The sequence below is a fragment of the Euphorbia lathyris genome, chromosome 6, assembly GCF_963576675.1.
Source record: "Euphorbia lathyris chromosome 6, ddEupLath1.1, whole genome shotgun sequence".
Taxonomy (NCBI): domain Eukaryota; kingdom Viridiplantae; phylum Streptophyta; class Magnoliopsida; order Malpighiales; family Euphorbiaceae; genus Euphorbia; species Euphorbia lathyris.
This window is the reverse complement of record NC_088915.1, coordinates 89,195,836-89,265,768: the sequence shown is the minus strand read 5'-3', so window position 1 is coordinate 89,265,768 and position 69,933 is coordinate 89,195,836. Positions and strand designations below refer to the sequence as shown.

Below are 69,933 nucleotides of genomic sequence, written 5' to 3'. Positions count from 1 at the left end.
CATTGGTCCTTACTATGATGGTGGAAGGCTGGGAGATGAAAAGAGTGATGATTGATACTGGAAGCTCATGCAATGTCATCACACGGGGGGCCTTCGCCGAACTGATGATTGATCCAGTCCAAGTGGAGCCTACTGTGGTGGATATCCTAGGAGTGACAGGGCACACCATCCAAACAAAAGGCCAAGTCACTTTGGATTACGAGCTGATGGACGATGATCAAGTTTGGAAAGGTGATCTGGAATTTTCTATCCTGGACGGTCAGTTAGCCTACAATATCATCCTCGGACGACCATTTATCTCTGAGGCGGCAGCCCTTATCTCCATACGCCACTTGACGCTTTACATCACCACGGCCAAGGGAGGTGTAATGATCAGAGGGAACCAAAAGGTGGCTCAGGAGACGTATTCGACATCTCTAATGATCCGCCCCCAATCTAAGGAGGAAGATGAGGAAGAGCTCGTCACAATGGCCTTGGGCGAGACGGAAATGTACCTTATGGCGGATGAGAAGCAGGTGCGGATGGCTAAAGGGCTCAAAAGTGAAGTTAAAGAGGCAATTACCAAGGTTCTCTATGAAGCGGATGACGTCTTTGCTTGGAAAGACGAGATCCTCCCTGGGATCAGTCCAGACGTGATCACCCACAAACTTAACATTGATAAAGATGCAGTTCTTGTAGCTCAGAAACGAAGAAACCATGGCCTTGAACGGCAGAAGGTGATAGAAGAAGAGATCACTAAGCTCCAACGGGCGGACGCCATTAAGGAGGTGCTCTATACTCAATGGCTGGCGAACGTCATTTTGGTAAAGAAGGCGGGCGGATCTTACCGCATGTGTATTGACTTTACAGATCTCAACAAAGCTTGTCCCAAAGACAATTATCCTCTGCCATGTATTGATATACTCGTGGACGGAACCGTCGGTCATGCTATGTACTCCTTTACGGATGTGAAGTCAAATTATCATCAGATCCCCATGGAGCCCTCGGATAGAATCAAAACCTCGTTCATGACTCACCAAGCCACTTATTGCTTCAAAGTCATGCCCTTTGGGCTTAAGAACGCAGGAGCCACCTATCAGCGGATGATGAACAAAATATTCGCAGAAAGCAGAGGTGATAACTACTCAGTCTATGTGGATGATATGATCATTAAAAGTACAACCGTGGAAAAGCATGCAGATGATGTAAAGGAGGTACTGGACGTACTCCGTCGCCACAATATCAAGCTGAACCCAGAGAAGTGTACTTTTGGGGCGACGTATGGAAAATTCTTAGGGTTCATGATTAGCGAAAAAGGAGTTAGCCCGAATCCTGATAAGGTTAAGGCCGTCCTAGAAATGCAAGCACCACGGAACATCATAGAAGTGCAACGCCTCAACGGGCGGATCGTAGCCTTGGGCAGGTTTATCTCATGTTCAGCGCGCAGATATCAACCCTTTTACGAGGTTATCAAGAAGCAGAAGGCGTTCGAATGGAACGAGGACTGTGAAAAGGCCTTCGAGGGGATCAAACGGTTTCTCTCGAAACTGCCCATGATGAGTCGACCAGAAAAAGGAGAGGACCTCTATATGTACGTATCGGTTACGGATAAAGCTGTGTGCACGGTCATGATACGGGAGGAGGATGGCCAATAGTTTCTGATTTATTATGTGAGCAAGGTTCTGAAAGATGCCGAAACCAGATATTCTAAGCTTGATAAAATGGCGCTGGCCGTTGTCACCACAGCAATCCGACTTAGGCCATATTTTCAGGCTCACACTGTGGTAGTTCGAACGAATATACCAATGAGAAAGGTGTTGCAGAAGCCGGACACTTCTGGAAGGTTGATGGAATGGGCAATGCCTTGGTGAATTCGATGTGAGATATGAAAGCAGGTCGACTTTGAAGAGCCAGGTCCTGGCCGACTTTGTGAATGAATTCACTGAAGAGGGGATAGATCATCCCAAGCCTCCAGTAGAAGAATGGACCATGTACACCGACGGCGCCTCCTCGGCGGATGGAGCTGGCATAGGCATTGTGATCAAGGGTCCCCAATACATAAAGTTACGGTACGCTGCAAAATTGAATTTTCATGCAACTAATAATGCTCCTGAATATGAGGCTCTGGTATTGGGATTACGCCTTCTTAAAGAAATCACTCCCGAGCGGATCGTGATCTACAGTGACTCCAAACTAATGGTCAATCAAGTAATCAAGAATTACGAGGTGAAAGATGATGTTTTGGCCAAATATGTGGCAGAAGTCAAAAAGTTGCTAGATCACCTTGAAGAAAAAGAAACCAAATGGGAACTGATTCATGTACCCCGCGGGTCTAACACTGAGGCGGATCATTTAGCCAAAATGGCCTCCAGTGAAGAGAACTGGACAGATCCACAATGTCCATTCGAAGTGAAAATAGCTCCAGCCTTCGCTTCAGAGGAGGTATCCCTGCTCACAACAGTTGAGGATGATTGGAGATCGGTCATTCGCCAATATATGCTACGTGGAACTTTACCCGAGGATAAGGAAGAGGCACGGCGGATAGTTAGGAGAGCGGCTTATTTCTCCATAATCAATGATGGCCTTTATAGAAAATCTTTTAGCCACCCTTGGTTAAAATGCATTCTGCCAGAAGAGGGACAACAAGTCCTCAAGGAGCTACATGAGGGATCATGTGGGGCCCACGAGGCATCCGCCACCATCTTAAAAAAATCCAGGTTAGCAGGTTTCTACTGGCCCTCGGCCGAACTGGATGCACAAAAATTGGTAGAATCTTGTCATAGCTGTCAGATCCATGCAAATGAGTCACATACTGCCAAACATCTCCAGAGGCCCCTCATACAAGGATGGCCATTCGCCCTCTGGGGAATAGATATCGTCGGACCATTCCCTCCCACTCGCCGACAGAGGAAGTACGTGGTAGTGGCAGTGGATCATTTCACCAAGTGGGTAGAAGCCGAAGCTATCTCCTCCATTACTGCGGAACGAATGGTGGAATTTGTCAAAGAAAACATTGTGGGAAGATACGGTGTTCCCCATACCATCATCACCGATAATGGAACACAGTTCAACTGTAGCGAGTTCAAAACTTTCTGTGAAGAGTTGGGCATTCTGAACAGATTTACCTTCGTTTATTATCCCCAGTCCAACGGAATGACCGAAGTCACGAATCAGACGATCGTAAAGGGGATAAAAAAGAGATTGGGAGAGCATGATAAGAAGTGGGCGGATCAGCTGACAAGCGTTCTATGGGCTTATCGCATAACCCCGAGAACGGCTACGGGCGAAACACCATTCGCCCTCTCTCATGTAGTGGAAGCCGTGATCCCGGTTGAAATACAGGTCCCAAGTGACAGAGTGGCCTTTTATTGTGAAGAGGACAATGGTAAAAGGCTAAGGGAAAATCTAGATCAGGTAGAAGATCGAAGGGACCAAGCATATGTACGCATGGCGACGTATAAACAGCGGATCGCTGCTTACCATGATAAAAACGTGAAGCTTGTGGATCTAAATGTGGGTGATCTTGTGCTCCGAAAGGCTGACAAAATCCAGTCTCGAGAAGGCAAGGGCAAGTTAGGGCTCAACTGGACGGGTCCATATCAGATAGTGGACAAGATTGGATTCGCCACATTTAAAATCCAAGACATGGAGGGCAACACATTGCCACGCACATGGAACCTCCAAAATCTCCGCAAATATTTTGTCAGAAAATGAAGTGTACACACGGTCTTGAGTACTCTTTTTCCTTTAATAAGCTTTTTCCCATGTGGTTTTTCTTATTAAAGGTTTTAACGAGACTCACCTATAAGACCTGCTTGCTGTAATAAAGCATTTCTCCCATTAATAAACATCATTTGTTCTATTATTTATGTTCTTTTTAAAGTTTATTGCAGCAATATCAATATTCCAGTCTTAAAAAGAAGGGGGGCATCCAACGCTCTCCACATTTACAACGTATCACTATCTCATAGCTACTTTTTTCGCCTTAAGACATAAGAGAATCAATCTTATGGGCGGATCCATCTCTGAGCGGATCCCAATCTCCAATAGAGTTAAAACGATCCTTGGACGCAAGGTCTTTACACTCTCTTATATATCCTTTCCGAAGAAGGATTCACAAGTCCTACGGGCGGATCACTTCACCTCAAAGATAGGTAGCAAATTGATCCCCTGGGCAGCTTTACTTCCTTCAATGGAATAAAACAGCTTCTAACCTTCACAAAGGTTCATACAATGGAGTATGGCTGGCCACCTACTCCAACATAAATCCTAGATGCCTATATATTTCCTTACGCAAATGTAATGGTAAAATAAAATAGCTGCCATAAAGGATTAAACAAATTGTACTTAAAGGATTTTTTACAAAATCACAAGTAAAACAAACTAAGTAACAGTAGGAGCATCCTCCTTTACACTATCCTTGCTTACGGCGCTTGCCTAGGAAGCCTCCTTCTCCACATCCTCAGATACGCCAACCAGAGATACCTCCTTCTCCATGGAAGATGTGGGACCAAGAGGAAGGGTGTGGTCAGGAATCAGTTCTTCACCCGCTTTGGGGGGCACTTCCTCAAGCTCCTCTAGCGTGACATTGGTGGACGGTTTGGTTTCTTCCATGGGCCCCTTCATCCATCTCCGAACATAGTCGCGGAGGTATTCCTTAGCGTCTGACATTTTGTCATATTTGGCTACGTCCTCTGGTTCGGGGACGGCGAACTGCGGATCTATAAAATTAATCTCGGGATGCGCCAACGAGAAGTACGCCATAAGCAGTTCGCCATAATAGAAGGCTTGCTCACCCGCCATATATTCAGCTTCTCCAAGGGCGTCCTCATGGTTTTTGGCGTCAGACACAATCTTTGCCTTTAGCTTCTCAATTTCCGCGTCCCTAAGAACTAAGGCGGCTGTGGCAGAAGCAAGGTTTGCCTTAGCGGAAGCGATATTCACATTGGCTTCCGCTACCTCTTTCTCCAACTTCTCAATGGTTGCCTTATCCGCCACATTTTGAAGGAGCTCGGTTTCCATAGCACGTATGCGAGTGTACATCTATTAAAAACAAACAGTTCCGTCAAAAGGAAAAAAGGAGCAAAGGACCAGCTTTTTCTACGAAAAGAAATCCTTTCTAAGGGACTCACCATAAGGAGCTTCGTTTTCCCCTTTTGCGCATGAATGGAACCAGGAATTTGGTTCTGATTCCTCTGCACTTCGCCCACCTGACCCAGGGCCTCATCCAAATCGTTTAGGATGGGTTCATTCTCAAAAGATCCTTGGGCTCCAAATTTGGCAGACCAGTATCCGCCAATATCAGGCTTCGCCATCTGCACAAACATTCAAGGGTCAAAACTCAAGTCCAAAACTTGATGAGCAGATAAAACTAAAAGGCAACCTACCTGTTCTATCTCCCCAACAGACCTGGCGGACCTCATGGCATTTGCCATAAGCTTAGGACCTCCAGTAGTTATAGGCTTCCTTCTTTTTAGTGGCGGCTCAACCGCTGTTCCCGCAGGGCGTTTTCCAGTATCCGTTTGAGGATTCGCCCCTTGATCTTTCCTACGTGCTTCAGCCTCTAAAAACTTCCTACGCTTCTCTGCAATAGCGTGATTGGCCTTAGATAAACCCCTGCCAAAGAAAACATTAAAGTAATCAAAGTTCAAGAAGAAATGAAAGGTACCTTGGTCAAATTGCGTAATCTTTGAGTAAATGAACTGATCCCCCTCCCAGCGAATCAACGGAATATCGCTCATCATGAAAGCTAAAGCGTCTGCGTATGTCCATGCATCCGCCTTGATCTGCTTCATGAGCTCCGCCACCCTCTCATCACTATCCGTCAAAATTCGCATATCCCCCACCATGTGTAGCGGCTTAGGATTCCAAAACGAAGGAAAACCCAGTGGCTCGCCATCTTTTATCTTCACATAGAAGAATCTCTCATCTCAACAGTGGACATTGGACATTTTGTCATTAAAGGGCGAATATACTCCGAATTTGGCGAAAGTGAGATAGGATTCGGACTTCCATTTCGAGGGTTTATGGAAAGCTCTAAAGATACGACCCGTATATACCACTCCTAAATTTGAGGCGAGGTAGCAGTCTAAAGCAATATCCAACCAACAGTTGGGGTGTAGTTGGCTGACCGTAATGTCAAAGTAGGAGAGGATGTCCGCCATCATCTTCGGGAGAGGAAGTCGGAACCCTCTCTCCACATGACTGCAATATACTGTTAGAAAATCGCTAGGCAGACAGGAGGGACGTTGATGAGCTGCGGCTAACTGAGTCTCATAATTATTGATCCAAGGGAAGCGATTCGCCAGATCCACTAGATCCGCGACGCTCATACGAGACGGAGTAGACTCCGCTCGAGGGTTCTTTTTCCTAGGGGGGATTGAAAAAGAGGCCATTATCCCCGGGAAACACCTAGACTCACCGGCCGGAGCGGCACCGGAGACGGAAGTAGAAAGAACTAGATTCTTAGTGGAACGAGTTTGGTAGCGATTACACGCCGAGTTGCTAAACCCAGCTAAACCGGAGTTAATCGTGTCTTCGGAGGAGGATGAGTTCTCCGATGACGACGTGGTCCAACTAAATTCAACTACTATTTCAGGGGAAGAAGACGAATTAAAAAGCTCCGAAGTTGATCTAGAAGATGAAGAAGAACTCCTAAACATTCAGAACAAATCGAGTAAGGAAAGATGAAACTTATATGAAATCGAAAAGCTTTGAACGCTGAAAATCCCAGGAAGAGCTTCGAACAGTAGGGAAGGAAGTGGAGATGAAATGAGAAAGAAAGAGAAAGCGAGGAAGGAAGAAGGATGTCTTTTCTTTCCTGGGACAGTGCGTCCGTTACACGTGTCACTCATCGATTGACATCGAACAGAGTGCTCATTAATGCCGATGTTCATGACGGCGCGCAGAAGCTCAAAAGCCCTAAAGGACTTTAAGGGTATTTTGGGGGGGCTTCTGATAACATAGAGATATTATCCCGAGGACCGAAAGAGATATTAGCCTTGAGACCGCCGCGTATTAATCTCCAAAGGAAAGCCAGATGGCGGATCTCCACGGTCCTACTCAGAGAGATCCGCTGGCGAACCTATGGGGGCGAATCCCCTCATTCGCCTGATTCGCCACTGTAACGGCTGGACGCCGACTCGGCCATAAAGATCATTAAATGAGCTATCAATTAGCTAACCGCCAGGTTAAAGATAACCTGTAACCGCCATTAATGGAGCATTAATGGAGACTTTCTAGTTGCTGAAGGTTACAACTTCCTAGCTATATATAGCCTACATCCCTAGGCTATCAAGGTACATATTCTCACATCCTTTGTCAATTCAGTTCGCTTTCTTGATTCATCTTACTGACTTTGGCATCGGAGCTTCCCCCTGTCGAACCCAACGACGCCCCCACAGGGACGGAAGTTGATCAGAATTTCTCTACTTGTCATCAGAGGGATATGGGGAATTGTGTTTGGGATAATTGGTCTATAAGTAAGAGCTTTGCATATTTGTGTTTCTGGGTTTTGGTGAGGGATAGGGAGAAGGTTGTTGGAAATGTGACCTGTGTAATTGTTTTCACTACTAGAAAATACATGTTTACTGACGGAAAATTCCGTCAGTAAACGCATAAATTCCGTCAGTAAATTGGTTTAATAATATCATATATTCTATAAAAAAACATACCACAAACCTTTATTTGTAGACTTTTAAATCACGTATCTCTGTTTGCAAATTAGGCAAATTACAAGCACTTTTTTCATACTTTTTCCTATTTTTAATATATAAAAGAATTATGAAAAATATTAGATATACCCAAAACCTAAATAGAAATAACTTATTCACATTTTCATTCCTTAATGTTTTTTTTACGAAGAAGGAAATTCAATCAATTAATACAACAAATAAGGGTTTTGGTAAAGAAGGAAACTCAATCAATTAATTAGATTCTGAACAAAATTCAATCCATTAGATTTTGGTAAAGAAGGAAACTCAATCAATTAATTAGATTCTGAACAAAATTCAATCAATTAGATTCAATTATATAATTATATATATATGATGAGCCACAATATTTTTGAATAACCAAGCTAGCGAGGTAATTTTGAGGAAGACGAAAGGAACATGAATAAGGGTAAAACGTAAATAAATTGTTTTTCATATGTGTGTAAGATGATGTATATAAGATGTATATGTATAGAATTAATTAAAGTAGTTTAGGTTTATGCAATTCGAAATACATCCTATTAAGACTATGTATTTTCAACAAATTCTAGTAATACTGCACTTTTCTGCAATTCTCGATATTTGTCCCATCATGATAAAATGCGACAAGCTCATACTATTGAAGTCTGTCGCATCATGATAAAATGCGACAGACACGACAAGCTCATACTACTAAAGTCTGTTGCATCATGATAAAATGCGACAAACGCGACAAACTCGTACTGCTGGAGTCTGTCGCATTATGGTAAAATACGACAGACGCGACAACATTAAAAACATTACACCATTGTCACATTAGGTCGAAATGCGACAGATGCTGGGAATTGCAGAAAAGTGCAGTATAACGAAAATTTGTTGAAAATGCGGAGTTTTAATAAGATGTATGGTTTCGAATTGCATAAACTTAAACTATTTTCATTAATCATTGGCATATACATCTTATATACACCATCTTACATACATATGAAAAGCAAAAAAAAAAAAAAGAAAAAAGAAAAAAGAAAAAAATATAGGAGTTTTCAATATGCCTGAAGTTGAAGATGAGGAATGAGGAAGATGATGGTATTTTTGTCCAAATGTAGTGAATGTGTCTAGATTTGTAAGATGTTGGACAACTAGACTTAATATGTAAATGGACTTTCAAAATGAGTCAGGTTTGTAATTAACCCATTTTATATATATAATAGATTTGGTTAACCAAACACTCTAAATGCCTGTTTGTTTTCATTTTTCAAAACTGTTTTTTGCCTTTCACTACTAAACAGGAGATAGAAATTGTTTGGTCAAATTCTGAAACAACAACTAATATCAGCAACAACAAGCAACAAATAGCGATGTCAACGGGTAGGGTACCCGCGGGTATTATCAATCCCAAATCCTTACCCGTTTATTTTTTTAATTACATGTACCATTTCCATTATCCAAACGAGTATACTTTTTGCATTCCATATCCGACCCATTTAATTCGCGGGTACCCGCGAGTACCATTACCCGTTAAGAATCAATAAATAAAACAAAAAATATTACAAAGTTAACAAAATATAAATTTAATAAATTATTCATCTAAAAATTGAATAAATGGAACCTTAATTAATAAGAAAAAAAGTAGCTTAGCGGTATACATCAATGTTTGAAAAACAAAAGGTTAGCGTTCATTAAAACATAGATCCTAAAACCGAATTGCAACTGTGTAACCAAACACTCTAAGTGCCTGTTTGTTTCCATTTTTCAAAACTGTTTTTTGCCTTTCATTAAAAGCTTAGCGGTATGTAGTTTAAAAGTTTGTAAATAGAGGTATGCGGTATTTTTTTTTACAAAACAAAGTATTTAAAATTAAACTTTTAAATAATTAATGACAATAAGAGCATTTTTTAATTTTTTTTGTAATTTCATTTATATATTGACAAAACATAGATCCTAAAACCAAATTGCAACTGTGTAAAATGAATTTAAATATCAATTTAGTTCATAAACTGTCAGATTAGTAAAAACGTAAAATTCTAGCATATTATTTATTGTTTCGATTTAGGTAGTTTTTTTTTTGGATTGTGTTTTGCTGATATGTAAGAATATTTTTTTTAAGATGAAAATGTTTTTGGTTGTAATCAGTCTAGAAGCTTATTTGGGCTTTAAAGATTCCCTACCGTATTAGGAGCTTTCTATGGCTTGGTGTCAAGGATAGGTTGCTCACTAATTCAGATAGAAATAGACGATATCTGGCGGATTCTGGGGCTTGTAGCATATGCAGAGGGCATATGGAAACAATTTGCCATGCTCTTAGGGATTATACTAGGAGTAAGGAGGTGTGGACGAAAGTTCTCCCTCACCACTTGCTTTCGACTTTCTTGGCCCACTCTGATCTTGACTGGTTTGCAGATGGAGTTATTGGGAAGTTGTTGGCTGACCTTGAGCATGGTGATATTTTATTTGCTATTGTCTGTCACCAGATTTGGTATTGGAGGAACGATGAGATTTTTGAAAGGAAAACTGTTATTCTTCCTAATTTGAGAGGTTTCTACCCGGGAAAATTATCTAATATTATTGATAGCTTCAAAGGAGATGCACTCGCTAGTTCTACCCAAAAGAAGATTTTTTACCTCATTGGCTGGTGTAGGTCTAGGGAAGAGGTGGTAAAATTAAACACGGATGCTTCTTGCCTTATTAACGGTAATTTTTTTGCAGGAGGTGTTCTAAGGGATGGTGGGGGTGCTTGGCTGTCTGGATTTGTTCATAATCTGGGCATGAGTTCATCCTTTTCGGCTGAACTTTGAGGGATTTTTTCTGGCCTAAGATTGGCCAAGAGTCTGAGATTGAAAAAGTTGCTTGTAGAATCTGACAACCTCGAGGCCATCAAAATGATCTCCGATAAAAAAGCTATTTTTTTAAATAGCCAAAACTTAATCAAAGGTATTAGAAGACTTTGTTCTTCCTTTGACTTCATCAGCTTCAGCCATATCTTCAGAGAGCAAAACCGTGTAGCGGATCGTTTGGCGGATGATGGGCATAAGCGGATGTTGGGCGTCACAACTTTATTTTCTCCTCCTGATTATTTATCTTCTCTTCTTTTGGAAGATGTTGTGGGGGTTAGCTTCCCTAGGCTAATCTCAGATTAATCTTTTTTGGTTATTTTGTTTTTTTCTTTCCTGTTCCTACAAAAAAAAAACAACTTAACTGTGTAATTCTAATACTTTGTTTTCTAAGTAAAACATAACACAAGCTTTTATTTGTACTTTTAAATCACGTATCTCTATTTGGAAATTAGATAAACCACAACCATTTTTTTCCGTATTTTTCTTTATTTTTAATATATAAAAAAATGATGACTAAATGGAAATAACCAATTCACATTTTCATTCCTTAATGTTTTTTTTTTAATTTTTTTTAAGGATATACGTCTAAGTGGAAACAGCTCATTCACATTTTCAATCAATCCGAACAAGGAAATTCAATCAATTTTTTTTGCAAGGAAATTCAATCGATTAGATTTTGGTAAAGAAGGAAACTCAATCAATTAATTAGATTCTGAACAAAATCCAATCAATTAGATTCAATTATATTTATATATATATGAGCCACAATATTTTTCAATAACCAAGCTAGCCAGGTAATTTTGAGGAAGACGAAGGTAACAGGAACAAGAGCAAAACATAAATAAAATTGTTTTTCAAATACAGAAGATGCAACTCCCGCCACTCAAGTTCAATTTTTCATTCCCTGTAAGTTCTCCTATCGTCGGTTCTCTATTTATGATTTTAGTCTCTATTTCATAGTAGTAATTGCTTGCTTGCTTATTTGATAGTAGTGTAGAAAGGTGCTACTCCCGATAATATCATCCAGATTATGGAATCTTGTTATCCTTGTCCATTTTGTAACCTAAACCTTCCACAATCGCAAATCCAGAGGTATTCCTTTGTCTTTTTTGTTGTTCTTTTTTACGATTAATGATATAGATTTTCAATTGATGATTGTAATCGACTATGTAGACATGCCAATAGCCACTTCGACGATGATGAGAAGTTTGATAGGGAAAGGGAATCGGGAGACGAACTTGCCCTAGATGAGGAGGCTTCTTTAGATGAGAAGGCATCTTGCTTGATTGCTACGCAGGTTAGGAGCTCCTTTTACAATGTCAAAGAAGAATCAGGTGGTGGTTTGATGGCTTTGCTGCGGAAAGCCTTGGAATTAGACGCTATTAATTCTAGTTCTTCTTCTGAAACTATTGGTGTTTTCTTGTGTGGTTATGTTGATCATTTTCAGAGCTTGATTTCTGAAGATGTAGGTTGGGGTTGTGGATGGCGTAACATCCAAATGCTAAGTTCTTACTTGCTTTCCCAAAGAAGTGATGCCAAACAGGTTTTGTTTGGCGGTTCCAGTTTTGTTCCTGATATCCCTTTTCTCCAGAGATGGCTAGAGGTTGCCTGGGGAAAGGGTTTTGATGCAGATGGTGCTCGTCATTTTAATTATTCCATTTATGGCTCCAAAAGTTGGATAGGAGCTACTGAATGCGCTGCGCTTTTTCGTTCTTTTGGCCTTCGGGCTAGGATTGTTGATTTTGGTCCCAAGGATTTGGAAAATCTTTTTGTTTCTGTTCCTGGCTCACATGTTGTGAAACCAAATACTAGAATCAAGAGAAAAGCCTTTCCAATTTATGGACCTATGGATAGATATGTCACTGGTAGAAAACAGGATTCACCTGTTTCTGATGATACTTCATGCTCTACAAGTCACTTGGCCAATGGGAGCAACGAAACTATAGCAAATAACTTTGCAAGTGACAATAAGGGTCACCAAGTCCTCCTAGATTGGGTATGGAATTATTTTTCTAAGGATTGCTCAACCTCTGCCCATCATGGTCGTGTTATAGTTACTGATAAATCGTAAGTAACTATCCTTTTCATGCTCCTGAACATGGACTATTACTTAGCCAAAGCATAGAGTATTTATTTTATATTTTTAGTACTTCTATTACACATGATATTCTAATTTCTGATTTGAGTTACGATGATATTAATGAGCAGGCCCTTGTACTTCCAACATGATGGACACTCAAGAACTATTGTGGGAATTGAAGTCAGGCATCAATATAATAGCAAGCTGCAGTACAATCTCTTGATTTTGGACCCGGGTCATGTAAGTGTCCCAATATTGATCATTGTCTATTGTTCACAAAAACACTAAAAATGCTCCTAGCTTTCACATTCTTTCCCCTCCCTCCTCCTTTATGAGAAAAGCCCTTTCTCTTTTCCAGGGGCGGAGCTAGAGGGGGAGGGGAGGCCGACCCTCCGGTCCTGCCGGAAAACCCCATATTTAATTGTTCGAAGTAGCATTTAATTTTTTTTACACGGTCTAGCCCCTGGACGTTTAGGTCCTTGCTCCGGCACTGCTCTTTTCCTCTCCTTGGTGTTTGGTGAGAAAGAAATTAAAATCCTAACCATCTGGCATCGTATGCATTTTCGATATCTAGACTAGAATAAATATATTCGTGGGTTATGTTTTCTTGATTCTAGCCTTGTGTCAGTTTCCAAGACAATGGCATGTACTATTACCTTTCTCTCTCTTCTTCAACTTCATTATCGATTTGGTCATCCTCTTAAAATATTATAACACCTTTGCCCTAGTCTTGCCCATGAATTTAAACAGATTGGAGTGTGAATCATGTCGATTAGCAAAACAACATAAAGTCTCTTATCCTCCTCAAATAAATAAACTGGTGGATGTTCCTTTTCAGTTAGCCCATTTTGATATATGGAGTCCTTGTCCTGTTTTGTCAATGTCTGGTTTACGTTATTTTTTGACTTTTGTTGATGCCCGATTAGCAGAATATTTACCAAAGCATTACCAGGGAATTTGGGCATGATTAATATCTATGCTCCAGCTTGATTGGAAGTATTATAGATGCGCCTAGCTGGTACCTTAGATTCCTTGATATAGGGATTAGATTAGATATTTTATTTCTTTCCTAGTGTAGCATACTCTCTCATGTATATATACGTATCCATTCCTAATACTATAATATACAATCCTCTAATCTTTTTGTGTTAACAGTTAGCAAGAAGCAGCTAAGTAATATTGCTCTTAAAGGGGAACTTCTCTAAGCTAAGCAATTTGAATGAGTTTAAAATTCCTGGAATATGAAAAACTACTAAATTAATTGGTCCTGAATCTTGTGATTATATCCCATGTCCTTTAGTTACCCATGTTATCATTAGATATTTCCTATGCGGGAACTTACCATGTTTTTTTCACAATGCAGCCAGCATCTTTAGTGAATATCTGTATTCCTTCTTTTTTAAACCTCATAGAAAATTCTATTTCAAGCAAAAATAATAAACATGAAGTCCTTTTGCTCAATGAACTTGAAGTGTCATGTTCCTAGCTTGCTTTCTAGATCACTTAACTAAGGTCTTTGCTCCAAGTCATTTTATTGAACACAATTGAAGAAATGATATTTTGTTCATTTCTTCCATCTGTAACAAAAAAAAAAGAACCCCTTTTCAATGTTTTCTTTCAGATAAGACCGTAATGATAATTAGTTATGCTAGAATATAGAAGAATTTTTGCAATTAGTTCCAAGAGTTTTAATGCTTTGTCTTTTGTTAATGGTTGTTATAGCTGGTATACCTTGATTATAGGAGTTAGATTCCCTGATCATAGGGATTGGTTTTTATTTATTTATTTCCATGTATTGTATACTCACTCTTGTGTATATATGTGTGTTGTATCAATCAATGATAGAAATCATACAGTTTTCCCATTCTTTCTGTGTTTATGATGGTTGATCGAACCACTTGGTAACATGTAGTAAACTTATCTTAAAAAGGAATCAACTTTTTTTCCCCCTCAAATCTGCAAGTTAAAGCCTATTATAAATGGTGCAAAGAGAAGGAACATTGATTTTAAATTTTTTCTTGACCTATGTGATATCTTGAAGATTATTCACACATAATGTTAACTCTAGATTTATCTCTTCTTTTCTTTGGTTGTAAAAATGTAGCAAACAGTAGCTCTAGAAAGGTCACTTAAAGAAAATATAGGATGGAAAAAGCTATTGAAAAGAGGAGTTCATGCACTGAGAAAGCGTCAATACCAGGTTATATATCCACATTCAAATTATTTCCTTTCATGACTATTTTTAGGATAATTTTTGTATTTCTTTTGCAGTTATGCTATATTGATCCTGGAGTAGCAAGTGAGGAGGAGATGAAGAAGCTCATGACAATTGATAGCGCCTTTATTGAAATCTAGAAAAGAGGTTCGAAGTTCTGAGATGTTTCACGTACTGCACTGGCTTTGAAAATGCTCTACAAAACAAAAATAACCAATTTTAAACCTCATTTGAGAATTATTTTAGAAAATAAATACACATATAAATTTAAAATATTAAGTTATATTTTATTTACATTTGTTCTTAATTATAAATTTTAATTTTATTATTAAAAGATATATTTTTGAAGGTGGATTTATGCGGGCTTTTTCTCCAAGGTTGCTTGAGTAAAATATCGTGCTATTATCAAAATCAGAAACATGTAAATTGGCCAAGTTATAATTCATTGAAATTAGCTGCATTCCTGAGAAGATTAGCTTGATGTGAGTCCTGTTTTTAGTAGATGTATTTAGATGCAAATTTATGAATTGGGGGCTATCAATTAGAGTGCAGAAAGACTTAGAAGCACATTTGAAACGGAAAATAGACTTAACTGGCAACCAAACTAGAATTTCAGTGTTTACTTCTTGAAGAACTTGTGCCAATTTTACTGCTTCTTGATGATAAACAAACAACAACAACAACAACAGAGCCTTAGTCCCGAAATGATTCGGGGTCGGCTAACATGAACCATCATATAAAAACCGTGAAATCAAGTCGTGTCAGCGACACAAATTCGCTCCCTCCACTCCGTCCTATCCACTACCATATTTTCCTCAATTCCCAGTAAACTCATATCACTCTCGATCACCCTCCTCCAAGTTTGCTTAGGTCTTCCCCTACCCCTCACCACTACATCCCTTTGCCACTCTTCGGTTCTCCTAACCGGCGCATCAAGCGCTCTACGTCTCACATGGCCAAACCACCTTAGTCGATTTTCTCTCATTTTATTCTCAATAGATGTGACCCCTACTTTTGTCCTAATTATTTCATTACGCACCCGATCCTTTCTCGTATGACCACACATCCATCTCAACATACGCATCTCCGCCACCGACATCTTATGGATGTGGCAGTGTTTCACTGCCCAACACTCCGTACCATATAACAATGCTGGTCTAATTGCCGTCTGGTAGAATTTTCCCTTCAATCTATTAGGCATGCCGGGGTCACAAAGGAAACCCGTAGCACTCTTCCACTTCGACCAACCAGCTTTAATCCTATGAGCAACATCTCCATCTACTTCTCCATCCGTTTGGATAATAGATCCTAAATACCGGAAGCAATCCGAGGCCTGAATAACTCTCCCATCTAGGGTGATTGTCCCTGCCTCCCTACTCCTATGGCCGCCAAACTTACACTCCAAATATTCTGTCTTACTTCGGCTCAACTTAAAGCCTCTAGATTCTAGAGTTTGTCTCCATAGTTCCAACTTCCTCTCCACTCCTTCTTTCGTCTCATCGACCAACATAATATCATCTGCAAACAACATGCACCATGGTGTACCATCTTGAAGTGAACTTGTTAGTTCATCCATAACGATGGCAAAAAGAAATGGGCTTAGTGCGGAACCTTGATGCACTCCAATCGTAATAGGAAACTCTTCAGTCTTCCCAACACTAGTACGTACACTCGTGCATACTCCCTCATACATGTCCTTTATGATGTCAATATATTTCCGCGAAATGCCTTTCCTTGTCAAGGCCCACCAAAGTACTTCCCTTGGTACCTTATCATATGCTTTCTCCAAATCAATGAAAACCATATGCAAGTCTTTCTTCTTATTTCGATAGTGCTCCATTAATTGTCTCATTAGATGGATGGCTTCCATAGTTGATTTTCCCGGCATAAAGCCAAACTGGTTTTCCGAGATCTTCACCGTCCTCCTTAGCCTTTGTTCGATCACTCGCTCCCAAAGTTTCATAGTGTGACTCATTAATTTGATTCCCCGGTAGTTGGCACAATCTTGGACATCGCCTTTGTTCTTATACAAAGGGATTAAGATACTTTTTCTCCATTCTGATGGCATCTTATTGTTTCTCCAAATTTTGTTAAAGAACGTCGTCAACCATTCGATTCCTCTTTCTCCCAAACATCTCCAAATCTCAATAGGGATGCCGTCAGGTCCTTCTGCTTTCTTCGACTTCATCTTACTTAATGCCATTTTGACTTCACCCTTTTGAATTCTCCGCAGGCATTCATGATTTATCATATCGTGATGGATACTTATATCTCCAACATCTTGTTGGCGATCTCCATTAAATAAGTCATCAAAATAGGACCTCCATCGTTCCTTGATATCCTTATCTCCAACTAGGACTTTTTGGTCCACATCCTTCACACATTTAACTTTTCCGAGATCTCGCGTCTTCCTATCTCTCATCCGAGCAATTCTATATATGTCTCTTTCCCCTTCTTTCGTATCCAATCTTGTATACAGATCCCGATTCACCTTTGCTCTAGCATCTCGTATGACCTTCTTTACTTCCCTTTTAGCCTCTTTGTATTTTTCGTAGTTCTCGTCACTCCTACATTTCCCAATATTTTATAGGATTCTCTCTTACTCTTTACTGCTTGTCGTACTTCTTCTGTCCACCAAGATGTGTCCTTACCCGGTGGCATGCTACCTTTAGATTCCCCTAGAACTTCCTTCGCTACTTCCCTTATACTATGCTCCATCTTAGTCCATATCGAATCTATATCTAAATCCATATTGCAAGTCCAAATATCTTTTTTGGTCATCTCATCCACAAATTTTTGTTGATTCTCCCCTTGCAATTTCCACCACTTAATCTTAGTCTCTACTTGTGGTGTTTGTTTTCTTATACATTTCCTACTTCGAAAATCAAGCACCACTACTCTATGTTGGGTTGTCATACTCTCACCAGGGATCACCTTACAATCAATATAACTCTTTCTCCAAGCACTCCTTACTAAGAAGAAGTCAATTTGGCTCGCATTACCGCCACTCCGATAAGTCACTAAGTGGGATGTTCTCTTCATAAACCATGTGTTCATGATACTCAAGTCATAGGCTGATGCGAATTCTAAAATATCATTTCCCGCTTCATTCTTATCTCCAAAACCATACCCTCCATGAACACTCTCAAACCCATCACGTCTAGAACCCACGTGTCCATTGAGATCACCCCCCAGTACCATTTTTTCATCCCTAGGAACCTGTTGCATCACTTCCTCTAAGTCCTCCCAAAAAGCTTGTCTTATAGACACATCTAATCCTATTTGTGGCGTATAGGCACTAATGACATTCACAACCTCATCCCCTATCACTAGCTTAACACTCATAATTCTATCGCTCTTCCTAGACTCCGCTACTACATCATCAATATACTCTCTATCAATAAGAATACCTACTCCATTTCTACCCTTATCCTTTCCTGAGTACCAAAGCTTATATCCCCAAGGAGCTATCTCTCTAGCCTTGGCTCCAACCCACTTGGTTTCTTGTAGGCACATTATATTTATTCTTCTCCTCTTCATAACATCTACAATTTCAGCTAATCTTCCTGTCAAAGAACCTATGTTCCATGTCCCAAAGCGTAACCTACTACCCTTACCCCTACCCCTACCATTACCGTGGACTAGCTTATTTACCCGCAACCCTTGCATATTTGACACCACCCCCGGGTCCTGGGGTGGCGCGCCGCTTCGGGGCGACGACCTAGCAACCCTTGCACATTTATCACTACACCCGGGTCTAGGAAGTGCAGCGCGTCGCTGAGTAGGGAACGCCCCAACGATGTTTATATTTTGGTTCATGTCATAAGAATTAGTATACAACCTATTCAAAATTAGCACTTTATTTTGTATATGTATTGTTGAGTTATGTTATAATGTCAAGAAGAATGAGAAAATTATATATGTTTGGAATTAGATATATAATTCATGTTAGGAACGTAATAAGTTAGCAGAATCAGATTGCAACACAATCAAAATTAGCCATGTACTTTCTATATGCATCTGATTTGAGAAATAAAAAGGTGACCTTTTGAACGAATTCGCCATCCCCAGTTCCCCTGCGGCACTTTTCTTTATTTTTCATCTTCATACTAAAACCTAGAAACCAAACGAGAAAGAGTTTTGATACTCATTAGCCATCCCCAGTTTCCCTGTGGCACTGTACTTTCTTTTTCATCATCAGACTAAAACCTAGAAACCAAAAGGGAACGAAAGGAGGGTTTATTTTATATCTGATTATAATACTAAATCTCCTATTGGTTGTTGTTTGATAAATCAAAATTAGCATGGTACTTTCTATGTATCGAATTAAAAAAAAGGAATTAGCAAAATCATATTGCAATTAGAATAAAATAAGTGTTGAACTTATTCAATTAAATTATAATTTTTAATTTATCAAAGAACACCTAATAGGAGATTTTAGCATTATAATTAGATATAAAATAAACCCTCTTTCTTTGGTTCCCTTTTTGGTATCTAGGTTTTAGTTTAATGATGAAAAAGAAGTACATTGTTGCAGGGAACTGCGGATGGCTAATGAGTAAATAAACCCTCTTTTGTTCCCTTTCTCGTCTGGTTTCTAGGTTTTAGTCTTAAGATGGGAAACAAAGAAAAGTGCCGCAGGGGAACTGGGGATGGCGCGTTCAAAATGTCAGTTTTTTATTTCTTAAATTCGATACATATAAAAAGTCCTGTGATAATTTTAATTGTGTTGCAATCTAATTCTGCTAATTTCTTAGTTCCCTAACATAAATTATATATGTAATTCCAAACGTATATAATTCCTTCATTGTTCCTGACATTATACCATTACTCAAGCTTGGTACATATACAAAGTACAATGCTAATTTTGCATAAGTTGCATTCTAATTCTGTTTTTTTTTTTGTAATGTTTATGATGGGAAGTAGTCCTGCACAAGTTTCTCAAGAAGTAATCACTGAAACTCTAGTTTGATTGTCAGTGATGTCTTTTTTTTTTTGCGTTTGGGATGTGTTTGTAAGTATTTCTGCACTTTGATTGATAGCCCCTATTTCATAAATTTGCATCTCAATACATATGCTAGTAACAGGAATCTACATTCCAACGAATTATAACTTGGCCAATTTACATGTTTCTGATTTTGATAATGGCCTTGAACACAATATTTTACTCAGCAACCCTGGAGAAAAAGCCTAACGTATATTTTACATTTATTATTTTCTTTCATGACATAATTTTTAGGAGAATATTTGTATTTCTTTTTCAGTTATGCTATATTGATCCTGGAGTAGCTAGTGAGGATGAGATGGAGAAGCTCATGACAATTAATAGCGCTTTCATTGAAATCTAGAAAAAAGATTCAAGTTCTGAGATGTTTTCATATTCTTTTCCGTTATGTATCTAAGCCTCATAACTTTTTCTTTTTATACATGTCCATTCATTAAACCATTGGAGAACATGCTATTTTTGCATACAAGATATGACTACTTTTTATACATCTTGATATCAGACGATATGAAATGGACCACGTGGCATGATTGCGTGATCACCTATGGGATTTAGCCACGTAGCACGATCCAGGCATCGTAACAAATCCCGCTAAGATCATACTGTTACACGTCACCACCAACCCTGTCATTAGCGGAATGGTAGGTTCGAATGTTACTGATTCCCACTCCGTGACAGCACGACTCTGCCTGTCAACACGCGACGCATGTCATCACAAACCCTAGGGTTCGTACCACCTTCGGCCAACCCAAATACGCTGTAAATAGAATGAGACAAGCTCCAAGGTACATATCCGATCATTAACTCATTTCCCATAGCTTTTTATTATTATTGTTGTTTTCATCCTCTTCACATCCCTGAAAGCTTACTTAGCGTCGGGGTGGGGTCGCCGGTTCTTGGCTCCTCTTGTGATTTTTTTCTTGTCTTCAGGTTTGCTCACGGATCTGCAGAATTCAACTACATCACATCTTAAAAAAATAACTTGTTTGGTTGGTAATGGTAATTGATTCATGATTTGCTCTCTAAAGAGAAAATACTAATTGCCCTGACATGATGGAGCAAGGTAGTCGGATTCCTTAGAGAGATTTCAAAGTGCTAGTACACAACTCATTCAACTAGTGGACCTTTCGAGCGTGTGTGATAGTAGAGAAGGTTCACATTTCATCCCTTCTATCTCCAATCAAAGATTCATTTAATCGAATTCGAGCCATGAAGAACGGTATGTTTTAAACTTGTTTTAATTACATACTAGATGCTGGTGTTTTTCTATGTTAAAATGATTTTTCGCATGTTTTTACGGCTATAGAATTTTCAACTCTTGTTCAAAATTATAATAATTTAAGTAAAAAAAAAAAAAGCATAACTTCACACTCTGAATTAAAAGAAACCAAGTCAATATATGTTTCTATAAGTTACATAATACAATACAATAGGGCATAAGATGGCTGTCTAATTGAAACCATTTAAACTGACAATTTGCAACTTATATAGTTGTCTGATTATACTTATATCTTCCAAAACATAGTGATCCAAGCGAAATGTTTGAAGGTTTTGTAGATAGCCAAGTGATGATGGAAATGGTAACAAATTCACATCAGATAAATCCACGAGTTTCATTTTTTTAATCTATTAAACAACTTGTCTAAGATTTTGACCGACGAATCGATACCGAAGAAGAGAAATGACTCAAGTTTTGAATATTCTAAGACTTCAGGGAGATTAGGGATTTTTCAATATGGCAAACAAATTCCTGTACATAGTTCAAACTCATCATTCTCTGGTCATTCTTTCAGCACAGTGTGAAAAACTATTGTGAAGATAATTTTTACTGTAGCTTTTCACACTGAGCTGGAAGAATGGCTAGAGAATGACGAATTTGAATTATATACTGCAACATTTTTGCCATATTGCAAAATCCGTAATCTTTCTCAAGTCTTAGAATGTTCAAAACTTGAGTCATTTCTCTTCTTCGATAACGATTCATCGGTCAAAATCTTGGACAAGTTGTTTAGTAGATTAAATAAATGAAACTCGTGGATTTATATGATGTGAATTTTGTTACCATCTCCATCATCGCTTGGCCATCTACAAACCTTCCAACATTGTGTTTGGATGATTGTGTTTTGGAAGATATAAGAGCAATGTATAAGTTCTTAGTTTAAATAGTTCGAATTAAACAACAATCTTATGTCCTATTGCATTATGTATCTTGTAGAAACATTTATTGACTCGGGTTTTTTAAAATTCGGGTGTGATGCAATGGTCTTTTTTTACTTTAACTTATTATAATTTAGAACATGGATGTTGAAAATTCTATAGCTGCTAAAACGTGTGAAAAATCATTTTAATATTAGAAAAACACCAGGATCTAACATGTAATTAAAGCATATCGTTCCCTAGGATGTTCAAAAACCGGACTGAAATAACCGATGAATTTTGGTTTTGTCGGTTCGTTTTTTGGTCTATTAGGTTCGGTTTTATTTTTTATAATATTTCGGTCGTTTCGGTTTTTAAATCAAAATTACTGAATTAACCGAATAGATTGAAATAAATTAAATATAATTAGAAATTAGATTTATTATATAATTGGTGTATGTCCCTTATTATTTTAAGTTATATTTGATTTATAATTATATTATTAGGATCTTTATTAATCATGATATTTTTTGATGCATGTAATTGATTTTGTTATTGGTCTATTTAATGTTTGTCTACCAATTTAGTACAATTGTACACTAATTCATATTTGGAATTAAGATTGTTTTCATTTGTATATAAATCTATTGTTTTTTTTCATTTCTATATAAAGTTTCTATTTTTTTTTTCTATATAAAGTAAATGCCCAATAACATCATTAAGAGTGTAGGGAAACCGAATAATCGAACCGAACCAACCGAAATAATTTGATTGGTTCGGTTCGGTTCGGTTAGGTTCAGTTTTTATTTTTAAAACTATTCGGTTTTTGGTTATTTTGGTTCGGTTCGGTTTGGTTTTCAAACCGAACCGATCGATGAACTCCCCTATCGTTCTCCATGGCTCAAATTTGATCAATTGAATTTTTGGTTGGAGATAAAATGGTTGAAATGCGAATACTCTCTACTCACATACACCTGAAAGATTCACTGATTGAATGAGTTGTGTGCTAGCACCTTGAAATCCCTATAAGGATTCCGAGCACTTTGATCTATCATGTAAAAGACGACTAGGGTTTTCTTTATTGAGAGAATATCATGAATTAGTTTTGTTTTCTAAAACCACTTGATGAAAAGACCCATTCCTTTTTATGCTTAGAGTTTTAGTTAATTCCAAATTAACTTATCATACTATATTAAAATAATTATAGAATTAAATCCAACTTAATCCTTATTGATATTTTATTTTTCATAATAAAATATTTCAGTCCTTGATTAGGGGAGGTGTTTTTGGAAGAAGAAAGAGATGGAGAAATTAATTCAATTAAATTATCTTATCTCCTTATTTATTTAAATAAAGTATTTACATTTTCCTTAACCGAAAAAATAATCCTTATTTCCTTAACAAATATAATATCGATTTCTTTATGAATATTAACTCATACCTTACCGATTCATGTATTGCCTCTTTCGTTTTTTAAAAGAATAAAATATCTCAGGCTCAAAAAGACATAATGTTATTACTTTACATCTAAGAGAGAGAGGAGGAAAAACCCTAAAAAAGAAGTTTTTCTTTTTTCCGATAACAAGTTTTGTTTTGTTTTGCTTCATGGCGTCGTCAAGTAGTATCAAGACTATGTATACCAATTTGCGTCTGGAGGAAGAGGAAGATAGAGCTATTCTGATTGATGATAGAGATCTCAATTTTGAGTAGGTAGATCTAAGATGGTGTCTGGTTGGTAGATTCCTCTGATGTTCGAAAACCGCTTATGGGAAGAATAAGATGACCAACTACAGATGGGTTCTGGGCAGAATTTCGCTATGATAGAATCAAATTTTTTTTTTGTTTTATGTGTGATTTTTTAGACCATACAGATTTTTCGTGTCCAAAAGTTTATGATTCGATTGATGGGGAAGTTGAAAAGCTCTATGGCTCTCATATACTTGTTGAGATCGGAAGGAAACAATCCAACAAAGGTGCAAAATGGTTGGTTATTGAGATCCGATCAGACATCAACGTCGATGATCAGGGAGTGGTGGTGGGGCATGGTGGTAAGATCCAAAAGAAAACTCCAATATTTAGTTGCATTAATGATGAGACTAATGGCGACATTAGTAGAATTATTAATATGGTAGTTGATTATGAAGGAAAAGTAAATCATGAATCGGTTCTATGGAAAATATTGAAGAAACTCCCAAATGTAGTGGCATTAATAGTGAGACTAATGATAATATTAATGGAACAATTAATATGGCAATTAGATTCCTCTATTAATTATTAATTGTTCCATTAATATTGTCATTAGTCTCACGAGTAATGCCACTAAATTTGAGAGTTTGTTCAATATTTTCTATAGTAATTAATTCATGATTTACTCCTCCTCCTGCCATATTAATAATTCTACTAATGTCGCGATTAGTTCCATCATTAACGCAACTAAATATGGAAGTTTTCTTTTGGATCTTACCACCACGTTCGACCATCACTCTTTGATCACCGCCACTGATGTGTGACCTGACCTCAATAACCGGCCATTTTGCACCTTTGTCGAATTGCTTCCTTCCGGTCTATAAACAAGTATATGAGAGCCATAGAGCTTTTCAACTTCTCCATCAATCGAATCATAAACTTCTAGACATGAAAAATCTGTATGGTCAGAACTCATCTCTAGTTGGTTGTAAGCGGTTTGCGGACATCAGAGAGGAATCTACCAACCATACATCATTTTAGATCCACCTACTTAGAATTAAGATCTCTATCTTCCTCTTCCTCCAGACTCGAATTGGTATACATAATGTCGATACTACTTGACGACGCCATGAAACAAAACAAAATTTGTTATCAGAAACAAGAGAAAACAAAACTTATTATTAGATATAAAATCATGAATGATCTAAAATTACAACATAGATGAGAGGAGGAGAAAAAAAAAAACTTCCTTTCTTAGGATTTTCCCTTCTTTATATATATATATATATATTTCAATATAATTCTTATAAGATAATTTCCTTTTATTATTTACTTTGGGCTGAATTGAATTTTAATATAATTTCAATTCAGTCAAGCACTGATTTATATTTGCTTGAATGTATATAACTATTATATACATTCTAATTATTTAGTATTAAACTTAGGCGCTTTCTTGAACATGATTTATTGTTTAGATATATATATCTTTGATGATTGTTTAGGCACTAAAAGATTGTGTTTTTTTGTGGATCATTCTCTTGCTATTTCCGAGTCCACCAGAAAAAAAAAGGAACTCTAGTAATCGAAATATTCAATTGAACTATTTCTTTATCAAAGTATATGAAAATCATTCCATTTGCGTCAAATGAATATTTGTTGTGACTTGATTTATATATTTCTATTAGTAGATAAAGACTGAAACTTCATCTAGCTCCCTTTATTGATGTTGCAGATTATCACCCAATTGAATCAGGGGCTCTTCCTATTAAGGTCTATAGTGAATGAGATTATCACATTTAGGTGAAATGGTAGCACGTTAATTTAGCATTCGGAGTTTTGGTTAGTGAGTTTCAGAGAATTGATCTTACAAATGATAAATATACTGTCGAGAGAGAAATGAGGTTGTCATTCAAACAAATGACTAATTTAGTAGCCCAAATAAATTTATTATCTGAACTTACTATTATAATCTGAATTGATATCTGTAAGTTAACATTAAAGTTCACATAATAATAATATATAAGTTTTATAATGTATTATGTTTAGAGGAAGCCCAAGGTTCAAGAGAAAGAAGAACACAGTCGATCAGGAGAAATGATAAGTGGAAGATAAAGGGTCGACAATCTAAGCAGCGATGCAAACAGAGAAGATATTGATGTGCTGTTGGCTAGCTTTCGGGTCTAAATAGTAAATCATGTTCAAGGCAGTTCATCTAAAATTTTCCTTTATGTCAAATTTTATTCGACATCCAAAACTTTTGTTTCGATTCGTTCATCCTATTTATTGGTTTCTAGTGATAATTCGATTCATAATTAGAGTTTAACTTACACTTCTATTATATCTTGGAAGATGATGGTTGATTGTGGCAAAATTTATCTTAAGGAGACTAATCTCATTAGGCTTCATAATCTTCTTCTTCATTCCATCAAGTTAATCTGAATATTTGTTATATCTAGGGATGGCAACGGGTACTCTATCCGTGAATACCCAGCACTATCTGACTTTAATGGGACTACTCGTACCCTTTATAAAACGGTATAAGATCAAAATCATTATCCGTTAGGGTAATGGGATGGGTATGGAAATACCTCACAGGTACCCGGTACATAAATTTTTTATATATTAAAAAATATTATTGTGTTTTAGATGTAAGATATGAGATTTGAACACCAACTTTTTGTTCTTCGATCATTTAGTGATACCAATAAGCTACTTTATTTTTATTGATTAAGGTTCAATTTGTTAAATTTTTAGATTGATGATTTATTAAATTTATACTTTGTTAAATTTGTAATATTTTTTGTTTATTTATTGATTCTTAATGGGAAAGGGTATCTGTAAATGGTACGGATATAGGATGCAAAACATATATCCATTAGGCTAATGGGAAAGGTACGGGTAATTAAAAAATAAACGGATAAGAGTTCGGAATTGGTACTACCCACGGACACTATCCGTTGCCATCCCTAATTATATCTACTTTATTATAATTATGTTCTTTATTTCGGTTAATACATCATTTTTCCTCCACAACTTGTCAAAAAAGTTTGATTGACTTCTTGAACTTGCACGGTGTCTTATTAGCCCCCTTAAACTTACTTAATGTGTATAATTAATAGTTATTGTGACCGGAGGAGAATCCATTAAAGGTGCCCAACGAACCTCGAAACGAGCAATTGAAAGAATTACAAAAAAAAAAAATTGTTGTAATTAATACAACTAATCAATTAGAGAGAGTAGATTTGTTGTTCCTATGAAATAATAGAATTAGTTGAAAGAACGTATTGAACAATACAAAAATTGCTACATTCATGAATGAAAGGACAAACAAATTTCAGCAGATAGATGACTTTCCTTCTCTTAAGGCAAAAATCCAAGACTTCGGGAATATTTCTGGAGTATTACAATTAACGAACTTCCGTCGTACATATTTTTTTCTAAACACCAATTATCTTTTAACATTTTGATTGGTCCGGTGTAATACTCCGAGAGTATAACTAAAATTTCTCCTTTCTTGCGTACGAAAATAGACCGCAACAGAACTGCATCACATAAGACGTACATGCAATAGCATCATGAAATTAGTGGCGAAATACTTGAGATCAAATTGTAGATAGTGAAATTATATATTTAGAACAGACATTTCCGTCGCAATTCTAATTTCTTTTAATAAAAGAGTTAGGGATGCCATCGAGCCGAGCTTTTGCCTGATCATGCTCGGGTCATTAGAAAATTAACGAGCTCGAACTCGAGCTCAACATCTTGTTCATGAGCTGCTCACGAGATTTGCTCTCGAGCATCTCGTGAATTCTGTTCATAAACTTCGCTCGCGAATAACTCATTAATTATGTTTATTTAAAATTTCTTTAACATAGTTTTGAAATCTACAAAACTTAGGTGTTTTACATTTCCCTTTTATAGAAATATTATTATTAAAAAAACTAACCGAACCAAGTTTGCTCACGAGCGTGTTCATGAACATTATAAATCAAGCTTATTCATGAACCTATAACTGAGCCTACTCGCGAGCTTTCTAGCAAAGTTCAGAGTACTCAAGCTCAGCTCATTTATAAATCAATCCGAACAAGGTCGAGCTTTTTATCGAGCGGAACGCCAAGCCGCTCATGAGCAGCTCGGCTAATTTATAGGCCTAAAAAGAGGGAGTTGTCTTGTTACCTTGGATTCATGAACAGGAGAAGTTTGATTATCTTGGTCTTGGGTCGTGTGAGTGAGAGATGGTGGCAACTTGGTTCGTTTTTCCTCTTTCACTTTGTTGAAAATTACAGTAAAACCTACTCCCGACGAGGGGTCTGCTTCATCCCATGCTCCGAATTTAGGTATCGATGCAGCTCTTTCGTGCTGATTTTACATCCAAAATATCATTACCATATCTAATCTATAAAAACAATGGGTTAAATGTATTATTGTCACTGAATTTTCATAATTGTCTCAAAATAGTCACTCGACTTCAATTTATCTTGATCAAATTATTTAACTTTGAATTTTATCAAAACTAAGTCACTCCAAGAGCAAAAATACACTGAAAAAGTGACGTGACTGTCATATCAGCCGTAATCAACTTTCACCAATCGAAATGACACGTGGCTTCCACCTAGCTCACTCCGGCGACTTCAACATAAAAAAGACACTTAGACTGCCATATCAGCAGGACCGAAACGAAATGACACGTGTCAGATAGATGACAGCCATGTGTCGTTTCGGTCAGCTAGGTGGTGGAAGCCATGTGTCGTTTCGATCAGTCACATCACTTTTTCGTGTCTTTTTTGCTCTTGAAGTTGCTGGAGTGACTTCATTCAGATAAAATTCAAAGTTGAATGATTTTATTAAGATAAATTAAAGTTGAGTGACCATTTTGAAACAACCGTAAAAGTTCAATGACCAACAATGCATTTAACCCTAAAAACAAGGGTAAATAATTTATTAGTCCCTTCCTTTTTACCTAACACACTGTTTAGTCCTGCTATTTTGAAAAACACATTATAAGATCCCTATCTTTTGTCAATATTAACTCTTTGATCCTTCTGTTATATTTGACATATACAGACTGACTAAAAATAAGAGAGTAACATGATCATTTTATATCTACCGTAAATGTCTTGAAAGATAAGATATGTTCGGTTAAAAATCTAAAAAAATTAGACAGAAGGGCCAAAGGGTTAATATTGACAAAAGATAGGGACCTTATAATGTGTTTTTCAAAATAGGGAAACTAAAATAGTGTGTTAGGAGAAAAGGAGGGGACTAATAAATTAGTTACCCCTAAAAACAATCAACTGAAACCCAGTTCCAAGCAAATATTTAAGCAAATGCATACTCTGTTATTAGCAGATGGATGACTTTCACTTGTCTTTCTATGATTTCGTGACACAACCGAGGATGTAGAGATGCTACTACCATGTCCCTCCTCGGTGCTGTCGGATTTTCCAGGTCTCCGCAACGCCGAATAATAATCACTGCTCTGACCTGATTCTGATGATGTGGTTGCAATATTGATCTTCTTCTGACTAAAACTCAGTTCTACTTGGCTCTCTCTTCCAAAGTTTAGGAAAGCCTGTGGATTCTGCTGTGGGTCATTCGGGTTTATCATCACATTCTGATTCACCCCTGTTTTGTCCTTCCGAGCATTCTCAAAATATGCAGTGTATGGTATGTTATCACTCTCCCAGTTTCCGAATTTCGGTACATGGGAACGCTGCTGCACTTATCCAACTCAACATTTAAATATTTTACACTATAAAGAAAATTTGTGCATTAGAGTTAAAATCAGTGATGGATCCAGGAGTCACTGACAAGCAGAGACGGATACGGGAGGAGTAGGGGGCTTGAGCACCCACTGATCACACGGCACCCATCCAATTCAACATTAAAATATCAAACTATAAAGAAAATTTATGGGCCTAATAGTAGATTGACTCCCTGAACTTTGCAAGTCTCTCACCAGCTCCCTAAACTTGTCCATAAAAGTAAATTAGCTCCCTGAACTTTGCAAGTGTCTCACTAACACCCTGAACTTGCTTATTCTGTAACAACTAAATACAAAAACTTATTAAACCTAAATTCTAAAAATAAGTCTTCATCTATTCGAGAGGTAATTTTTTTGCTTCTCCTACCTTTCAACCTATTATAAGAATTAGTGTTGCAGGATTGAGAGATTGAATGGATGAGGATCGAGAGTTAGTATTATGGTTTTTGTATTTAGTTGTTACAGAATAAGCAAGTTTGGGGAGTTTGTGAGACACTTGCAAAGTTTAGGGAGCTGGTGAAAGTTAAGATAAGTGATGGATCCTGGAGTTATTGACAAGCATGGCCGGGTCCGGGGGAAGCAGGGGGCTTGAGCACCCACTATCGCACGGCACTTATCCAACTCAACATTCAAATATTAAACTATAAAGAAAATTTGTGCATTAGTTAAGATCAGTGCCGGATCCCGGAGTCATTGACAAGCAGGGAAATCGTTAAAAGGGCTCTTAATTTTTTTTATGTAAAAACACCTAAAATATATCAATTTAGGATCCATAAATCACGAAAGACCACCACAAACACCCCATGTCAATGAATCATGCATCCATCACGGTTGACAAGGGGTGTTTGGACACAGCTTCCATGGAGTTTTTCAACATTTTCCGTCAACCGGTGGGTGCTCAAACCCCCGGTCGACCTTAATCCATCACTGGTTAAGATCATCATCTAGCTCATAGCTTTAGATTACTGTAATTATGCCATAAATAAGAAAAAAAATCCTCCTAACACAGACTATAAATATAAAAGATCAAAACTTGAATAGGTAACTTACAGCCATTGAGCAGGAACGTGATTAGTGCTAATCTTGTGATTAAGAAAACCCTTCAGAAGTATAAGAAGAATATATGAATTTAAGTTTTGACCTTGTCGAGGTGGAAACTGCCAGGATCTTGTCAAGTTAGTGATTCGGTAACTCTTATGTGCAACAAGGCCAATAAAAAAATGTTCTTTTTTTTTGTTAAAAAAGAAAAAATTGGCTTAGTACATATCTTGCCCCTGTATTTAGCCAAAAACTTCAAATGTCCCCTTAATCTTTCAAAAATTTCGAATAACCCTATTATTGTCCAATTGCATTTAAATAACCCCATATTCTTGTTCAATTGTATTAAATAACCCCATGTTCTCGTCCAATTGTATCCAATAACCTCAAAACTTCAACTGTCCCCGTAAACTTTCAAAAGTTCCTAATTATTTGTTTATTTGACATTTTGTTTTTGACACATGGCGAGCATTTCGCGTAATGGGGCATGTCTCCCGTTATCTACATCCAAACAATTCTATTGAGAAATATGGGATTCTTGAATGTAATTGGACAAGAATAGAGGTCAGTTGGAACTTTTGAAAGTTCAGGGGGCAGTTGAAGTTTTGGACCAAGTACAAGGGCAACTGATGTATTAGGGCAAAATTGTTTTTTCCTCATCATTGCATCAGATGCTTTTGTTTAATGCAAATTGGGCTTTAAATAATTGCATTTGTTTAACATAAATGTCATTTTAAAATGTTTCTTACACGGCATTCATTTGTACCCAACATAGTTTAAACAGATATAACAAAAGAATAGGTCATCATAGTGCTTTTCATGGTGTATGACATGCCATTTGATCATTAGGGATAAAACAAAATTAATCTTTCATTAATCAAAATCATGTACATCAACACCATTGCTCAAAACCCATTTAACTGCAGAAGCCAGAAGCTAACAGGATAGCAAAAAAATCATATCTCAACATACATATATATATCATATGGCTAACATATTTTCTTCACTCTTTTAACATAGTGTTTGTTACCAGTCATGTAATTAGCTTCTCTATCAACAACTGTGGCTGTTCATGAAGCTTCTATAGTATCACTGGATTACAGGCATGTTCATGTCCAATTCACTGGAAAAAGAAAGAGAAATTTCAAGATTAACCATTTCACATATTGCGGTGAAGACTTGAGCGGCAATATAGATGGGATTAACTTATAAGTTATACCTATTGTCTTGTTGAGCATCCAGAGCAGTAAGGCTAGCTCAACACCGAAAATGGTATGTAGCCATGTTCTGTCCATCATGAAACCGTAAACTGTCATTCCTGCTCTATTGTTTTCGAGATATGTCACTGCAACAATCTAATGATTAGTTTGTGTTACGCATAAGTGTGTAAAAAGAAACTAAAAGCAGTGTGTTCATACACTAACCCAACGCCTGCCGCTTTTGGAATGTAATTGTATGTGCAAAAATTGGTACCATTTTTGCATTATCCGATTCCTCTTCTCCATCGTCATCATCGTCCAAAATCATATCAATATCTATCGGACATGCTTGTTGGGTAGCAGTAACTCTTGGCGTCTCGCCGTCCATATCATCATAAGAATTGATTGTGGCACAAATGTGCCACTTTGTAGCAAGGCTTGTTATAGACTGTGCTTTATGTGTGATCTTTGTTGCGCTTCTCAAGCATATGAACAGTCCTGTAACCAGACTAATGGAACAGAGCTGCTCCCATAATGTAAGTGAACTATTATCAGTATCGATGTGTTCTTTGACACTGACATCTTACATAAAGGTAAACAGAAAACATACCACGAGTTCTCCAGCCTCAAAGATGTTGTTATCAGCACTTGATCGGGTGGTCATCAGCAAAAAAAAGAACTGACTGGCAGTGACCAAAATCAGAGATAGCAAGATGAACCTACGAAACCGATGGCTTATGACACGTAGATTTCTTCTGATTCGAAGGTGTTCTTTTAGGATTGAAGTAACATCACTTTCCTTTTGAAATACTTGACCAAATTCCTCAAGTCTAAGTATTTGCAGGAAGCAAATCAATCGGTAGAGAATGCAGACGAAGATGTAAATTGATATTCTATACACCCATGAACATAACTGCAATATGCATGAAATGGTGTCACTGATGTACATATATTTGTAGTAGGGAATTTCGGCAGCTCCTGTGACATACCACCATATCCGATAAGCACTCTCAGCAGCAAAGCAGGGCAGTACAAAAATGCAGAGCAGCTTCATGGACATCTGCAAGAATCAAATTGGTTATTGCCTATGTTGCACGGAACGGACACCGTGAAAGGTTATTCTAAAAAACTATAGCTAGGAAATGGAAACCCATAAGAAACGCAGAAAAACGCTTATAAAGAAGAGTTTCCGTTCAACATAAGTATTGCTATTGGATACAGTGACGGATCCATGATTCAATGCCAATGGGTGCTTGTAGTGGTCTCTCGTTATTTAAGGGTGTTAATTGATATTTTTAGGTTTTTTTACATAAAAAATTAAAGCTATGTACACGGTTTCTATGGAATTTTCGGCATTTTCCGGCTTCTGAAGCCCCCTAGCTCCCCTGGATCCGTCCCAGATTGGAAACAATAGTTGCTTTTCTTCTAAATTTGTTTCTACTATCTGCTAATTCAAATCGAAAAGCCAGACATAGAATTCTCTATATCTAAAATCTATCACACTGCTCAACCAAAGTTCAGATGAACAACATGTAAGCTCGTCACTAATTCTTCACAATAGCAATTAACAATCATCAATTCATTAACGGAAGAAACAAGAGATTATAAAAATTATGGATATCATCTACTGGAACTGCTGTTCAGTTACGGTTTATAAACCCTAGAAAAGGGAAGTTTGCATAAACCAGGGCATAAAAACCGAAATTGAGACGCAGATCACCAAAATACCAGTGTTTTTCATATGAATCAAACAAAAACAAAGACTCCGATTGCCTTACCTGGAGCTGTTGCTGATAACCTTGACGAATCCTCTCTCTATCATCATCCAATTTATCCAGGAACAGGAATTTCCTGAGACCATACTTACGAGACCAATAAGAAAGAGTGAGAAAAGAAATCGTAGCGAACACAGAAAGAGAGAGCTGGACAAGAACATCATAAGGCCTTCGGTGATCCGAATCGCAATCGGCGCACAACAGAAGAAAGTGAGAAACAACAGGGCAAACAATTGTAAAAAGCGAGAAAATGAACCAGGAGAGACAAGTTTTCCAAATGTTAGATTGATCAGCGCATAACCAGTTGAGGCACAATTTAAAACTCTTCAATTCAAATCTTTCGTTGCTGGAGTAGCCGAAATTTCCGTTGATCCTCGGCAGGAAAGCAACGCGTCCGCCTTCATTTTCCATAGTTTCGGAAACTTTGAGTGGATGCAACAGGAAGAATGCATATAAACCTGGAAACTCCACAGAACTCTGACGGACGACGTCACGACGCCACTGCCGGCCGGTGAGAAATGGATATAGATATAGAAATGAAGGCTGCTTTAAAAGTATTTACAGGTGGATAAAGGTCAAATTGCGTAGCTCAGTGTAATGCCATTTTTGTATAAAAAGTATTCCATGTCCATACACCATCTGTCAAATTTCCATTAAAGCTATGAGGTAAGCTTATAATAGAATATGATTTACAACTACACATAACTACTGATTGTGAGCTTTTCTCAATTATTAGGTTTAGAAGCTACCAAAATCAAGTTGTTTATTTGCCTAAATAATTTAGGCTTAAATACATCATTTCACCAAGAAATTGTTGAAAATGTTGATTGGTCATCCAAGTTTTTAAAGTTTCAGATAGCGTCATAAATTAATAACCTCTTTAAAATAATAATTTCTTCTGGTCTCGACTTGGACCAGTTCAGTAAATTAATACTCGATAAATTAATATCTCTATAAATTAATAAAATTTCATGGTCCCAATATTATTAATTTGCAAAGGTCTTACGGTGTGTTAAAGGCCTAATATACAAATAACCTCTGAACTTGTCCAAATGTTGCAACTGCCCCCCTACTTTTAATTGTAACAACTTATCCCTCAAACTTGTCCAATTGTAAAGCATAGCCCCTCAAATTTGTCCAATTGTAAAACATAACCCAAAATTGAGATTTTTTTTATCCCGTAAAAATGTTTCCCCATATCCGTATCACTCCATGAAATCTCCAATAGAGCTATTTCTCCACATAAACACATCTTTACCCCCATAATATACCACAACTTTGAATCAAGAAATCACTAAAAAACGAATAGGAATAACAAAAAGAAGAAGAAGAATGGATGATTTCTGATTTTCCGTTAGATTGAAGAATAAGTTGAAGAATTGAGGATCTGGTTACTTACATACTGATTTTTTGGATCCAAAGATCTAATTATCACATTCCAGCTTTTGTATTTCATGTGTTTCTTCAATTGCAGTCCATGTCAGCAATTTGGGGTTCTATTTTATAATTGGACAAGTTTGAAGGATTATATTTTACAATTGGACAAGTTTGATTTGAAGGGTAATTTCTTACAATTGAAAGTTGGGAGTAGGGGGACAGTTGCAACATTTGGACAAGTTCAAGGGTTATTTGTGTATTAGGCCTATGTTAAAATAATTTAAGCCCTTAATATACCATTAACCCGAACTTGTCCAAAAAAAACTTGATTGACCCCGAACTTATCCAAAAAGCTGAACTTTCATGTTATCCCGCTAAAACGCAATCAATCGATCATCAAATTTATTCAAAAAGCTTGATTCTCTCCTGAACTATCAAGTTGTACCGATGACCCCTTCATGAATAAAGATATTAAACGTAGAATTAATCAGGGAATTCGCAAGGATCTTTGCGATTATCTCTAATATTAGAATCTCGTACTCGGACTTTAATTGTTTGGCTTTTCCAAAGTGCTTACAACACTCTTTCCGCATTTTACTTCTTTATAATCGAGTGATTAATTGATTATATTTTAATTAAATTGAGAGATATCAAAATAATATTTTAAGCAAGTTGATGAAGCTAACTGGAACTTTAAAAATTTGGATGACCAATCAACATTTTCAACAATTTCTTGGTGAAATGATGTATTAAACCTAAATTATTTAGTCAAATAAACAACTTGATTTGGTAGCTTCTAAACCTAATAATTGGGAAAAGCTCACAATCAGTGGTTATGTAAATTAGGGAATTCGCAAGGATCCTTATATCAGAGATGAATATAGAGATCCCAGGGTAAATTACACCTATGGCCACTGAACTTTATCCAATTTCACATTTATAGTCACTGAACTTCATTTCTTTTCAGTATGGCCACTGAACTTTACACTTTTTAACATCAGTGACCACTCAATTTTAACTAGCTTCTTAAAATGACCGTTAACGATCGTTAACGACCTCAAAATGAAAATATTCAAGAATTAAAGTTGTTCAGAACGACATTTACCATGAAACCACATTTTTTATTTTCAAAAATCACATTTTTGGAGCTTTCTCTCTCTAAAAATTCATTTTCTCTCTCCTAACCAAACAACATCCAAATGACCTCAAAACGAAAAATTTCAAGAATTAAAGTTCCTTAGCATATCATTAACGCTTTGAATTTTTTATTTTTAACCGTCAATGGTCGTTTTGAAACGTTAAGTGGTCACCAATATTAAAAAGTGTAAAGTTCAATGGCCATGGGTGTAATTTACCCAGAGATCCCATGAATAAAGATACCGATTTATTGTCGTTTCCACTTGTATCCGTTCATACCTTTCGGAGATTCTAATCAGGGATTCTCCGTCCCGTCGGAGTAGATTCCAATAGGGACAGGGAATCGTCACTCGTTTACATCCCTATATATTGGGGTAAATTACACTATGGCCATTGATCTTTACCATTTTAACATCATGGGTACTGAACTTCAATTCTTAACGGTATGACCACAGAACTTTACATTTTTTAATATCGGTGGCCACTCAACTTTAACTAACTCCTCAAAATGACCGTTAACGACCTCAAAATGAAAATATTAAAGAATCAAAGTTGTTCAGAACGACTTTTACCATGAAACCACATTTTTTATTTTCCCAAATCACATTTTTTGGGGTTTCTCTCTCTAAATTTCACTTTCTCTCTCCTAACCAAACAACACTTAAATGACCTCAAAAAGAAAATTTTCAAGAATTAAAGTTCCTTAAAATATCATTAACTCTTAGAATTTTTTATTTTGAGGTCGTCAACGGTCGTTTTGAGATGTTGAGTGGCCACCGATGTTGAAAAATGTAAAATTCAGTGGACATACTGTTAAAAATTGAAGTTCAGTGGCTACAATGTTAAAATGGGTAAAGTTCAGTCGCCATGGATGTAATTTACCCCTGTATATTGAGCATTTATTTGACTCTCTAATTTAAGGGCCTTACCAAATTTCAAATAAAATATCTAAAACCTAAAGCCCTTACCTTTCTAGCCCAATAGATTGGCTCCATTCACTTTGTAGGAGGAAGGAATATTCATTCCACTAACAAACCGCCATTGTTTTGTTTTATCCTGCTCTCTTCTTCTTCATTCTCATTTCATTTATTCCCCTGTTTTACGAACTCTTCTCTTCTCACATATCCCCAAATTCAATTCCATCTTCCCCTTCTCCGATTCGCTTTCCACTTCCTTGTATATGCTCCACTAATGGCCATGAGTATCTCACCGGCAGCACATCCAACCTCAATTTCAATTAGAAATTGTAAAACCCTTTCCCCTTTCCCCCGCCGAAGTGTTTTGAGATACAATTCCATCTCTTCCCATCGATCTAAAGGCGCTGGGTAAGTGAGAATTCTTCAATTGTGATTCTTAATTTTGGTAATGGAGTTCTGATTTTACTTTTCGTTGTTGTTATTTAGAAAATTGTTCCGAGTTCGAGCAACGGTGTTGCGAGAAAATGATGAGAAAGTTGTGGTGGAGGAAACATTTCAACCGAAAACTTTTACAAGTGATGAGAGAAAAGGAGGTGATGGTGAGCCGCCCGATGATGAATCATCGGGTACTGTGGAGAAATGGGTTATTAAGATTGAACAGTCTATCAATGTATTTCTCACGGTAAGTTTTTCTCATTTTCCTCTTTTGATATTCGTTTAAATCTTTTTCCATGTCTTTAATTACGTTTTTGTTCTCATACTTCCATGTTCACCTTTTCTGTTTGATTATGTGAGCGGAGCTTTTGCCTGCTCATGCTCGGCTCCTCTGATGAGCTCGAGCTCGAGCTCAAGCTCAACATTATGAGCTTGCGAGAAGCTGTTAATTCTGTTAATGAGTAAATAACGCATTAAGTATTTTCATTTGAAATTTCTTTAACATAAAACTACATAACTACATGGTTTTAGGGTTGTAAGCCAGACCGAGCTTTGGCTTGCACTTGTGAGCTGCTCATGAGGTTGTTTAGGAGCTTATTGTTTGCCAGCGAAATTCATGAACAAAATTTATGAACTTGGTTCGCAAACAATTCATTAATTATGTTGATTTGAAATTTCATTAACAAAAAACTACATAGTTTTCATGTTCACCTTTTCTGTTTGATTATGTTACAAAATATTAGGGCTGTAATCTAACCAAGCTGAGATTTGGCCTTCTCGTGCTTGATGGTTAGAAAATTGACGATCTCGAGCTCAACATTTATGAGCTGTTCGCGAGAAGCTAGTTAATTCTGTTCATGAATCTCACTCGCAAACAACTCATTCATGATGTTAATTTGAATTTTTTGTAACACAAAACTACACCGTTGAAAACCTACAAAACTATGTTGTTTTACATTTTCCTTTTTATAGAAATATTATTATTAAAAAAATAATCGAATCAAACTTACTCACAAGTGTTCATGAACATTACAATTGAACCGAAACATTTTCGCCGTGTTCCATTTATGAATCCAGCTAAACACAGTCGAGCTTTTATTGACGCTTGTGAGCGGCTCGGCTCACTTACAGCTCTACAAAATATTCTTAAAGATGTAATTTTGCTTATGCTGTTTTTTTTTACTGTTAGCTAAATGGGAGTAGCTCAACATTTCTGCAGGAGTTAATATTCATCTGATTACCATTACATGCTTCTATCTTTTCAGGATACGGTGATAAAGGTTCTAGATTCTTTGTACCATGACCGAGATTATGCAAGGTTCTTTGTGTTGGAAACTATTGCAAGAGTTCCTTATTTTGGTGTGTTATAATGTCTCTTTCTGTATCTAGTTTATGTTTTTGTGGTTTCTAGTTCTTGTTTTTGGGGTTTCTAGCTCCAAAACCTTGCTTTAATGTCTTATTTGTTAGAGATAAAGTTGTTGATATGTCATAAACGGACTGATCTCAAAGAAACTATGTTGCACAGAAACTTTGATTTTAAAGCGTTTCGCTGAAACTCTCGAAAACTACACTAAGCAGGCCTAGAAGAGAACGAACTAAAAATTTGAGAAAGTGTGGTATGATCCAATGAACGAATTTTTTTGCCATTTCTTTGGTTCTATCAACGGAATGTATATACTTGTTTTCATCTATGTTTCACACATACAGACACCAAGAAACATTATTTCTAAAACATAGCCAGTAGATGGAAACGGAAACGCAAAAGCACTACTAAAGAGGAGTTTCCGTGCAACATAGCAAAGAAATGATCTTTAACTCAATAGGAATGAATTTTTATGAATTCTGAATAAGATAGCATCATATAGTATTATTGAAGGACTGAATTTGGAATAGAATCGAGTAGGAATTTTGATATGTAAGTTTATCCGGTTGCAACCATGACCGGGATTACATTAATATGGGATTCAAAGCGTCGTGCAACTGGAAAATTTTGTTTCGGGGTTTCTGAAGTTTCTAAAGCAATCCCTTTTTAAGATTAACTTGGATAATATATAGAACATTGTACTTTCTGATATTTGTTACTTTGCATAATGATTTGGTTACTTTGCAGCCTTCATATCTGTCCTTCATATGTATGAGAGTTTTGGTTGGTGGAGAAGAGCGGATTATATCAAAGTACATTTCGCTGAGAGCTGGAATGAGATGCATCATTTGCTTATCATGGAAGTAGGTATCGTTTACATTTATAGTTGTGTATGATTTACGTCTATCTTTTTTTATTGAAAATTTGAAATTGTTTTGTATCCTTATGATTTTATTTGTTAAACATATAATCACTGTTAGAATCGTACAACTTGAGTCGAGTCGGCTCCATTTCAAGTCGATTCTGTAGGTAGAATCGGGAAATCATCCAGAATCAGTGGTGAATCGGACGACTCGGTGGTGAATCAGCTGAGTCGTCCGATTCTAACGATCCTCGCATTAGAAGAAACAAACTGTCAGCAATGAAGAGTTTTGGAATCTGTACAGTTCAATTAAATGTAGGATTCATGAATGACTTTTGTCCGACCGCATACAACCAATAAGGATTAAAGTAAATGAATAAAAAATTAAAAAAATCAATAAGTAAACGAATCTGTTTCTTTGGATTTTAATTATTGTTTTTTTAATTCATTTACTTTACTCCTTATTGGTTGTATGGGGTCGGACAAAAGTCATTCATGAATCCTACATTTAATTGAAATGTACACATTCAAAACTTTTGATTGCTATCAGTTTTTTTATTCTAATGCGAGAATAGTTAGATTCGGCCGATTCACTATCTATTCTACCTATAGAGTCGGCCCAAAATGAAGCCGAATCGCGAATCATACGGTTCTAACAACAGTGATAGTACTGATAAAATGAAATTTAGTGCTAAGATTATGAGGTAGCAACTAGAGAAGCGAAGAAATGTGAGAACTACTGGCCTTCCCTCTTGCGTGCCTGCACATATGTGTTGCATTTTATCCTGCTGATTTCTGTCTCGTATACTTTGCATTTTCGCCACAAATTACATCGATTTTTATGTAGTTTCTTGATTCTCATATTAGTCATTTGGTTGCAGGAATTGGGGGGTAATGCTTGGTGGTTTGATCGGTTTCTTTCTCAACACATAGCATTCGTTTACTATTTTATGACAGTTCTCATGTATGCAATAAGCCCAAGAATGGCTTGTAAGTATGCTTACCCCTAATCATATTGAGTAGGCTGGCCTATCTAATATATCCATTCACACTGACCGAGTCAGGATTCACTGACACGGGGTGCTTATGGTGGTCTCTCGTGATTTATGGGTGCTAAATTTATATTTTTTTGGTGTTTTTATGGAAAAAAAATATTAAAGCCCCAAGTTTCCATGAAATTTTTGACATTTTCCGGCGACTAGTGGGTGCTTAAGCCCCCCTGGATCCGTCCCTGTCTATTCAGGGAAGGATTCAGCAGGGAGCTAGGGGGGCTCGAGCACCCACTGGACACCGGTAAACACGAAATTTCTATGAAAACTGTATACGGGGCTTTATTTATTTTTTTAATGTAAAAACACCAAAAAATATCAATTGAGCACCCATAAGTCACGAGAGACTACCACAAGCGCCCTTGTCCGTGAATTCTGGATCCGTCAATCTTGTTTTCAAGTTATTTAGTATACTATATGCACTTAGAACTTGTATTAGGCCTCAAAAAGGTCACAATTTCATTGGCTTTCCTTTGCTATTTATTGATTTTAGACAGAGAGAAAAGACATAACATCATAGAACAAACTACTTATTTTGACTCGTACAACTTGTATATATACTGTTATGTAAATGGTTGAATTTTTTATAGGTTCAATTTCGTTGTTATTGCAGATCACTTTTCTGAATGCGTGGAAAGCCACGCATTTTCAACTTATGACAAATTTATCAAAGCACAAGGAGGTATGTTTAATAGATTTAAATGTTTTTCTATCAAGTTTGAACCTTGAATTGGAGATGTGCTAGTAATTTTAGTACTCGTTGCTTGAAAGTTTGGCCTCAGCTCGAAACGTTCAAATGTGATCCTTGTACTGCCCTTGACCTGACTGAATGCTAGTATATCCACAGGCAGTGGCGATTTTCTTGTTAGTTTAAGGGCTCGTTTGACTAAGAGGTCACGGGTTCGAGTCTTGGCGCAACGGTAAACGTTGTTGTCGTGTGACTGAGAGGTCACGGGTTTGAGTCTTAGGAGCGGCCTCTTGCCAAAAAATTGGCAAGGCTTAGCGGGGACGCGTAGCGCACCGGGCCGTCCTTTTTTTTTAAGGGCTCGTTTGGAGAGAACCCTTCACTCTCTTGAAGTTCAGGGCTCGTTTAGAGAGAACCCTGCAATCTTTTTAAACGGGTAAATTACACCCATGGCCACTGAACTTTACCCATTTAACATTATGGCCACTGAATTTTACACTTTTTAACACCGGTGGCCACTCAACACCTCAAAACGACTGTTGGCGGCCTAAAAATAAAAAATCCGAAGCGTTAGTGATATTCTAAAGAACTTTAATTCTTGAAAATTTTCGTTTTGAGATTATTTAGGTGTTGTTTTATTAGGAGAGAGAGAGTAAATTTTTAGAGAGAGAAAACTCCAAAAAATGTGATTTTGGAAAATAAAAAATGTGGTTTCATGGTAAATGCCGTTCTGAACAACTTTAATTCTTGAATATTTTGGCCACCAGTTTTAAAAAGTGTAAAGTTCGGTGGTCATACCGTTAAGAATTGAAGTTTAGTGGCCACAATGTTAAAATGGGTAAAGTTCGGTGGCCATGGATGTAATTTACCCCTTTTTAAACTCGTTGCTTGAAAGTTGCTTGAAAGTTTGGCCTCACTTCGAAACGTTCAAATGTGATCCTTGTACAGCCCTTGACCTGACTGAATGCTAGTATATCCACAGGCAGTGGCGGTTTTCTTGTTAGTTTAAGGGCTCGTTTGGAGAGAACCCTTCACTCTCTTGAAGTTGAGGGCTCGTTTAGAGAGAACCCTGCAATCTTTTTAAACTCGCTACCGCTGTCCAGAACAGTTATTAAGTGACCGGACATTGTAACTACTATCCGAGATAATTATCTAGCGACCAAGCAGTTTTTTTTTTATTACACATACACATTTAGGAGGGCGAGCCTTGGCGCAACGGTAAACGTTGTTGTCGTGTGACCAAGAGGTCACGGGTTCGAGTCTTAGGAGCGGTCTCTTGCCAAATAAATTGGCAGGGGAAGGCTTGCCCCCAGTACACCCTTGTGGTGGGACCCCTCCCCGGACCCTCGCTCAGCGGGGACACGTAGTGCGACCGGGCCGCCCTTTTTTACACATACACATTTAGTCTAAGGTCACGAATAGCCCATCGACACATAAGCACGGACATAGAACATATAATACACATATTAATGATAGTACTATTGATTGCTGCAGAGGAGTTGAAAAAATTGCCTGCTCCAGAAGTTGCTGTAAAGTACTACACTGGTGGCGACTTGTACTTATTCGGTGAGTTCATCTTTCGACAACAACGTCTACTTATCGTCAGAAGTACGACTTAAATCTGACATTTTCTTCCTTCTATTTCCAGACGAGTTCCAAACCTCCAGAACCCCCAATACACGAAGACCGCAAATAAGTAATAGACAATTTCGGAAATGATTTTCGCTTTTCTTTTAGGTGATATGCTAACAGACAGATGTTATGTTTGTTTCAGATAATCTATATGATGTGTTTATGAACATCCGAGAGGATGAAGCGGAACATTGTAAGACGATGAAAGCTTGTCAGAAACACGGGAATCTCCGGTCGCCTCATTCGTATGCAGAGGAGTCTGTTGAGGATGTATCAGATTCAGGCTGTGTGGTTCCGGAAACAGATTGTGAAGGGATTGTTGATTGTTTAAAGAAATCTTTAACATCTCCTCCATTAAAAACAACAAATCTGTGAGATGAAGAACAAGTTAGCTGAATTTATGGATATTGTATACAGAAACAGAAAAGATGTCTTTTTTACACGTATATGTGTATATATAGAAAAGTTTTCGTCATTTTGGTGTTAACCAGGGGCGGATACAGTCATTTTGGTGTTAACCAGGGGCGGATACAGGCATCCTGCTGCCGGAACCACTCCTACTATGGGTGGTTTTGGACCCTTTGGTGGTGGTTAATTAGCTCTTTAAGTTTGTATTTAATAACAAAATTCAACTTTGATTAATATATTATAGGAGATAAATTTTTTGAAATTTGTTCAAAACGATCCAATATTTCTGTAAACCAGTTTAATTTTTAAGAAGTTTTTGTTTTATAACTATATAGAAAAATTGGTTCTTAACCATTGATAATATGTATATATACTAAAAATATAATATGTATATATACTAAAAATAAAATAGTACGCACGCATATAGGTGTTAATCTTGGGCAAATAGGAAAGTCATATATAGTACAGAGTCATATATCAAAAGCCAAGTATTATAACAATGTGATGAAGGCTTAATTTACCCATTGGAAATATTAAAGGTCGTTGTGTTTAAACAGGCTTAGCTCTTGATCTATTAAAATAATATCTAGGGGCTAGACATATACTAAGAGCATCTCTAATAGAGTGTGTTCAAAAGAGTGCCAGCTGATTTGGTATTTTAGTTTGACAATTTTTAAAGGGTGTCTACTATTGGAGTGATAGTGAGTGTCAAAAAAGTTGCCAAAGGTTGCCAATTTTTAGCAACCTTGAAGCAAGGTTACTAAACACTTTTTACTATAAAAAATTTGATTTACATGAATACTATTGGTTTACCTTTTTTATGACTTTCGTTCTCATTTCACTATTGGTTGTCAATATTTATAATTAAATAAATTATATATTAAGCAATGATTTATGTGGTCATTGGGGAAACTTTTAAAGTTGCTTTACTATTGGAGCATTTTTAAATAAAAGTTGCCAAGAATGATGTAGATTACTAAATTAATAAAATATTACATTTTAGTATGATGTGTTAATTTTTGGCACTCTTTATAGTAACCTCTATTGGAGATGCTCTAATAGTCTCCTACTTACACTAATTCCAACTAGGCATGAGCCTAATCCTTTTAGACCTAATAGGACCCTCATGTTTCGGCCAACTAGGCATGAGCCTAATCCTTCATGACATTATCGTCAGATGCAACCTTGCTAATGTTTATATCCCCATGTTCGACTATCTCCCGAATGAGATAGAATCTCATGAATATGTGTTTGGCCTTTTTGTGTGACCGTGACTCCTTGACTTGTGCAATGGCCCCATTTTTATCATAGAAGAGATCGACTAGGTCTAGGATTAAAGGAACCACTCCTAACTTAGTAACAAACTTCTTGATCCAAACAACCTCTTTCGCAGCATCATCAGATGTAACAATATACTCAAATTTTGTGGTAGAATTTGCAAAGTTATCATGCTTTGAGCTTTCCCAACTAACATCACCTCTATTCAAAATAAACACGTATCCAAACTGCGATCTCAAGTCATCAACGTCAAATTCGAAGCCAATATCAGTGTAACCAATTACAACGAGCTCTTTATGTCCATCATACACTAAGAAGCTTTTCTTAGTCATTCTCAAGTACTTAAGGATAACCTTGATTATGGTCTAATGGTTTTCACCAGGGTCTTGTTGGAACCGAGTAGTCATGCTTAGTGGGTGTGCAACATCGGGTCTAGTACATAGTATGACATGCATGAAAGAACCAATAGCTGAAGTGTATGGTATCTTACTCATGTGCTTCCTCTGTTTCCTCATAGGAGGATAACCAGCCTTAATTAAAGTTAGGCCATGACCCATCGGCAAGAGACCTTTCTTAGCGTCACTCACACTGAATCTCTTCATTATTCTAATGGGTGTTCCGGGTAGAGTGAGTTGTTAAACAATTTCACACTCTTTTAGACATGAGTCAAACTCTTGATTGTTTAAGCCATCCCGATCTGATCAGATGATCTTAATACTTTTACCTGACTGATTTTGTACTTCGTTCTTTACTCTTTGAACCTTTCACAGGTTTCGAATTTGTGCTTCATCAAATAGACATAGTCGAATATAGTGAAGTCATCCGTTAAAGTCACGAAGTAGCTACACCTACCTCCAACTTGTGTACTTACTGGACCGAAAACATCCATATGTACTAAAGCCAATAAACTTGTTGCCTTTTCATTTTGTTTGTTGAAAGGACTTTTAGTCATCTTACTCCGTAAGCAAGACTCACATGTCTCATATGATTCAAAATCAAATGATCGGAGAATTTAATTCTTATGAAGTCTCGAAATTCGTTTTTTGTTTACGTATCCTAGATAACAATGCCAGAAGTAAGTTGGGTTCAATTCATTTGATTTAACCTGTTTGAATCATGGTCATTTAAATCCAAAATAGATAGATCGCTATTTAATAATCCTAAATCATAAAACACGTCTCTATGACGAATAGTAATAACATATTTGAAATAACAAAATTAAAACCGTCATTGTCCAAACAAGAAATAAAAATAATGTTCCTACTCGTAGCAGCAGGAACATAAAAAATAGTTCTTTAGAATGATCAATAATCCAGATGGCAAGCATAAGTGGAAATCTCCAGTCTCTAAGGGTGCAAATCTTGCACCATTCCCGACTCTTAAAAAATTTCAAATGACTTCATATTTTTTTTGTTCAAATGCATGTAATATGTCTATATTTTTTTTTTATCTAATTGCATTCAATAACATTCTATCCTGATCTAATTGTATTAAATAACTCTATATTTTTTTTTTGTCTAATTGCATTCGATAACTTTGAAACTTCAATTGTCTAGTGAATTTTCAAAGTTTCTAATTGACACGTGACGAGCACTTTAACATGTGACAAAACATGTCTTCTATTTTCTGCATGAAAAAATTCTATTAAAAATTAGGAGATTATTAAATACAATTGAACAAAAATATGGGGTCATTTAAAACTTCTAACAGTATAGAACGACAGTTAAAGTTTTGGGCTAAGTACGGGCTATATTAGGCCTAAATAAATGGATAAATGAGAATGAGTGGAAGAGTGCAAGTTTGTCCAATTGCATTTGATAACTCCAAAACCTCAATTATCTGGTGAACTTTCAAAAAATTTAATTGACATTTTCTTTTTGACACGTGGCAAGCAACTTTGACACGTGACAGAACGTGTCTCTCATTTTCAGCATCTAAAAAATTTCATTGAAAAATATGAGATTATTAAATACAAAATTGAATAAGACTAAGAGATTATTGAAACTTTTAAAAGTTCAAACAGACAGTTAAAATTTTGGGCTAAGTATAGTCAACTGTATTAAGCCTATACATGTACATTGGACAAGGCTCAGGCCGGGCCTATCAGGTTTTCATGTACAAATGTGTAGTCCAAGCCCAGGCCAGCCCACTATTAATTTAGTCGGGCTCGGGCTGGACTGGGCTGGGTTGGGTTCGGGCTTGGAAATCAAATCTCAAGTCCAACCCATAAAAACCCACCTAAAGCTATATACATAATTTTTAATTATAAAAATAAAATTTATACTTAAAATTAAATATTAAATATATAAATTAATAATTAATATTCATAGGCGGATCGGACGGGACTGATCCGTGCTACTTTTATCAATTCCAAACCTACTCGAAAAGTAGACGCGCTTTAGCAGGTCTGAATCATGATAGATCTCTAATCAATTTTCATTGTCAAAATCTAGTTCAAGGGACACAGATCTGAATGGCCGGGTGGACAGATCTAATTAAGCCTAAATAAATGGATAAATGGAAATGAGGGGGAAGGTGGGCAAGTTATGAAATTGGGGAAACTAAAGTGGTTAAATTTACAAATAAAAGAAATTGGGAAGGCTCGCTAGGGTTAGATTCAGAAGGTACTCCCTTTATAAACCCCCAACATCACCCCTAACGTTTCACCTCGCAGCGCAGCCGGAAGTTTGCTGCTGCCGGAGAGTAGAAGAGCGAATCGGAGAGGAGCGTTTAGGGTTTTAATTTTCTGATTCTGTTTAATTAGAAAGAAAGTCTCCGATCTATAAAATAAGACGGGACACGGTGTTGAAATGGTGTTTTCGTCTGAAAAGTTATCGGAGGTATAATGAATTCCATGGCCGAGATATCGTTTCAGTCGTCATTCTTTTGTTGACGATTCGATTGTTGCTCGTCCACATTTTTTTTTTAATAAATGGATATATTTTCATTTGGGGAAAGAGGGTATAATTGATAATGATTGTCAAGTTTGGGGGTTATTTTGATCATTAATTCATTCGCCATCCTCGTTCGGAGAAAAAAAATGTTTTTTTAGAGACGGTTTAGGTGCAAAAATACCCTAACGTTTTGGGTCAGAAACATTTTTATCTAAAATGGTGCAATTTTAATCCTAATGTTGGAAAATTTATCAAACTGTATGTTCGGTCATGGCGTTATTTTATTAGTACGAATCAGATAAAAAAATTCAAAAAATTCACTGAATTTATAAATATTAATTTTTAATTCTATTATTAAATTATGAAAAAATGATTTTTTTAAGAACTAACTGATATATAGCTAGTGTAGAATAAAAAACTAAATATTTGTATTTTATAACAACGTTATGAGTAAAATTGTTATTGGCTATCAACGTTAGAAGAAAAATTATACTATTTTAGACGTTAGGAGTAAAATTATTTACGATCCAAAATGTTAGTGGTATTTTTACACTTAACCCTTTTAGAGATAAATAGTCAAAAGGTTAAACTCCTAATAAAAATCTTTGTGTTTTTATTTTTTGGTCAAATTGGTAACTAAATTTTTTGCTTGTCCGTTTAGGACTTTTGTTTTGTTAAAATCGAGGATCATTTATTTTGATACTATTAAAATGACATTTAACAACTTCAAAAAAAAATTCAAGAAGTAAAATCGTTTAGTACCATATTTATTATCGAACTAAAAATTTTTATTTTCCAAAATCATCGATTTCGGTATTTCTTCGTTAAGCATTCATTTTTCTTTTCCCACCAAACAACACTGACATTAAAATTAAAATGTTGAAGAATTAACGTTGAGATCTTATTTTTAGTAAAGCGAAAAACTCATTAATCTCTTAGTCGCAAGCGAAAGTATACAAGTTTTGTTAGACTGTACTCTATTTAAAAATTGTGATTTGAAAAAATTAAAAGTAAATTTTGGAATTAATTATACACAACTGGGGTATCTAAAATGGAAACCGCACCTCTCCCTTATCTCTCCACGACTCTGAATCCCACCGCCGCCACCGTAAACCGATCTTCAGTCGCTGTGTCCGTCTGACCCCGACGCCGATCTTGTCTCTCTCTCCGCCGCCTCTGGTCGTGGGAGGTTTGTTTCGTCCCTCCGGCGCGGTGTGGTGCTCGTGAGCGGTGTTGGATTTTCGCACAGGTGACTTGTGCGCGTTTTTGTTGCTGGTGCGAGGAAATCTTGCAAATTCAGCGTTTCTTTGCCTTTTCTTGCCGGTTTCCTCGGATTGGGGCTTCTGCCGACCCTGTCTAGGAGTTTCTGTGCTGCGACTTCCTCCACGAGTTCTGCGCGGGTCCTTTGCCTCTACCGGTTTCGGTAGTCGGGTTAGTGGTTCCATCTGTTTCCCTTGGTTACCTCTGGACTTTTTTTGGCCTCTGTGTTTGCTTTGGTAGTTTGTGGTTGGCTGTTTGGTTGTTTTTCTGCTTTCTTGTTTCTGCTGAGTTTGGTGCTGGCCTGTGTACTGGGCATTGAGCTTGTTGTTTCTTTGTGGGCTGGTTGTTTGCTTAGGTGTTTTTGCAGCTTGTGGGGGCTTTGGTTAGTGAGTGTCCTGCTGCTGCTTGGGGCTGAATTGCTATTTGATAGTTTTGTCTTCCTTATTTTGTTGGTGTTTCTCATGGCTGGTGTGGAGAATGCCATAGGCAACCTGTCCTTGTCGGATGGGGAGGAGGAAGCCATTGACCTTAGTGGGCCTTCTTCTAACCCTATTGCTAAAAAGGGAGGTCTAACCTTGATTGGGAGGTTCCTAACAGAGCGCTCTATTAATACTGTAGCCATGAAGGCTAGAATGGCCACAATTTGGAGACTAGGCAGGGGAGTGGCTATCTCTGAGCTCTCAAACAATAAATATGTCTTTGAATTTTACCATGCTATTGATTTGGCCCGTGTATTGAAAGGGGGCCCTTGGTCTTTTGATAATCACTTGCTTGTAGTTTCCCTCTGGAAAGATGAACCGTCACCTGACCTGGTTGATCTGTATGTTGCTGACTTTTGGGTACAGATTTATGATTTGCCTATTGGGTCTATGTCGGAGGGGGTGGGTAGACAGATTGGAGACTTTATTGGCAAGTTCCAGGCTTATGATATTAATAACAACACTGGGTTACGTAGACAATTCATGAGGCTAAGAGTCTCTATTGATGTGAGGAGGCCGCTGAAAAGGGTGAAGAAAATCCGGAAGGGGAAGGAGGAATGGGCTTATATATCGTTCAAATATGAGAGGTTGGGCTCTTTCTGCTATATATGTGGGCTATTGGGGCATACTGACAGATTCTGTGATAAAATCTTTACCTTAAAGCCTGAGGAGATCACTAGGGAGTGGGGGGATTGGCTGAAGGCCCCTGTTCGCAGGGGCGGGGATGTGTTGAGTGTGAAGTGGCTGAGAGAGCCGGGAAGTCAGGTTACGGCTTTCAACTCTGGTTGTGGGCCTTCGTTGGGAAACACTGTTAAGACTCTCAAAGTAGGGCAGTCAAGTGGGGGTAAGGAAGCCGGGAAGGAGAATGTCCCTGTGGGACAAGAGGGGGCAAAGCTGAAGGGCAAATTGGATGTAGGGAAAGGGAATCCATATATACAGCCAGTACAGGAAGGGGAGATAGTGAATATGGCAGTGGATAGTGATGATGAGGGCCTTGAATTGGCAGATGATCGTAAGCGTAGGCGGGCAGGTCCGGATTCGATCTCAGTACAGGCTATTGTGAATAAGCTGCAGGGGAACGTGTCTGATCAGGTCCTTAATAATCCAAAAGAGATAGTTTCTACGAGCCTTGTTGATTCTACTCTTTCTAACGACACAGAAACGGCGCGGTCTGCGGAACAGGCCCGCCGAGGATTATGAATTGCCTAAGCTGGAACTGCCGGGGATTGGGGAACACCCAGGCAGTTCGGTCCCTTGGTGAGCTTGTCAAGACAAGTAAGCCAGATTTGGTTTTCCTGATTGAAACTTTGGTTACTAATTCTTGTATTGTTGGTTTGAAGAGGAAGTTTGGTTTCGAAGGTCACTTTGCAGTTGACTGTAGAGGCAGAAGCGAGGGAATTGCCCAATGTGGAGGAAGTCTGATATGGCTTCGGTGGCTTCATTCTCTGATCACCACATTGAAGTTCAAATGCATGATGCTGAGAAGGGGGATTGAAGGATGGTGGGATTCTATGGTCACTCTAACCAAGCCAATCATATATGGACTTGGAGGCTCTTGACTCAATTGTGTTCATGTTCGATTCTTCCCCTTCTGATTATCGGGGACTTTAATTGTATTCTTTCTGATTCTGAGAAGGTTGGGGGTCTAGGCTACCCTCAAGGGCTGATGCGCCGGTTCCAGGAGGTGGTGGAAGAGAATCTGTTGATTGATCTCCCTACACAGGGAAGTCAATTCACGTGGGAGAGGAGTCGGGGCTCTAGATTGTGGGTCAGGGAGAGATTGGATAGGGCTATGGTCACCAGTGCTTGGGCGGACAGATTCCCTACTCATCGGCTTCGTTCTCTGATCTCAGCTTACTCTGATCATGCACCCATATTTTTGGAGTTTGATAATCCGGTTAGCAATGTGAGGCGTAGTCATTTTCGCTTTGAACAAGAGTGGTTGTCAGACCCTGAGTTCAAGGTCTTGGTGAGAACCTGTTGGCTTAGTAATAGCTGTCATAACCTCTCTGCAAAGTTGGCAGCCTGTGCCAGTAGCATGGAACAATGGGGTAAGAAGTACCGATTGAGGTTTAGAAGGCAAATTGAGGGTTGTAAGAGGAGGTTGGATAATCTTGTGGATAGTAGTGTTCCGGCTGATGTGGTCAGATTCCTTCAGGCAAAGAGTGAATTGAATGCCCTTCTTGATTCTGAAGCTATACATTGGCAACAAAGGGCTAAGAACTTCTGGCTGCAGGAAGGTGACCAAAATACTAAGTTTTTCCATGCCTGTGTCAAAGCTAGAAAGCAGAGAAACACCATTCGTCATCTTAAGGATGCGAACGGCCTGATAGTAGAAGGAGTGGATGATATGGGGATTATTGCCAATACTTATTTCTCTGATCTGTTCGCTGCCCCTACTAGTCCTTGTTATGATGCTGTGAGTACTCTTGTCCCTCTTGTTACGCCTGAAATGTAGGCTGATCTGTGTTCCCCTTTTACTTTGGAGGAATTCAAGATTGCTATGTTTCAAATGCACCCTGACAAATCCCCTGGCCCTGATGGGTTAAATCCGGGCTTTTTCCAACACTTTTGGGACCTCATTGGCCTCGAGATCGTTAATGCATGCAAGGGTTATTTGGTCTGCAAGGAATTTTCCCCGCACCTAAATGACACAATAATTGTTCTTATCCCCAAAATTGATAGGCCTGAGTGTATGAAGGATTTTCGCCCTATCTCCATGTGCAATGTGCTTTATAAATTGATTGCCAAAGTCCGAGCTAATAGGCTAAAGCTTGTATTACCTTTCTTGGTATCTGAGACCCAATCTGCTTTTGTCCCTGGCAGGTCTATCTCTGACAGCATTATGGTGGCCTTTGAGTCATTACACTTTATGAAAAAAAAAGAATAGGGGTAGAATTGGTGAGGTAGCTTTGAAGTTAGATATTAGCAAGGCCTATGATAGGGTTGATTGGACATTCCTGAAACTTGTTATGCAAAAATTAGGCTTCCCTGAGTTATGGATTGATTGGATTATGTTGTGCATTTCGACTGTGGAATATTCTGTGTCGCTGAATGGGTCTTTTATGGGCCCGATTACTCCTGGTAGGGGCTTGAGACAAGGCGATCCCCTATCGCCGTACTTATTTATACTCTGTGCTGAAGTCTTATCTAAACTGATTACAAGGGCGGTGGATGAGGGATCCATTCACGGGTGCCTCATTGCTAGGGGTGTGCCAACAATTTCACATTTGTTTTTTTGCAGATGACAGCTTCCTGTTTTTCAGGGCCTCTATGGATGAGTGTAGTAAGGTTGGGATGATTCTTTCTGAGTATGAGGCAGCATCTGGTCAGGCTATCAACCTGCAAAAATCTGGGATTTTCTTTAGTCCGAATGTTGGCCTGGATCTTGGAAATGAGGTATGTAATTCCCTTCAGGTCTTTCACCCTCTGGACACCGGTCGCTACTTGGGCCTCCCCTCACTAATTGGGAAGTCCAAAGTGGCGATTTTTAGTTTCCTTAAAGATAGACTCATGAAGAGATTGAGTGCATGGTCTTTTAGATTTCTTTCTGCTGCGGGTAAGGAAGTCCTAATTAAGGCGGTTGCCCAGGCTCTGCCAACTTTTTGTATGAGTGTCTTTAAACTGCCCAAATCTCTTTGTCTGGACTTAGAGAAAATAATGAATTCGTTTTGGTGGGGTATGAAATCAGGGGGTAGGAGATCGATTCATTGGCAGAGCTGGGACAGGCTTTGCAGGGATAAGAGAGAGGGAGGTTTGGGTTTTAGGAGCCTCTAGAAATTCAATCTTGCCTTACTAGGCAAACAGGCCTGGAAGTTGATGGTTACTCCAAATTCTTTAGTGGGTAGAATGTTCAAAGCTAAATATTTCCCTAGAGACCCATTTCTTTCCTCCAAATTAGGCAATAATCCTAGTTTTGTTTGGGGGAGTGTTTGGAGAGCAATTGAGGTTCTGAGATTGGGGGTTCAGTGGAGAATTGGGGATGGGAAGTCAATTCATGTGTGGAAAGATCCATGGGTAAATACTGTGGCTCCATTTATGCTGTTATGCAGCAGGATGATACAAAAGTGGCCGACCTGTTTATTCAAGGCAGGAAAATCTGGGACAGATGGAAGGTGGAGGATTTGTTGACTGAGGCAGATGCCAGAATTGTGTGTAGGATGATGTTGCCTATCAGAGAAGTTGAAGATGGACCAATGTGGAACTTTACCAAAAATGGCATGTACACAAGTAAATCAGGGTATAGAGCTCTTTGTGATGGTTATGGTGGAGAGAATCAGGAGGATGGGTGGAGTAGAATTTGGAAGATGCACGTGCCTCCGAAAGTTAGAATGTTTGTTTGGAAGCTGGCCTCGGGTTGTGTGGCAACTAGGCATAGATTGGCAGGGAGAGGGCTGTCAATTCCAACACAGTGTCCCTTCTGCCATTCTGACACTGAGCATGACCATCACCTCTTTGTGGATTGTGTATACGCCCAAGAATGTTGGAACCTATCCGGGATCAATACAGATGTATTCCAACCTGATTATCTAACGGGTTCTATTTTACAGGTACTCTTGTCCAATGATCAAGACATCATAACCAAGGTGGCAATGACGCTTTGGGCTATTTGGAACCAAAGGAATCAAATAGTCTGGGAGAGCAAAGTCCAATTACCAGAAACGGTAGTCTCTCTTGCGAATAACTACCTTGCTGCTTGGCGCCAGGCCCATTTGAAGATCCTTCCTGTTGCTGCCCGTCATCCGTCCACGTCCACAGCAGTCCACGCTGATGCCGTCAATGCACAAAATCGTCCGAGCACAGCAACTCAGGCGGATGCTACGACCCATGCCCGGCTTACTGCGCAGCGCCGGCCACCCGCCGCCATTAACACTGACGCAAATGCAATGGATGGCTCTGCTACCCGTCGACACCAGCATGTGATGCGGTTGACATCGACACAGGTACGACATACCAGTTGGTCTCGCCCCCCTCTAGGCTTTGTCAAATGCAATTGTGATGCGACTTCTTTTAAAGCTGAGTCTCGAAGTGGGGTGGGAGCTTTACTTAGATCCTCTGATGGATCCTTTATGGCTTGTCGTAGCCGCCAAGTCCCATTTATCGATGATACCAGGGAAGCTGAAGCATTAGCTCTACGTGAGGCACTGCTTTGGTGTGCCTATCTTAATTGTATTAATGTGTTGTTTGAAAGTGACTCGCTGATTGTGGTTAATAGTGTCAATTCGGTTGATCCAGACTTGTCTGTTTATGGGTCTGTTATCCAGGATTGTAAGTTTTTGTTAAGCTGTCGACACGATTATAAAGTGTCCTTCTCTCCACGCCTAGCGAACAGGGGAGCTCATGTCGTTGCACGACATGCCCTGTTCAATGCTTAGCGAGTTTGTTTCTTTTACTGCTCCGGTTTGGTTGCAAGACACTATTGTTGCTGATTCAGTTTAAGGAATGAATATCTTTTTGACTTCAAAAAAAAAAAAAAGTAAATTTTGGATGGTAAATATGTTTCTAAACCATTTAATTTTTTTAATTTTTTCAATTTTGACATCTATCATTTTTTAAAAGGTTAAAGTTACAAGTAACTATTATGTTAAGTGAAAAGTTTTGGAGCCATACGTGTAATTTACCATTTATGAAAAAAAAAATATTCACAGATTTCTCGAGATATTGGGCATTGATAATTCTGGCTGACTTGGTGGTTTTATTTAATTATTTAAATATGAAATGCTCAGTACGAAAATTGTGGATTATTTCATAATTTTGAATTATGTCAAAAAATTAGTAGGTTATTATTTTTAATATATGATAAGGATTAGAGTTTATATTGTTTAGGGTTAAAGTGTAAAAATACCCCTAACGTTTTAGATCAGGAGCAATTTTTCCCCTAACATCTGAAATAATGCAAATTTATCCCTAACGCTGGAAGCCAAAAGCAATTTTACCCTTAATGTTGATAAATTGGGTCAATTTGAGAAATAATTCATCAAACTGTCTTTTTCGGTCATGAATCTTGTCATCTACACTTCACACATGCGTTATTTTATCATTAACAAATCACAAACATATGTTGGAATATGAAAAAATTTAAAAAATCACCGAATTTATAAATGTTAATCTCCAATTTTATTATTAAATTATAAAAAACATGATATCTTTTTTTAGAACGAATTGATATGCAATTGGTGTAAAATAAAGAAAAAAAAGATTGTATTATATAATAGTGTCTGAAATTGACCCAATTTATCAGTATCAAAAAAAAAAAATTGACCCAATTTATCAACATTAGGGGTAAAATTGCACCATTTTAGACGTTAGGGGTAAAATTGCTCCTAACTTAAAACGTTAGGGGTATTTTTGCATTTTAACCCTATTGTTTAAGGTTTAAGATTTATGTATTGGAGTTTAAATTTTTTAAATTAAAGTGTAAAAATATATTTTATTATTATTGTATATAGAAAATAATAATATATTTGGAATTAAGTTTGATAATATGATTTTAGTGATAATTTTATAATTAATTATAATATTCTTGTAGAAAAACCCTATAATATTTGTCTAATTATTTTTTAATAATAGCAATAAGGATTGCACTTTGATTTGAAGTTAGTAGGCCTTTAGTGATGTTGAAAATATTTAGGTGTGGATTTAATATAAAGTTTTTCCGTGAATGGAATAAGCCGGATCCATTAAGAGGGAAGAACGTTAGAGTTTGCTTTAATTTGCTCTAACTATTTTTTTTATAAATAGACAGTTCATTTCATTGTGGATTAAAAATAATCTATTCATTCTAGCAAGTTAAGAGATAAGAAGTTCGCATCCATCTTTTCCTCGTAATATGTGTTTCCCTTCTCTCTTTCTCACGCACAATCGCTTTCCATTCATAGATATATTGTTTCTTCTTCTGATTAATCTTAATGTAGTCAAAATGTGACTGATAATACGAAGATTGTGATGATCTATTCTATCTCTGCTAATTACGTCGAAGGTAATCTTGCTTCAAGATGTCATTTGTTAACCCGATTTGATTATGGGGATTTTTTTCCTTTATTGTAATCAAGTCGGGTTATTGGATTACCTCTTGGAGCGCGGATAAACTTTGATGACAATGGAAGAACGGACCATGATCTTTGTATTACCAGTCACACCTTGACTACATCGAGGTAATCAAGAGAGAAAACGATAGATACACATGTTGGAGATAATTATTGTTAATTATCTCTTTACCTATCACCAGATACTAACAGATAACTATTATGGTTGTTTAGAGTTATTTAATAATTAGTGTTTATGTTTATCTATATTACGTACTGTCAATACTAGTTAAACTCTAACTCGTGTAATCCACTATATATACAAGGTTCTATGATAACCCTGATTGAGGGAAATTCATTAAACACGATATCGTTTTCAACATGCTTCCCTTTTGTGTCTCTTCGAAAAACTTTTTCTCTATGAAGGTTGCGTGCTTGGATACGATTACTTTCTGATCATCTGGATGATAGAAGTAATATCCCATAGTTTCCTTAGGGTATCCAATTGTTAGCGATATTTTGCGAATATGCTAATTTCAACCTTGTCACGTGTGGTTAGGGTGCGGGCGTGCCAGAGAAGATTACTTCTCAATTGAAATGGTTAAGTTTATGGAATTTGCGCGCCAAAACTTGAATTCTAAACGAAACGATTGGCGAGGGACGCAAGGTTTGAAAAAGTCCCTCTTGGGTCTCTAGCGCCGTTATAGAAACTTTGCTAGATAAATTGTTTTATTTAAGCTAATGTGAATAAATTGAAGACGTGAAAAATAAAGAAATTGAAAGATGCGAAATTGACACAAGATTTGGTGAAAATTGGTATTTTATTGATTGAATAAGTGTTTGAAACATGAAGCTGGAAATGAATTACAATTGAAGAACTTCTATACTAAACATATAGCTAATTCAATTGAATTGGAAGGACAAATCAAATACAAGGAATTGAAGTGCAATAAAAATAAAATTGGAATTCAACAACAAACTCGGAGCCACAATAGCTATCTCGGATTGATGTTGAATTTTGGCGTTGGTGCGAGGTCCTTGGAGAGCTGCAACCGGTCGGGCCCATACGGTCTATGATCTTGGCAATGGCAAAGCGTTGGTAGGTAAATGGGGCAGATTTAATCTTTGTCTTTGGGGAGCTTGGTTGGAGTGCTTAAGAACACAGAATTGGGCAAGTAAATAGTGTAAATTGAACTTCGGGAAGTTAGGAACAACTTTGTATAAGGGATCGAAGAATAAAACGAATCGTAAACAGATGAAATTGAGGATTGAAAATAACTGGTTGAATCTGAAAAATTCCGGAAACAGGATGTCTAAAAGAATTTGGGCTGGAAAGATCGGCTTGTAACTAGAGTTTCTGGGCACGGAATTGGGAAAATAAATACACTAGATCGAACTTCAGGACGTTAGGAACAACTTTGTCGAAGGGATTGAAAGCAAAAAATGACTTTAAATGGACAGAATTGAGCTTTGAAAAAGGATGGACGAATTTGGAAAATTACTTTAGAAAGGAAATTCTAATTGAAAACTTGAGCAGAGTAACGACTTAAAAACACTAATTTGATTTGAGAAACTTGAAAAGAGGCTTTGGAACTTGAATTGAAGCTAAAGGAAGCTAAATGAGGGATTAAAACTAAGAAAAACGAAAAACGAAAGGAAGAACTTTGAAGAACTTGAAGAACTAGGAGCTAAGAACTAAAAACTAAAAAGAGAGCATTGAGAGTAACTTTTAGAGAGGGGTTTTGTTGTGTGTTGAGTGTGTGTTTTAGTGTAGGGAAGGGGGTCTATTTATAGTATTTTTAAGTGGCGTTTTGGTAATTCTTTAGTGGTATTAGGGTATTTTGGTCTTTTCATCACCAACTAACTCAACTAACTCCAACTAACTAACCAACTAACTTAACTTCCTCAACTGCCATTGACTGCTTCCGGACGAGACGATACGCCCCGCGTATGTCCTACTACGCCCTGCGTGTTGTGGCTCATGGGCCTTGTGCGTTTCATTGATGATTGTTAAGCGTGGCGTCTCTGGTGTCGCGTCCCGTGTGAAGGAGTACGCCCTGCGTATTGGTGGATACGCCCTGCATATTAGAGCTTCTGATCTTGGAACACTCTGCGGATGCATCTTACGCATGACGTATTGGCAAGTACGTCCCGCGTAAGAAAGTACGCCCCGCGTAAAGTGAAGGACGCGCTGCGTATTTGAGTTTTTGACGTTGATTTCTCCGAACGCCTTGTTTACGCGCTGCGTATTGAGGACACGCCCCGCGTGGTGCCGGACTCTCTCATGGGTTGAAGGTTAGCTTACACGTGTATTATTTTCTAGAAAATATAAACTATATCCTAAAAACATAACCCAAGCATTTTATATACATAAAAATAATTATTTTATTTTTTGGGCCAACAATTGCCCCCCTCTTTTGTGCATAAATGAATTAGTAATAATAAAATTTATGTACAAAAGAAGTTTTATTAAATACTTTTTTCTTTTTTAAGATAATAGACAAAAGAATCCTGCAGGATTTTTAGAATTTGAATTCCTTGGAACTGTCTATCTTAATCAATCTACAACTCTTCTTTCTTTTTGATACTTTTGTTTCTGCCATTTTCTTTTCCCCAAGCTCAAGAACACTCAGAATCAAGCTCTCAGTCTCTCAAGCATGGGTATGCAATCTATTTTTCTTCTTTATTTTCTTTCCTTTTGATTTTTCTTTTGCTTTTGTGTGTGTAGAATCACATTTTATGAGAAAATAAATTGAATTGGAATAAAACATAAGAATTTTAGAGCTATTACGTGGGGATGGAATTGTATTGTATTGCTGAAATTTTGCATCTGTTTGTCACAGCTGCGAACTCATATTCTGACACCATTCGCGCTGATTCTCGCCTAGGCATAACCCTTGGCTTGCAGGAGGTAATTTTTGTAATTTCATGATCATGTATTTGAAGGTAGCATCCATAGGCTTTGATTGATTGTGTCTGTACTTCCAATTTCAGGACAGTGTCTTTACTATTAGCCCTGTTGCTATGAATAACTCGCCTTTGCCCCCTTATCCCATGAGTAGCACTACCGAATTAGCCCTTCATAGGGAAACTTATCAATTCCCCGCGAATAAGAAAGGTTTGGTATTCCCTCGTTGTTACACCGGGTGGAATGACCTTGTAGATCGTTTAGAATTGAGGTATGCAAGTGTTTGGGACCAGGTTGGCATCAGGGATTTTGTTCGTTTGACTCGTCATGAAATTACTCCTTGTGTGAATGTGCTTGAAGGAGTTTTGAATTATTGGTCACCGACATGCAACTCATTGATTCTCCCGCTGGCTCCTATGTCTATCACTTTGCATGATGTGGTTGCTTTGACGGGGTTGCCTATTATTGGAGAGGAAGTCCCAAGTTGTGTAGATACACACGCATTCCCTGGAGTGCAAGCCATCTTATCTAAAGAGGCTGGGACGTATGTCCAAATAATTAAGAAGAAATTGGATAAGGCGGAGTTGGATGATGAGGATCATGTGCATTTCCTGTGGATGATGCTTAGCAATTACATTTTTGAGCCGTTGGGTCTTAGGCCTACCGCTGAAATATTGATTATTGCTAAGGCTTTGGCTTCAGGCCGTCGTTTAGCTCTTGGCACCATGTTGTTAGCTTCAACCTTCCACTGTCTAGCTCTTACGGTTGAGGGCAGACCATTTGTAAAACCTCGGGGTGGCTTGTGGTTGTTACAACTGTGGGTTTTTATCTACTTCCCTCATTTGGCTACTGTTTCATCAGTGGGGGTTTCAGATCATCTTGGTGTAGACCTTTGCTACAGCTCTTCGAGTTTGGCCGTTGGTGTGGTTGTGAGATTTCTTCGTACTTTAGTGCCATCCCCTCACAATGAGCTGTTTCTCTTTTGGAATAAGAGTAATTCATGTCTACCATCCTGGGCGCTTTCTTACTTGTCTGCTGCCCCCCATGAAGGTACTGAATGGTGGATGACGGTGTGTGCAACACGTCGGTTACACCACGGGGTGAACCGAACTAGAACCTCGAGATCATCAAATCCTGGTCTGACTTTATATGCACCTTGTCTTTGGGCACGTCAATTAGGATTTTTCCAAGCTATTCCAGGGCCACTCCCTTTTCCTACCTCTTCTCAGTGGTATGGAGCTAGTGACGAAGATATAGCCGCTGCGGTTCTGGATGCGGGATATGATCAGGGACCACTTCTGCTTGGATCAGATCGACCTTCGTTTGATGCTTGGTGGGATACCGTTTTTCAGCAGTGTGTTCCGCCCGTTGGTAAGCTCTTTTTATTTTGTTTTGTAAGTACATTTTATATATATATACATTTTTTTCATTTTTTTTTTAGATTCGAGCGGTAGCTCGGGAAAGGATAACAATCTGACTCTTCTGGTCCCGAATGCTCTTGAGATAAACGAAACGGGCAAAGGCAAAAGCAAAGCAATCATGTTGGATGGGGGAGGGCAGGTACCTACTACGACAGGCCCTTCTGTGAGACCAGGAGAGAGAATTGATTCTGACGAAGCCCTATACTTTGGTTTTAAGGATGGAGCGCTGGATCAACTAGGGGCACGTTGGAACGTGACTTCTTCGATTAGAACTCTGTCTCTTGATGATAGCTCGGCCGAGGTGGACATGACTCCATTGAAACTTCCAGCACGAACCCATCTTCCTTCTGCATCTTCTTTAAACCGATTGATTGCCGCACCATTGTCTCAGGTTTGTATGATTTGTGACTCCGTTACTTTATGAACTATGTTTGGGATGCTTGAGTCATATTGTTTGATTGAATTGTCATTTGTGAATGTGGCAGGAATCAGCTCTAGTGCGTCCTCCATTAGTTCCTGTCGGTCTTAAGGCTGATAATCCTTTTGCTGGTTTGGATTTTTCGTTTTTGAAAGGACCGCCTAACGCTGTAGCTGACTCATCCTTGCCTAGTGATGATTCTTTGAGTGATGCTCGTGCCAATCTCAGTAAGCTTGTCGCCTCTCCTCTTGACTCTTGGACTCCGACCCGTGTTGAAAGAGCTATGATTGATTTTGACCTTATGATGGGTGTGTGTGTTCATCCCTTCAAGACTGAGCCGTTGAAATCCGCCAAGAACCACATATTATTTTGCTATCAGTCTTATATTACTGAGAAAAACGTGGCAGCAGGTCTCGCAGCTCGAGTTAGATAAAATATGGCAGAGTTAGAGGCCTACAGCACGAAGTTTAAAGCTCTGGTTGATGCTGAAAAAGCGGATAGGCAACGATTGGCCAAAATTGCAGCTGTAGAGGAGCAGCTTGCGGCATTGGAGAAGGAGGTGGCTGAAGCTCGAGTGTTTAAAGAAGATATGGTTAGAGCTAGCTCCGGGTTTAGGGCTTGTTTCCCGTGGATGGAGGAAGAGTTAGGCCGTGAGAAAGATCGATTGGCCAATCATTTTGATGAGATGTTGGCATGGCACCGACAGAGCGAGCAACACAAAGAGGCTGCCTCCAAACTTTGTGAATCTTGGGCGAAATACCCAAAGCCTTATTTTTGTTTGTTTCCGTGAGGTACGTTCACGGGTTGCCCGTACTTTTCATCTTTGTTTTGAGTTTGTACGTTCATTCTTTCATTTATTTATTTGTGTAGCACAAATGGACATTGTTTTGTGAGTTGATGGCCGTTTGAACATTTGCTAAGTCATCTATTTTTGGCCATGGCACACTTATTCTTTTATTGATGAACATTTATAGCACTTTGCAAAGACAATATATAAATGCCCAGAAAAATTGTAAATGCCCAGAAAAATTAGCGCATACGCCCTGCGTGTACCTGATTACGCCCCGCGTATTTGTGCTCCTGACCCTGAAGCGTCTTATTGATGCGTTTTACGCGTGGCGTCTCTTGTGTTAAGCTTCGCGTAGGGAGGTACGCCCCGCGTGTTCGTGCTCCTGTAGTATATCTTCTATGCACGTCTAGTACACACCCTGCGTATAGGGGGAGCGCCCTGCGTGTGAGAATGCACGCCCTGCGTATTGTCAAACACGCCATGCATGTTGGTGCTCCTGAACCTGAAATGCCTTATTGATGCATTTTACGTGTGGCGTCTGTGGTGTGCACCGTGCGTAGTTGAACCTCTTCTATGTCTCGCGGGCTGGCTGCTACATTAATTATGTCCCACATACTTTGGAAATATTTCTTCCAGTATTTGCCGTTAATGTATCTCCTGTGTGGTTCTCCGCCCAAGCTCTTCAACCAATACGCGTTCCCTGGAAGCACCTTGTGGATTTGAAATGGTCCTTCCCAGTTAGGTGACCACTTTCCAAGCTCACGGTCCTTCGTCCCGATTGGTAGGATTAGCTTCCACACTAGCTCGCCTTCTCTGAAGCTTTTCTTTTTGACTTTCTTGTTGTACACGTCTTCCACTTTCTTCTTTTGGATCATCATGCAATCGAGCGCTTTCTGCCTTTCGTAGTCCAAATCTTCTAGTTCCATGGTCATGGCTTGTACATAATTGTCTGGCTCCAAGTCATTCTGACGCATTACTCGCAATGAAGGCACGATGACTTCTAATGGTATTACTGCATCATGACCAAATGTTAGGAAAAATGGACTCACTTCGGTCGCTCGTGTCTTAGACGTTCGCATGGCCCAGAGTGTTTCTGACAGAACTTTATGCCACTCCTTAGGATTGTCTTCTAGCATCTTCTCCAAGATTTGGATCAGGATCTTGTTGGACGCCTCAGCTTGACCATTCGTTTGTGCATAAAATGGGGTGGAATGAATCAACTTAATCCCGTACTCTTCTACGAACTCGTTCATATCTTCGCCTGTGAACATGGTCCCTTGATCCGTGGTAATGGATTCTGGGATTCCGAATCTATGAATCAAGTTCTCTTTGATGAATTGGATCACTTGTGTTTGGCCGACTTGCTTCATTGGTGCTGCTTCTACCCACTTGGAAAAGTAATCTGTGGCAACTATGATGAAACAATGACCTTTTGATGAAGCTGGGAATATTTTCCCTATTAGATCAATAGCCCATCCTCTAAAAGGCCACGGCTTCACCACTGAGTATAATTCTTCTGAAGGGACTCGTTGGATTTGGCCATACAGTTGACACTTCTTGCAACCCTTCGCATATGTGATGCAATCACGTAGGATCGTTGGCCAGAAGTACCCATGGCGATTGATAAGCCACCGCATTCTCCTTCCGGACTAGTGAGCTCCGCATATGCCTGCATGGACTTGCTTCATGACTTCCATTACTTTTGGGAAGCCGAGACATTTGAATAGCATTCCGTCGTAGCTCTTACGGTACAAATCACCTGCCATCAACATGTAATTTCGAGATTGAATGCTCAATGAATATTTTACTTTTTTGGAAGGATCATTGAGGTAATCGATGAATGGTTTCCTCCAATCTTGAGCTAAGTTAATATCGATGTCGAACGATTCAAACTGGACGCCTCTATCCACCACGGAAGGATGGCCCTATCTTCTGATGATAACGACTTTGTATGTTGTATCTTTGGAGATTTTCATTCCAGAAGCGATTTGGGCTAACTCGTCAGCTTCCCAGTTGTCATTTCTTGGGATATGCTCCAAACTGACCTCATCAAACATTTCCAGAAGTTGAATTGCAAACGCGAAATAAGGTAGCAAAGATAAACTTGAGCATTTATATTCTCCTGTTGGGTGCCGGATAACCAATTGTGAATCACCGAAAACCTTGACCTCTTTCACTCCTAGGTCTATCAAGATTTCTAAGCCGATGATTAGAGCTTCATACTCAGCCTGGTTGTTCGTGCATTCAAAATCCAAGTTTACCGCTAATATTGTCTTAGTCCCGGATGGGGCTGTGATGATCACTCCTGTTCCGTTGGAACTGTCTGTGCTTGAACCATCGAACTTCAACTGCCACGGTTCTTTGTGCATCAGATAAATTGGCAGTTCTGCTTCTTCGGGATATTGAAAGTTGGTTGGGTGGTCGGCCACAAAATCTGCAATTGCTTTCCCTTTTATCGAGGATTGCGGGAGATACACCAAAGTGAACTCGGCCAATGCTAGTGACCATTTTCCTATTCTTCCAGAGAGGATAGGCTGGTTTAGCATGTATTTGATCAAGTCGGTGCTAGCAATCATATAAACTCTCGCTTTGAGCAAGTAATGCCTCAACTTCGTGCACGCAAAATAGAGGGCTAAGCACGTCTTCTCGACTGGGTTGTACCTCGTCTCTGCCGATAGCAATGTTCGACTTAGATAGTAGATGGCTTGTTCATGATGGTTTGCATTGTCTTGGGCAAGCAAGCACCCAATTGACTCGTCGGTTGCTGATATATAGAGCTTGAGTGGAGTACCCTCCCTTGGTGGCATCAACACAGGTGGGTTGCTCAAGTAAGTTTTGATCTCTTCGAACGCCGCTTGATGCTTATCGTTCCACTTGAAGCTTTCTTCGTCTTTGAGTCTTAACAGATCTGAGAATGCTCTGGATTTTCCAGCCAAGTTTGATATGAATCGTCTCAGGTAGTTTACTTGGCCCAAGAACCGCTGCAACTCCTTCTTGTTCTTCGGAGGTTGTGCTTCTTTGATTGCTTTCGCCTTATTGTCGTCGATCTCGATTCCTCTTTGATGGACCAAGAATCCGAGAAAGTTCCCTGCTTTGACCCCGAAGGTGCACTTTAGAGGATTGAGTTTCAAATTGTACTTACGCATCCGCTCGAAGATCTTCCTCAAATGGCCGACGTGTTCTGCCTCTCGCTTGGATTTGACAATGATGTCGTCTACGTATACTTCCATGGAGGTGCCGAGTAAATCGTGAAAGATGGCATTCATTGCTCTTTAGTATGTGGCACCGGCATTTTTCAAACCGAATGGCATGACGACCCAATCGAACGTACCAATTGACCCCGGGCATCAAAATGCCGTTTTTGCATTGTCTTCTTCGGCAATGGGGATTTGGTTATATCCCGCATAGCAATCGCAAAGAGATATTAATTCATTTTTAGACACAGCATCTACTAGCATATCGGCAATAGGCATCACATAGATGTCTTTTGGCGTAGCTAGATTTAGATCGCGGAAATCTACGCATACGCGTAATTTACCGTTCTTTTTTACTACAGGCACGACGTTAGATAGCCATACCGCGTACTTTGCTTGTCTGATGAATTTAGCCTTGAACAACTTTTCTATTTCTTCCTTCACCTTGCCTTCAACCTCTTTGCTCATCCTTCTTGTTGGTTGTTTGAAGGGTTTGAACTCCGGTTTGATTGGCAATCTATGTTCCACTACGTCTTTGCTCAACCCGGGCATTTCGTCATAATTTCAAGCGAAACAGTCTTTGATCTCCCGAAGCAAAATGATGATGGCTTCCTTTAACGTTGTGCGTAGTAAGCTACTGATGAACGTAACCTGAGGTTCCTCTTCTGTCCCTAGGTTCACTTCGTCTAGAGGGTCGACTGCCATAGAACCTTCATCTTCTAACTTCGGGTTCACCCTTTTCAGATCTTGTAATTGGATTTCTTCTCCTTGAGGATCTAGTTCTGCTATTCCTTTGGGTGCTTCGATTTCTGAGACCCTCATGTCGTCCTCCTGGTATAGTTTCTCCGCTAGTTATTGTGCATTCAGTTTTGATATAGCGGTTGACGCCACCGCTTCTTTTCCGGATGTTGTCTTAATCATGGAATCTCTTCAATTATCGGTTCATCACGGAATGGCCTTCGACGGGGCACGATTGCCGTTGGCTTTAGGATATTCTTAATCTCCTCACCACATGATTGCTCTTTGTAATTGGATCCCACTCGGATTGGGCCTACAGATTCCTCGTAGAGTCTAGCCTCGACCACATCTGAGTAGGTTTCTAATGGTTTCTCGTTTGCCCGAATGACTTCCACCTCGTCTCCCTTCCAGAACAGAAAAAGTTGGTGCAAAGACGAAGGGATGCATGAGTTGGAGTGAATCCAATCTCTCTCTAACAGTGCCTGATAGCTCGCAATTAAATTTACCACGAAGAAAGCGGCCATTGCGGTGTGAGAGCCAACAGTGAGTTCCAATGGTAGGACGCCGTATGTCTTTGCAATTTCTCCCGTGAAGGCTGAAACTGACACCTCTGATGAGATTATATCTTCTTCTGATTTCCCTAAGGCTAGGACCATCTTCATAGGCATGATGTTAACGGTTGATCCATTGTCGATGAGCACTCTGGAGATTGGTTTGCCATCTACATGAGCCTTGACGTATAGAGGTTGGATATGGCGAGTCATCCTTGGAGTGGGCTTGTCAAAGTAAACCCTCTTCGTGCCCTTTTCACCTGATGCCTTCGGTGCTGCGTCTTCTTGCTCCTTGTACTCAGGCTTGGGGAATTCTTTCTTGATGTCTTCGCTTCTAAAATCCGAAGGTAAGATTAAAGAGGTAGCTGCACAATCTATTCGTATGATGAAATCTCCAACCCGGATCTGGAGGTTCTTCTCTTAGTTTTTCCCTCCTCTTTTCGCATCGTTGGAGTTGACGCTGGATGACTCCTTTTGACTATTTCTCTTTTCTGCCTCTCGCTTCCTTAATCTTCTCTTTGCATTCCTGGAGAGAGGCCTTGGGAATTTCTTGTGGCTATTCAATTGCCATTGATTGAGGGGTGACGTGCTCAAGGGTGTCACGAAATGTGGCCGTTGTTGTTGCACGTCTCTTATCTTTGTATTCTGTGATTGTCTTGAGCTTTCCTCCAACTTTGATGGCGTCGCTTTTGGTGCCCATATCTGTCGGGTTCTCATGTCACCCTGTTGCTTTCCTTTGCCCCCCCCCACACACTAGTGAAGTGGCATTGATCATATTGGCTACTGGGAATGGGTCCTCGTCGATCAGCATGCTTTCCTTCTTTTCCGAGAATTGGAGTATCCCGCGGTTAATCCTAACCTGCACGGCGTTTCTAAAACCAAAACATGCTTGAGTGTTGTGGCTCCAGTTGTCGTGATACTTACAGTAGTTTCGTCCGTGTATTTCTTCTTTGGATGGGATCACATGTCTAGGAGGCAATGTGATGAACTGCTCCTTTAGCAGGTAGTCGAAGATCTCTTCCGTCTTCGAGACGTCGAACGCATATTGGGTGGTTGGGATCCTTTTAACTACCTCTGGTGCTTTGGGATTCTTTACCAACACGGGACATGTTCGAGATCCGGTGTTCGTTAAGTCGGCAATGGCTACCTCATGCGTTTGTACATCCCCTTGGTAGCTTCCTACAGAGTTCTTCTTGCGTCGATGATCTTCCCTCATCAACTCCTCGTACTCTAAAACCTTGGCCACCAACTTGTAGTAGTCGCGGAAATCTATCCCCTGAAATTTCTTCTGGTTTTCGAATTCCAACCCACGTTGGGCAATCTTCACGAACTCGACCTTGGGGATGTTGATTCGACAACGATGTCGCATCTTTTTGAATCGGTCGATAAAATTTTCAACCGGTTCTCCATGTCGTTGCGTCATTCGGGACAGCTCCGCAACATAGATCTCAGGTTCCGTTCGATAGAACTGGTTGTGGAACAGTCTTTCCATTTGTTCCCATCCATGGATGGATCCGGATGGTAAGGTGGTGTACCAAGAGAAAGCTGGTCCCGTTAGTGAACCTGGGAATAGCCGCAAGCGTAACATGTCGAAGTTTGTGTCCATGCTCAAACCGCTGCACTGAAAGGTGAAGCGTGCCACGTGCTCCACAGTGGATTGCCCTTCTTCCCCTGAAAATAAAGTGAAATCGGGTACTCTAAAATTGTGGGGTAAAGGATATAGCTGATCATAGTGTTGTGGATAGGGTTTCTGGAACTCGGGTCGGTATACTTCTCTCACGGCTGGCCCATAGATCTCTTGGACGATGTTTCTTATGCGTTGGGCCTCTCCCAAGTTGTTGGTGGGCTCCATGCGTGTATGCGTCGTCCGTTGTGGGTGAAAGTTGGTTTGTCTCACATTGCCCACCACATTACGAGCATAGCTTTCCTCGTAATGTTCGGCATGGTTACTAGGTCCGGTATGAGATCTAAACTGTTGTTGAGGTGGCGGGACTTGAATAGGTTCTGGGCTGATCCTGTCACCGCGCTCATTGAACCTGAGATTCTCTTCTCGAGCTGGTGGCGGGGTATACCTTTCCCCAGCTCCTGATGTCGGTGTTTTCTTCCCACCGTCCACCGGTCCTTGAGATGTCGACCTTTGTGTGAACAGCTCGGCGCACTTTTCCGGGATTTTGGTGATCTCTCCGGTTAAATCAATAATCCTTTCCTCGAGAGCCGGTCCCTTGTTGGAATTGTTCACCGCCTCGTTGTTGGCTTGCATTGCCTTGCACATATCCTCATAACTTTCTTTCATGGATTGCGAAAATCCATGTAGAAATTGGTTGATCTGATTCTCTAGTTTTGCTAAAAATGGTGCCATGTCGAATATGGGTGGGCCTTGAGGTGGTTGTTGGTTCGCACCTCCGCTATTGTTCACGGTTTCCGCCGCATAACCTTCAGGCATGCCGGGTTCCTTGCTCTGATCCCGGTTCTGATTTTGACTCTCTTCGGAGTCCGATGGGATGGGATCTTTCCCCGTGTTCTTCCTAGGAGGCATTCTTCGTGAGTACTTATAGGTAAAAATGATGAAATCAAGTTAGTAATCTATTACTTGAAAAAGTAAGAACAAGAAAATAAATAAATAGTTATTAATGGGATAAAAGCAAAGCATGAATGACAAGGAAAATTAAGAAGCTGATTGTGAGTAAAAACGTGTGTGATGGGTTTTACAATTTTTGGCTAAGCTAAAAACAAAACGTCCCACTGGGTGTGCCAAAAATTGTTAGCGATAGCTAATAAATTTTGGTAAAGTAAAGTGGGATAATGAGTGCGGAGAAAATTAAGAACGTAAAAAACGAGTATAAACACAATTTTTGGTAGCTAAAAAAAATAAAAGTCCCACTGGACGTGCCAAAAATTGTTAGCGATATTTTGCGAATATGCTAATTTCAACCTTGTCACATGTGGTTAGGGTGCGGGCGTGCTTGAGAAGATTACTTCTCAATTGAAATGGTTAAGTTTATGGAATTTGCGCGCCAAAACTTGAATTCTAAACGAAACGATTGGTGAGGGACGCAAGGATTGAAAAAGTCCCTCTTGGGTCTCTAGCGCCGTTATAGAAACTTTGCTAGATAAATTGTTTTATTTAAGCTAATGTGAATAAATTGAAGACGTGAAAAATAAAGAAATTGAAAGATGCGAAATTGACACAAGATTTGGTGAAAATTGGTATTTTATCGATTGAATAAGTGTTTGAAACATGAAGCTGGAAATGAATTACAATTGAAGAACTTCTATACTAAACATATAACTAATTCAATTGAATTGTAAGGACAAATCAAATACAAGGAATTGAAGTGCAATAAAAATAAAATTGGAATTCAACAATAAACTCGGAGCCACAATAGCTATCTCGGATTGATGTTGAATTTTGGCATTGGTGCGAGGTCCTTAGAGAGCTGCAACCGGTCGGGCCCGTACTGTTGAAACACATTTCCACATAATTTTGATTTGACAAAATTGTTTAAGCATAATCCAAAATACATATTCTAAACACACTAAGTTTAAATGCTTTAATTTATTCTACTAATGTGTTTGTTCAATGTTGAGTTATAAATGTTATAAGTCATAAGGATTGGAAGGCCCAAGCCCAATACGGAAGCCAAGGCCCAAGTCAAACAACTCAGTACACTCGGCCCGTGTATGTCACGACGTTGCCGTTTTGAAACAAAACG

The 69,933-nt window shown here is 38.6% G+C and overlaps 4 protein-coding genes and 1 non-coding gene across 10 annotated transcripts; 3 read left to right on the top strand and 2 right to left on the bottom strand.

The window, feature by feature from the left end:
* Window positions 1–11,098: 11,098 nt before the first annotated feature.
* LOC136232431 (uncharacterized) lies at window positions 11,099–20,289 on the top strand. Of its 5 annotated transcripts, none has more exons than XM_066021594.1 (7): window positions 11,099–11,407; window positions 11,491–11,593; window positions 11,675–12,568; window positions 12,710–12,821; window positions 14,686–14,781; window positions 14,878–14,943; window positions 20,061–20,289. In XM_066021594.1, exons 2-6 carry the CDS (start codon window positions 11,532–11,534, stop codon window positions 14,893–14,895), a joined length of 1,182 nt encoding a protein of 393 aa, XP_065877666.1. In that variant the 5' UTR covers window positions 11,099–11,407; window positions 11,491–11,531; the 3' UTR covers window positions 14,896–14,943; window positions 20,061–20,289. The 5 variants fall into 5 exon arrangements, with proteins under 5 accessions (XP_065877666.1, XP_065877667.1, XP_065877665.1 ...); XM_066021595.1 differs by having other exon boundaries at window positions 20,036–20,289; XM_066021593.1 differs by having other exon boundaries at window positions 14,853–14,943; window positions 20,036–20,289.
* Window positions 20,290–26,833: 6,544 nt separating this feature from the next.
* LOC136232714 (RPM1-interacting protein 4-like) lies at window positions 26,834–31,121 on the bottom strand. The gene is made up of 4 exons (XM_066022084.1): window positions 30,438–31,121; window positions 28,959–29,339; window positions 27,800–27,982; window positions 26,834–27,165 (listed from the first exon to the last, which is right to left on the bottom strand). Exons 1-4 carry the CDS (start codon window positions 30,441–30,443, stop codon window positions 27,121–27,123), a joined length of 615 nt encoding a protein of 204 aa, XP_065878156.1. The 5' UTR covers window positions 30,444–31,121; the 3' UTR covers window positions 26,834–27,120.
* Window positions 31,122–31,277: 156 nt separating this feature from the next.
* Window positions 31,278–34,126, bottom strand: LOC136232713 (uncharacterized). 2 transcript variants are annotated; one of them, XM_066022081.1, is made up of 5 exons: window positions 33,403–34,126; window positions 32,235–32,684; window positions 31,850–32,147; window positions 31,645–31,770; window positions 31,278–31,548 (listed from the first exon to the last, which is right to left on the bottom strand). In XM_066022081.1, exons 1-5 carry the CDS (start codon window positions 33,808–33,810, stop codon window positions 31,535–31,537), a joined length of 1,296 nt encoding a protein of 431 aa, XP_065878153.1. In that variant the 5' UTR covers window positions 33,811–34,126; the 3' UTR covers window positions 31,278–31,534. The 2 variants fall into 2 exon arrangements, with proteins under 2 accessions (XP_065878153.1, XP_065878154.1); XM_066022082.1 differs by lacking the exon at window positions 33,403–34,126 and having other exon boundaries at window positions 32,235–32,537; window positions 32,614–32,684.
* A 2,815-nt stretch (window positions 34,127–36,941) lies between these two features.
* LOC136232031 (ubiquinol oxidase 4, chloroplastic/chromoplastic) lies at window positions 36,942–43,591 on the top strand. The gene is made up of 9 exons (XM_066021070.1): window positions 36,942–37,238; window positions 37,317–37,512; window positions 38,531–38,624; window positions 39,376–39,491; window positions 40,372–40,480; window positions 41,153–41,221; window positions 42,719–42,790; window positions 42,873–42,920; window positions 42,999–43,591. The coding sequence occupies exons 1-9, from the start codon at window positions 37,105–37,107 to the stop codon at window positions 43,229–43,231; spliced, it is 1,071 nt and encodes a 356-aa protein (XP_065877142.1). The 5' UTR covers window positions 36,942–37,104; the 3' UTR covers window positions 43,232–43,591.
* A 3,735-nt stretch (window positions 43,592–47,326) lies between these two features.
* LOC136234518 (small nucleolar RNA snoR111) lies at window positions 47,327–47,460 on the top strand. Its single transcript, XR_010691394.1, has one exon. It is a non-coding gene; the product is annotated as a small nucleolar RNA snoR111 (small nucleolar RNA).
* The last annotated feature ends 22,473 nt before the right edge of the window (window positions 47,461–69,933 follow it).

Excerpts from the sequence above, each read along its gene's own strand:
- LOC136232431 (XM_066021593.1), top strand. The coding sequence starts at position 11,532 with ATGGAATCTTGTTATCCTTGTCCATTTTGTAACCTAAACCTTCCACAA. Across the intron at positions 11,594-11,674 it reads CCACAATCGCAAATCCAGAG|ACATGCCAATAGCCACTTCG; the intron begins GTATTCCTTTGT and ends TCGACTATGTAG. Across the intron at positions 14,782-14,852 it reads TGAGAAAGCGTCAATACCAG|TTATGCTATATTGATCCTGG; the intron begins GTTATATATCCA and ends TTTCTTTTGCAG.
- LOC136232714 (XM_066022084.1), bottom strand. Across the intron at positions 27,983-28,958 it reads ATCCATCTGCTAATAACAGA|CACGAAAGAGCTGCATCGAT; the intron begins GTATGCATTTGC and ends ATGTAAAATCAG. Across the intron at positions 27,166-27,799 it reads CTCCTGTTCATGAATCCAAG|TTCTGTTGCGGTCTATTTTC; the intron begins GTAACAAGACAA and ends TATGTGATGCAG.
- LOC136232031 (XM_066021070.1), top strand. The coding sequence starts at position 37,105 with ATGGCCATGAGTATCTCACCGGCAGCACATCCAACCTCAATTTCAATT. Across the intron at positions 41,222-42,718 it reads ATTTATCAAAGCACAAGGAG|AGGAGTTGAAAAAATTGCCT; the intron begins GTATGTTTAATA and ends TGATTGCTGCAG. Across the intron at positions 42,791-42,872 it reads TGGCGACTTGTACTTATTCG|ACGAGTTCCAAACCTCCAGA; the intron begins GTGAGTTCATCT and ends TTCTATTTCCAG.
- LOC136232713 (XM_066022081.1), bottom strand. The coding sequence starts at position 33,810 with ATGGAAAATGAAGGCGGACGCGTTGCTTTCCTGCCGAGGATCAACGGA. Across the intron at positions 32,148-32,234 it reads TTGAGGCTGGAGAACTCGTG|CTCTGTTCCATTAGTCTGGT; the intron begins GTATGTTTTCTG and ends TTATGGGAGCAG. Across the intron at positions 31,771-31,849 it reads CCAAAAGCGGCAGGCGTTGG|TGACATATCTCGAAAACAAT; the intron begins GTTAGTGTATGA and ends AGATTGTTGCAG.